Source organism: Pyrus communis, chromosome 15, assembly GCF_041283825.1.
Source record: "Pyrus communis isolate YQ-2024b chromosome 15, ASM4128382v1, whole genome shotgun sequence".
Classification (NCBI taxonomy): Eukaryota; Viridiplantae; Streptophyta; class Magnoliopsida; order Rosales; family Rosaceae; genus Pyrus; species Pyrus communis.
In genome coordinates, this window is record NC_142579.1 from 33,671,244 (window position 1) to 33,730,600 (window position 59,357).

A 59,357-nucleotide genomic window follows, 5' to 3' on the forward strand; every position below is an offset into this window, starting at 1 on the left:
ATGTTTAGAGGATACATACAAGACAATAATTTCTTAACATGCAGCTGCAGAGAATGCAGTCCTGTTATTGTCATGAATTCAGAAGCAATTAAATTAATTATCCTTTGTTTTTATGAGATTTAATTATTTTTCAGTGTAGTGATCATTTGGTTGATTTATTATAAATTACACATAACGAGTTCTCAATAACTGATATTAATTTGTACGAGATTTTGCAAACTTGGCTAAGTCAAGTTGACCAGAGGAGTGTACTAGCCTTCTACACCAAAATTTGATTCCTCTCTCCGCAATTTCAATGATTTAATTGCAAAATATTATTTGTAAAAAAAATTATATTTACCCAAATGAAATATATATAATAATCCATCAACTAATGGGTATAATGCCATTTCGTATTGCAGATTTACCCAGATTTTATTCATGAATTAAAGCAAGAAATGACCAAATGATGGGTGCTCATGTGATGGAATTATAATAGCAAAGTATAAGATCACGGAGAATCATCAAACCGGCCATGATGCATATGCCAATGCCATTCCACTTTTTCTTGTCCCAGCTAGCTAGTAGTGCAATTCCAACACCTCTTTTTTAAAGCTTCAAAAGAAATGAAAAAAGAAGAAAATTCCTAATTAGACTAAATTAATTGTCCTGACCGTTTGCCAAGTCTAGTCACTTAGTTTATTAGTTCAATAATTAGTTGATATGTGAGCAAACTTGAAAGGTTTAATATTTTTGGAATATATATATATATATATATCAATAATTTAAATTTATGTTTTCGTCGTGTTCATAACTTCATATGACGTTATATTATATAATATGATATTCACCGAAATGCCTTTCGAGTCTGAATACGTGGTTTTTGTATTTTTCAGCTCGTATTAATTAATAAATTCATATGTTTTCTCTCTAACATGTTCATCAGTTCATGCCATATTTCCTCTTTTGTAAATCCTTTTATTTTAGGGTTTAGACTGGCTCATTATATCCATTCCTTTACATTATATTTGGATGAGGAAAATAAACTTGAAATTTGGATTAAAGTCAGAATTTATAAATTGACATGAACCAATTTTCTTGTTTATATTCATAAACATAGAAATTTAGAATTTCCGCGTGGACAAAAAACTTGGAATTTTGGACCTCCAATTCCCAAGTTTAAATTCCATATAAATAGGTGTCATTTCCCAATTTCTATGATTGAGAGTTAAAAACAACAAATTTCATATTCAATTCCATTATTTTTTAGGTTAACCAAACAAGAAAATTCACAAATTCTAGAAAATAAAATCCCCTCATTTCAATTTCCATCATTTTAAAATTTCTTAATAATCTTAAATTTCTTCATCTAAACATAATGTTATTGTTTTAAGGGATTTTTTGATATGGGTCCAAAGTAACTAAAAATTGGACCTATTTCAAAAATCAGAAGTCACTAAAAATTGGACATATTTCAAAAGATGATCTATAAAATTAGACACATTTCAAAATTTCCCTTGTTTTTTTAATTAACAATTGCAAATAATCTTTTAATCGGCCAGCCTTAATTTCGCCAGTCAACTGTAGTGTCACATCATCTTAATTTGCAAATGGGCTTTCACCCCATTTTGCAGCAAGACTGAGTCAACGCCCCACCTTCAAAAGATGGGGTCCATGTTTCGCCGCAAGCCTTTTGGTTTTTCCGCCGCCATGTGCGCACCAGCCACCACCATAACGGTACGTCACCATGCAAACAAGCAACTTAAGGATCTGTAGCTGTGTATATACTAGCACGTACTATATGTACTTTCTTTTGTGAAACTGTACGTAGATTTATATATAACGTTGTTTACATAGAACAATTGAGAAACCCCCCATGCATATATAAGATGATTGGTGGAGATTGGTTGAGCTTGTTTAATGCTCCAATTAATACACTTAAGCAATTGTAGTAGATGCATATGAACAATGAGGATCCGAGGAATATATACTTAGGGTTTGAAAGAAAAAGAAAAAACAAGTAACAAAACTCCACTTGGCTTAATTTCGTGAATGAAGTTGGATTGAAGAGTCATTACAATCGTTGTTGATGGAGACGACCGGTGGTTGGTCAAAAAGGGCTGGCGTCAGCAGCGCCCTGACCTGCTCATAGGGTCGAGAGGCTTCTGATATCAAGTTGATAGGACAGAAACCGTAAAAGGGAAATATATAACAGAAAGATACATATATAAAGTTACTTCAATATTCATCCCTTTCTCACATCACATTACTAGCTTAATACATGATCGTTGATAGGATAGAAACCGTAAAAGGGAAATAACAGAAAGAGACATAGATAAAGTTACTTCAATATTCATGCCTTTCTCACATCACAATACTAGCTTAATACAAGATCCCGAGTATTTGCATTTAGTACAACGAACTCTCTTAAGGTTCGGATAGGAGCCTAGGAATCCTTCTTGAGCAATATAAACATAACAGCAGTCAGCAGGTAAATGGAAATGACAAAGAAATAACAATACTTCGGCCTTAGCTCTGGGCTATTAGATATTGTAACGGATGGGATGCTGTCATATTGTGCAGTTATTGTTGGGAATCCCACACTTGGTAGGCAGGCCAGCAATCCGGGTTTCACTTGTACGATCAAACGGGACTAAATCTATGATGCACTTGCAGGCTGCCTGGCGGTCAACGGCGGTCTTAACATCTCTGTAGACGGTCTTGACCCCATTGCAGCAAGCTTTAGTCAACTCCCCACGTTTAAAGATGTATGGTCTGCATGCCCACATGGTTTCCTGCACCTGAATAATGTCACAAACGAAGGTTCCCTCTTCAGCCTTGGGCGCAAGAGCTGCCACCATAACCACCACCACCGTGCAAACAAGCAGCTTAAGGAGGAGATGCCCGGAGGGGGTAGCCATAATCGGGTAACGTCGGCCGGCCGTGTTAGACAAATAAGGAATATGGTTGGAGTCCTTGTGTAATTGTATATAATATTATTATTGGAAGAATAAGTCGTCCTACAGCCATCAAGCCGTCCTACAGCCGTCAAGCCGTCCTACAGCCGTCCTACCTTGTCCTACCTACACACTAGGACGGCTACCTTGTCCTACCTACACATTTGTATCATGTATATATATCCTTGTAATCTTGTAGAGAAATAATGAAAAATTAAGCATTCTCTTCCATAAGCATTCTCTTCCATTTGCATTCTCTTCCATAAGCATTCTCTTTCATTTGCATTCTCTTCCATTTTTCCACATTCACGTATCAATAACAAATATATTTTTTAGCCTACATACCTTTTTTTACAGGCCGGAATTAGAATTTACTAGCAGTAAGTAGTAAGTACTACTCTTTTGATGAACTTTAGATTTGAGTATCATCATCTATCATGTTGTTCATATATATAGACACTGACAGACCATATGTGTAAAATAATTGGAGTTTGGTTGAGCATGTTTAATGCTCTAATTAATCTACCTAAGCAATTTAAGTATACGTTCACATGCTGTAATTAATCCACTCGAGCAATTGTAGTAGACGTTCACATGCTGTAAGTAATCCACTCGAGCAATTGTAGTATACTTTGGGAGGATCCGAGGAATTTTGAAAACTTAGGGTGGAATTTTGTTTAGCATGTTAAATGCTTTAATCCACTTGCGCAATTGGTAGTAGAGAAATGCTAACGTCAATTTTCATAAACTATAGACCTCACAGTTCAATGTTAATTTCATTGCTAACATTATAAAATATTATTCCAAATACTGAGGTGGTGAAGAGTCCATGACGAGTCCCACTTTTGAAAATGTTTTCTTAGCATTTCTCTTGGTAGTATTACGAAAACGGAGTTGATTTTAACACAACACTTTATTTTTGACCATCAGAATAAACCAACAAAATGAAAGCAAAATAATAAGATTAAACATTAGGTTTGTAGGAAAATAAAAAGCTGTATACTTATTTCTCCTTTTGCACCAAATTCCGCAAGAACAAGGGCGGCAAACAACCCTGATGGTCCGGTATCCACCACTGCTAGTTTTGGTTTTGTAGCCGTGGGGTGCGTGTATGTCCCTCCGGATCCATTTTTCGTGTTATGTCCACCACCACTAGAAACTGTACCTTGATGTACTTTTTCAAAGTCATGTATTATACTGATCAAATCTCTCCAGATTTTCTCGCTTCAGGCATGTGTTCTACCAGCCCGACTTTCGGCTCCAACTCGGAAATGAAGTGCCAAGTGTGAGGCTCGAGACTCAGAAGTTTGTCGACATCCATTTCCACAATGTATACGAATTTCGGTTCTTTCAGCACATTACTTGCTGGCCAACAAAACCAAAATCAGCACAACTCTTCCTTTACCATTTGAAACAAATTCACAGACGCGACGCGAATCGCCATTTTTCAAATAGGATACCAAACAGACCCTAACTTTCTACCATAAACCAAAACTCAAAACAAAATAACATACCTTCCTTGCATCAAAAGATTTCAGAACCACCGTGAAGGCCTCCGTCGGCAGCATCGAAGGAACCTGAAACGAAAAACAAGAGAGGAACATGAAAAAAGTGAAAACTTGAATAAAAATGCTTAACAAAGAACACAAGTGCTGCCGGATGAAATTACCGGGAAATTCGAGCACTTTGGCAATCTGTTCGAGCAAGCCATCGGAGACGCCGAGAAAGTCCTTTCCGGGGTCCTTGTCGGCGGAGACACCGAGCTTGGACAGCCTCCATATGCCCTTATACTTGTTCTTGACGTCCCCTGCGATTTCTTTGTGCTTCAATTTCAGCAAAGCTTGGAGGTGGAGGGAAGGAGGGACATGGCTTTTCCGCTGTGCTTTGGAGACCGGAGAGTCGAGCACTTTCCTGACCGGTGAGTGGGCTTTTGGTATGGGATAAGGAGGCAAATTTCCAGAGAAACGACACGCCGTTTTGGGTCGCGAATCCTTCATTTTTCAGGCCCAATGGGAGTAGAAGGGCCAAGCTCAATACAACTCGGCGACGCCAACCGAAAATGAGAATTACCAAGATATGGTCCAGTTGTTGGGAATGAATTTTATGCTAGTATTTGATGAATCATATGATAGTGGTTAAGAGAGGCTGGAATGACTCTGTGAGTTCTCCCGGCCTCTAAAATGGTACACTGCCGTGAGCAAACCACCAACTAGTCTATTTTTTCCCTAAAAAAGAAAAGAAAAAAAAGGAAAAATTCTTGTGCAGACAGTTGCTAGGAGACACGCCAACCACACTAACATAGTTTCCGATGGAGGACCGAGCAATAACGTGGCAGACGACATTAATCGAAATGGACCAAAGTTTTGAAATTTTAACTCTTTATATTTAACGAAAACTAATGAAAAAAGCTTAAAAACTTTGAGTTTTAACGATAAGAACAAAATAAAAGGTAAAGTAAACAGTACCATAATTGACCTTTTAAAGTAAAAATATGATTTTTCGTTAAAATGAATATTACCGGAACCTTTTCGTTAAAGTTCCCTTATATTTATCCAAGTTTTCCATCATATAAAGTAGGACCAATAATCTCTGATCATTTTTTTTAGCACCACTATCATTTGTTTATTTCATACAAATACTACTAATGCTGTCAATTTCATGAACGAATTATTTCATCTACAGACTTTACCACAACTGTTTGCTAAAAATAACAATTATTGTCCTAAAAATCCGAGCACAAGAAGGAAACAATCTCAGATTTAGACTACCGCCGGAGCAATGTTTCCGACTTCACCAATTGCCAGCATCTGCATCACGAGACAGATAGAAGTCGTCTGGTCGTACAATGTTGACCTCTTCAAACTCATTGTCATCTGGAGGCCATCAAGTCCAAAGCAAACATAAGATAAAGAACAATACACAAGCTGGTCTTAAAAAAGATGACTAAATCAAAATGGTCCTCAAACAGTATCTGAAATATTCACAATCCAATTCACGACGGGAATGCAGATTCTGCCCTATTTTGTGCCTTTTTCCTCGGGGTTTCAAGATTTCATGCCAATGTAATTCAATAAGCTTTCCATCTGTTCTACATCACCTACATCGGCTACCATTTAATAGGGATGCAGTGTATTTTCATCCATGAATGTATCTCGACAAACAGGTGCTCAGTTTTCAACCCATATCAACCACTAACAACCCCGAGAACAAAGTAGACATGCCAAATATAAGCTTGGAGTTAACTTAAGGTGAGAATTGAAAGAACAAAAGGATGAGAGACTTGCCTTTTCTGAAGGCCAATGCAACAACGGCATCATTTTCAACCTGAAAGGACATAAAAACATCAATGAAGACATCAACGCATTTGGAGCTCAATGGATTAGTATTTAGAATGTCAACGTGATGAAATTTAATCGTCGTATTGAATCTCTTAAGTTCAAGTAGGAGGGAGGAAACTGCAACTTATGTTTCATACCTTCTGATCTGCCAACGTCTTTGAATCCTCCAATACTTCCCCGGTACTGACTAAGATCAAGCGCTGATCATTGACCGGTTGATCAGTAAGATCATGCAATTTCTGCTTAATATCTAAACCTGTCTCAGTTGGTTCACACTGGATAAAGTAAGTTGTCTTACTACGCTTAACACGGATATACATGGCCTGGAAAACATACACATAAACAAATCAGACATACATTTATTTCCTTTCCGTTAATGATAAAAGAGACATTGAAACCACTAATCTTTTCTTAGTCTTGTATTCCGTACAAATTTCTTAAATATGCAACTGCTAAAATGAACAACATATCATAGTCGAAGAACAAGACCTACAGTGACCTAAAATACAGGCCACACACAATTTCAATCCCCTTTTTTTCAAGTACTAGACGCACTCTGATCAAAGAAATCACAATAAATAGGTTGAATCTCCATGCACAAATATGACCAAAACGCAACTTAGCATCAAATCCATATCCCAAACTTTAAGGCTTCAGATATGGACACCTATATTTTTGGTAGTCTTATTTCGAATTGTGTTCTAAAACCTCATATTTTGCTCTCAATTTGGTCTTTTGTGAAAGGAAAGCTTCAATATGCCCCCAAAGCAGTTTCAAGAAGTTCACTTGTGTAACCAGCACCCGATAACATGGCTTTACACATGAAATTACTTAAAGAAGGACACTGCATCATGTTCCATAAGTTGCCTACATTTGCTCCCTATAACCGGAGGAGTCACTGTTCCAAGTTCCAACCTTGTATTAATCAATATGAATAACCAATTGAGTTTCGACTAGATGATCAAAAAACAAACCCCTGAGTTTCTTTAAGCACAATTTCCTTACAAAATAATGATTCTGTTTGCAGGATTTATTCATTCCTTCGTTAACTTAATGTACTCATCGACATGTGCCAACAATTACAATGTAACAAAACGAAAGAGTTAGGGAGGATCATGAATGTACCCACCATTCTTCAACTCTGAACCGAATACGCGCAGGAATCAGTATTTCTCAGCTTAATAGTCTGCCAAAAAAAAATCCTGTTAGAAATACATGACACTTCAATGTTATGCATCACGAAAATGCTACCATGCTCCGGTGCATAAACTACAAAATCCATATGCATCAACCACAAATCAAACAATTCAACAACGAAGTTAGTTAATTTATTTCATAATTCTTCAATGGCAATTTAACCCTACTAGTTTTTCAGTAAATCAGAAAATGGGCAACCCTTAATTTCACCCAACAGTCTACAGAAATACCAAAGTTTTCTTCTTTATTTATAAAAAAAAAAATCATCTGGACATCAGCTGTTACTTTGACAATAAAATTTAATCTATGAATTGTTTGCAGTTCAGATATAAGCAACCTGGGAGCGGTGAGGTGATATGCCGGCCAAAATCTGCGCGCGGAAATCAACCTGAGCCTCTTTCTTCCGCCGTCCCTGCGCGCGAATCAGGTTTCTGCAACTCAGACTTACCCCTCCGCCGGTCAGGGCGATTTCTCCGGTTGAGAGGCTGAGTATTGCGGGAGTGGTAGCGGCAGGTGCTAGCTCACGCGCTGGAGAAAACAAAATATTTCTTTGACCGCAACACCACTGATATTCAGCGAATTCAACCAAAATTATACAAAGGATATTCTGCGATTTGCCCTCCACTTGTAACCCATTGGCGATTTGGCCCCTTATAAGTTTATTTTAATCAATTGCCTCCTTAATTTTAATTTATCTCTTGTCATCGTTATTTTCTAAAACAATGATATATTTTAGACTAAATGAGTTGGTGTTAAATTAGCTACGAACTTGTTATTTACCATATTCGATCTCATAACTTTCTCGTACAAGTGACAAAAAATATTGCTACTTGGTATTAGTGTTTAGCGGTATTCCTCTTCATTTGTAAGTGAGAGGTCTTAGGTTCGATTCTCGCCAAATGTGAATTTGAACCACATTATACCAGCCCATTCTGAGGCTAAACTCACCCCTTCCCTTTTAGTATAGATAATATCATTTGTTCAAAAAAAAAAAATAACAAAAAATATTACTAGACCTAACCCTTGAAAAGCTGATGTCTTGACCACGGCATTCCATCCTTCCAGGGACCAAGCAGACTCAAAAAGACATTTTAGCCTTCTCTGACTACCACCGTACGATTCACCAGCACTAGAATCTAACTCAAAATGTACCGTATGAAATACAGGTCTGAAATGCATTCTCAACTATGGACCACTCCTTAGTGTTTGACCCTTTAAAAGTTCATTTTAATCTATTTTACCCTTTAATTTTTATAAATTTTGAACTCTCTTGTCATCATATTTTAACTACATTTTATTCTACATTTTGTTAAAATTTATCAAAGAAACAAAATTAACAAATAAACTTAAAAATGGATCCATCATGCCGGAGGAACGGAAACCAGTCAACCACACTCGCTGCGTGCGACATTAACTCCAACAACCTTTGTAGCCTGTCCCTCCCTGCAAAGGTGGCCTTTACAAGCGCCTTGTTATCTCCGCTTCTCGTTAGGGCTTTCCTTTCCACATCTTCCCCTAGACTTCACCGCACCTGATCTCGCCTCTTCCTCGCCACCGCCGATATGGGCAACACATCCTCGATGCTCACACAGTACGATATCGAAGAAGTCCAGGACCACTGTAACAACACATGTAAACAATTTTTCATTTTTTTTTTTAATGTTTCTGAGCTGTTTGGTTTGATTTGATTTGATTCGATTTCGATTCGATTCGATTTGTGCGTTTCGTTTTCAAGTTTCGCAGCAGGAGATAGTTTCTCTGTACCAGCGGTTCTGCCAGCTCGATCGCAGCGGCGGAGGTTTCATCTCCGCCGATGAGTTCTTGTCCGTTCCCGAATTCGCCGTCAATCCTCTCTCTCAGGTAGTCTCTCTTTCTCACTCTCAAAGATTGAGGCTTTAATTTAATTTTTCACATTTTTTTAATACAAATTTATTAATATTCATATTTCAGAGATTGCTGAAGATATTGGATGGATTGAACTTTAAGGAATTCGTATTATTCTTATCAGCATTCAGTTCTCGTGCAAGCTTGCAGCAGAAAATCGAGTGTAAGAATTTCGCCATTTGTAGTTTTAATATTAGAAGTATATGTTGGCTTCTATGAGCTTGTTTGATTTGTTGGTCTTGTTTCTGAGTTGCAGTTTGGGGTGTGTATCTGTTTTGCAGTTATTTTTAAGGTATATGATTCAGACGGCAATGGGAAAGTCGCATTCAGCGACATGTTGGATGTTTTGCGGGATTTGACGGGGCAGTTCATATCTGAGCAACAGAGGGAGGTTGGTTCTCTTACAATCCATGTTAAAGTTTGAATCTTTGAATGGAAAATTACTAACTTTATGTAATTCATGTTAACATCGAGTTCTCAGTAATTACACACGGGTGCTTAAGCACATTTCACAAAATTGTGTTATCCAATTATGAACCTTTCTTTGTAAACTCTGGAGTATTTTGCATTGGGCTTGGGAGCGAGGCAGAGTTCTCTAATTATGCAACAAGTCCATATGTTGAAAAAAAAAAAAAAAAATCTCTCTGTGAAGTATATATTGCCCAAGCTTTTCTCATCGTGAATATGTTTATGCGGACTATGTTCAGTTACCTGGTATACAGGTATTCAGTGTATTCACCATCTGTTAAAGTTACTGATCAAAATATAATCTGGTTTTTCATCTAGGATTCGGGTTTTCCAAATGACTATGCATTGGTTTTCTTACTAAAAAAGAGGACTTTTGATTGAAAACTCAACTTCAGCTTCTCTTTTATACAAGATTAATGGAATTATCTGTTCTGGGACTGTGAGCTACCAAGTCTGTTAAGTTTCCTTTTTGTGTATTTGATATTTTGTGTATCGGTTTTATTTTTCTACAGCAAGTATTGACGCATGTCCTTGAGGAATCAGGCTACACAAGGGATTCATTGTTAAGCATATCGGACTTTGTGAAGGTACCACAACATAATGAGTTCTCTGTTGTAGTTGATGGACGTTATTATATATATAACTGGTCTGGCCATTCCCTTGTATGATTTTTATCACTTTGCTTAGCTTGTTTCAACTTTAGTGATTGTGTTATGAATTTTGGATCTTCGTTTTGGTATAACTTTGTTCGGCATTGCCCTTCCTAATCATGCCATAGAGGTCAATGAGATTTTCTCTGATTAGTATAATTTTGTTTGCCTTTTGGAAACCATACCTTACAGTGTTCATGTGTCCGTGGATTGAATGAAGGAAAGAGAATGTCAATTTTTCATTTCATCGACCTGCATGGATTTCAACTTTCAAGGATATAGCATTGACTTTTTACTTTTTATTCGGCGTAGAAGTAATAGCTTCATTTTCCTTATCGGAATGGAGGCCCTCTGAAATTTTTCCGAAGTTCTTAAGTTATCATTGTCAAAGTCACACTATTGTTGGGTCCAGCATATATGTGATATAGGCTAGCGCTGTGATAGAACGGCTTGAAGGTTTAACATCTCAAGCAGTTGAGGTGTTTTGCTTCCCTTCTGGTTTGCCTTTCTTTGAACATGCTGTACTCTTCTTGATATACTGAAGAGTGTAAAACAACTTAATTGTCTATTTGTTCCTGGTTCTTCTCTAATCAGATTAGTTAATACTTTCGCAAACATTCTTGATATACTGAAGAGTGTAAAACAACTTAATTGTCTATTTGTTCCTGGTTCTTCTCTAATCAGATTAGTTAATACTTTCGCAAACATTACTTGAATAATCATACGTGCTTTGAATTTCAGTTTAGCTTATCAAATTTGTAGAAAGCACTATATGTATGCCGAAAATAAGAAAGTGATGTCAAATATTTCTTCCTCATTGTGTACAGACTCTTGGCAACTCTGATTTGAAGATGGAGGTCGAGGTTCCCGTGGATTGAAATGAGATTGACGAATCTCGGAGCTAGGTTTCTCGGGGTCAAAAGCAGTGGCACAACAAGCTCTCTTATCTATTGCATGGCTTTGAGCCTTCGAGCAACAAGAATTATGGAGTAGATCAGATGGAAACGATTTGTCGCCAGTTCTGCATGTTATAACGTAATTTATATACAGCTTCGGTTCATATACGAGTGTTATCAGCTTCGCTTATTGGAGTATTTGGGTCTTACGAGTATCTAAGAATACCAGGGCTAACGATCATGTCAGTGTGTTATCTTTTTCCAGATGCATCTTGCACGGCACCGGTGTTCAATCCACCATTCATTATAACTAGCTAACCGTGCTCATACTCTTCACCTACATCCGTCGTCGATTTTAGTTTGTGTTTGACATTAGTTCACATGTCCCTTCAGATCTTCTTGTTCTTGAATGATCTCTGCTTGTGCATCCTATTCGTTCGTTTAGGCTGGGGTTTTTAGCTAAATAGTCCTTGAAATTAGTATATTTCTTTGAGACTAAACTATAATGATCGATAGAAACAACGGTTTCTGAGCTTGTCTATCATGTATCATGTTCGTATTTCTCTGAAAAATTCATCAATTATTCATGTAGCACCGTTTAGGCCCCATAAATCCAATCATATAGTGACATGTGAATTAATCATATATATTTTTTCATTTTCTTAATTATAAAAAAAAAATAGTTTAAGTGGATTAACGACATGTGCTAGGGTGCTGACATTTTTGGTCTGGGTTTACTCCGCAGATAAAGATGATGATTTTTTTTTTAAGTTCTCATTTTTGGTTTTATATATTATGAAAAGGAAAAAAAATATGGTTAATTCAAATGTCACTATATGCTTAGACCTGTGTACTCATGCGACAGTCACATCATCACATTAATAGAATAATTGATTGATGTTTTACGGAAACTATTTTACGATTTTTTATTATTAAGATAAAGTTAAAGAGTTATGCTAATTTCAAATACAATTTTAACTAAAAAGCCTTACACTTCCTAAACTAAGACATGCATTTGCAAACAGTACTAATCTGTGAAATAGTCAGTGTACTTTGTCTGGACTGGGGCCGGCTGGACTGGACTGAATCGGAGCTGACCACCCGCCCCACCATACCCCCACCTTATTTATTGCCATCATTTTTCTTTGTATTTTGTCGTCCATTCATGAAGATGTCATGCACGCTTTTGTTTCTTTGTTCATTACTTTTTTCTATTTAAAAAAAAATAAAATGATAGTGTTACTCAAGCACCCGTTTCTACCTCTACACATCTTGTTCATTTATAGCTATTAATTTTTTTTAATTCATTTGATCTGACAGTAAAAAATTTAAAAAGATACGTAAATAAAATTAAATGTGTGATTGGCACTGCCATTTTAAAATTATGAACCCATCCTGTCCTTGACGAGAACATGATGCAAGCATGAATCATGGATGTGTCATGTGGATAACCCACAAATTCAAAATTACAAGCAAATAATGGACCACATGGAAGCTTTTTCTTATATAATTTAATTTCCCTTTTAATTATTTTGGACTAAATTTGTGCAAGCCATTTATGCATTGTCTGCCCACACGCAAAAAATAAAGAAACTTACATGCACTTTGCGGAAATTTACGCACAATGCTGTGTTAGAAAGTTATTGTATTATTATTTCAGATGTCAATATGATCAAGTGCGTGTAAGTCATTTCTTTTAAAAATAAAAATAAAAATGGGAAATTTAGTATAGTTGACCACATGCACAGAGATAGGGTATTACCCAGTAAAAGAATAAATAGAATTGACTTGGATATCGACCCCTTAACGTCCCAATCCCCATCTCGAGTCTCTATATAAATATCATGTGGTCGGCTGCTTCTCAAAATATAAATATTTCAGGTGGTCGGTGTATACTGGGCAATATCTAGGACCCTGCTGCCATCTTGTACAATTTGTAGCCGTTGAACGAGCTACTAACGACTTTTTGAAATATCAGACGGACCCTTTAAAAACGGTAGCGGGAGAAAAGGAAGAGAAGGGGTCCCGCATCGCAATGATTAACAAAAATTAATCTGGATTAAGATTTTAGATTATTAGTCTATTGAGACAGCGATCGAAAGTTCTGGGAAGCTCGAATCGCCGGGAGAGAAGGTAAAACGACATCGTTTCTGGTTTGATCTGTTTGGTTGATCGGAAAGAAGAGAGATTTTGTGTTTGCCGATGTTGTCGTATGATTTACCTCCGTGGAAACAAAGGCTAGCTAGGACAGTTATGTTTAACCCTTATTCAATGCTTTCTGTTTCAGAATATGTCCGAATGAATGCTTCTGCTCATGCTGCTGTTTTATAAGGAAGGCAAATAACAAGGATTCAATTTTTGGTAATTTTTTTTTATTTTTATTTTTTTTTTACGTTAGCCTTCTTTTGTACTTGCATTAAATCCTATTTGCGTGCATGCTGTTAATCTGGACAAGAATGAAGAACCTAATTGAACCTGGGAAGCTCCAACCATTAAGCATTCGCGGCGTTTCGTTGAAGTTCCTCGTTTTCTCATTGATTGCAGATAAAAAGAAGGTGGACTTGTTTTATGCTTGTTCCTTAACAGAAAAGCGCGGATAGAGAATTCTCCGTTTCCGGCTTCTGTCTTAATTCGTTGTTCTGCAGAAACAAGTTTCATGTAATTTGTTTTTATTTATTTGTTTTCCCATTCTTCGTGTTTGTGTTCTTTCTTTTTCGATGTTGTGGAAGAAGTAATTTTGACACGGTTGGTTCTTTCCGCAGTGATTTTCTCAACTGAGTTTGGCTCCGAGGATCAAGTTTTCGCCTCTTGCGCAGCAATCAGGTAATGTGACTTTGCTTCTCGGTTCCTTTGTATGTGTTGTTTCTGTGGTTTTCAATTTCTTGTTAGAATATGAGTATGATTGAGAGTGCTAGAAACTGGCTGTAGTGTTTTAAATTGGTATGGAAACGTCTTGTTGAAGAGTTTAAAGTTGTCGGGATTGAAACTTTAATTAAATCTTGATACTTAGCACTCATAGTTGGATTGGAATTGTGTCTCTGTTTCCTATGCTGATTTTAATACAGAATCACAAGGATTGTTTCAATATAAATAGTGGCCTCTGCTCTTACAAAACGTATGCTCAATATTGTCTTCTTCTTTTACTGCTTGTACGGGTTAGTTTGTTGTTGTGTTCATCGAATTTATTACTTGTATAATTTTGTGGTTCGTGAGCTGAATTTCTTCACTTACGTTTTTGAATAGTTTAGTTTTACATTTCTTAGGAACCTTAAATGGAGTTTAAATTTGTTACTGTCTATGTGAATTTGAAGTAAATACTGATGATTTTGAATAGCTTTTTTTCTTTCTGGAAGTCAGATTTTTGCCATATAACTGAGATGGCGGAGGGTAGTGTGCCTTGTGGGATGCCTGAAACTGATATTACAACGCTAACTGAAGCGCTTAGAGCACAGCAGCAACTGCTGCAAAAGCTTTACTATGATCTGGATCAGGAAAGAGAAGCATCATCTACTGCAGCTGATGAAGCTCTATCCATGATATTGCGTTTGCAAGGAGAAAAGTCCGCCATGAAGATGGAAGCGAGTCAATACAAGAGATTGGCGGAGGAAAAGATCTGTCATTCCGAGGAAGCTCTTGCCATTTTCGAAGATCTCATTTATCAGAAAGAAATGGAAATTGCTTCGCTTGAGTTCCAACTTCAGGCTTATAGGCACAAGCTTTTAAGCATGGGATGCAGCACGGAGTTAGGCGCTGGTGAAAATGTATATCCGGAGAATTTGTTGTTTCAAAGGAATGATTTTGGAAGTGGGGAATCAGGTGTTAATGGGATGATTAGAAGAATAAACTCTCGAGGCGATTTTGGCAGTGGGGAAACAGGTGCTAGCGGGGCTATTAGAAGAATCAACTCTCTACCTCCAATTGAGCTCAAGGAATTGCTCAAACAGAAAAGCACTATGGAAAGAGAAAGAGATAAAGAAAGAGAACGAGATAGAGACAGACCAATGATCCCCAAACCCGAACCTGCTACAAAAATACACGAGAAGAAGGTGGAGCAGGAAGTCAATGTCCAGAGCCTAGATGTAGAGAAGAAATCTCCAAATGATGCAGGCGGGAACATGAATACAATATGGGAGCAGATTAAGAAGTTAGATGCGCGAGTGAAAGAGATATCCGATTATAAAGATTATGGTAGGGGAAAATCTGTACTCTTGAAGGGTCCTCCATCTAGGACTAGTTCATTGCCTCCAATTCCGAAGACTTGCACAACCCCAAAAAATGAACCTGACAGTGAAGAAATTATTGCTAGTTTGGATCAACTTAAGCAGAGTGAGAATCTACAGGGAAGGGAACCGATTGTTAGCCCTTCGTGCTCCTCAAGCATCCATGATGTCTTTGAAGTCCCACAAAGTTATGAAAACAGTAAAGCTGGTGAAGGAGAGAAGAAAGAACCTAGTACATTGATTGTGAGGCTTGGTAAGCCGGATTTGGTGATGGATGAGACGACAGAAGCATATGTTAGAGATGAAACGGATAGGGTAAAGAAAATGTTGCATACCAAGAAGCAGGAGAACAAAATACCTAAACCAAGAAATGTGATAAGTAGTGCTGACTCGAATGTGAGGGAGACAGCGGTGAGTGGTGGGGTTACTGAATCTCAGCAAGCGAAATTTCAACAGTTGTGGAGGAGAATAGAGCGGCTCGAGGGAGAAAGGAATAATATAAGGCAAGAAATTAGTCATGCGGGCGAAGAGGAGTTGAAGCTGTTCCAGGAGATACACGAGCATCTTAATTTAATACAGTCTGAAATGCGTAGTTGGAAGCCTAAGAAACCCCGTCCCCAGGATGATAAGCCCTTGCACAATGTTATGGAGGTATGATTTTCTTGCGTTTTCCTTTAAGCGTGAATCTTGTTCGCCTTGAATGCAGAGGTTGACGACTTATTTCCATTTCTCTTTTTATTGAACAGGCAATGCTGCACTTTTGGCTTTGATCAAGATCCAGCGATGCAGATGAACTTCATGCATCATCGGTTTTGAACGTGCTATGCAAAAAAGGTTCCGTAACGAGTATCCTGACTTTTTCTTCTCCAGTGATTGGTGTGAACATATTCTCTGATTTGGTTTTGGCAGCTCCTAATACATATAACATACACAATGAAATTTTTTGAATCTGTATATTAATCTTACCAAAAAAAAAAAATGTCTTCTTAGGATTGTACGATGGATGCATTCGTGTACATTTTGTGATTTTGAAATTGAGAGGCCGGTTGTAAGTGATATACATACGGAAGGAGTGCTTTCTAAACATACATACCGTGCTTTACATTTTCGATTCCTTATAGAAAAAGTATATGATATGTTCAACTTTTGAGCATAACTAAATTAAACTTCTGTATTACCATAAACCATATGACATTTTCCGTCCATAGCGGAAAGAGATGACAAAAAGGTATAGAAATCTAGTATATCTGGAGAAATCTAATGCAGGAGGTGCTTTCTCATGAGGACCAAGAACTCAGGAAAAAGGGTTTACCCATAGTCCATTTTTTTTTTTTTTTTTTTTGGAAACCTCAACGATATGAGGAAAATTTTATTGATAACGAAAAAAGAAGTTACACCTAATTGCCGCGTTGGGGGGGGGACATAAACCTTACCCCTCATAAAGAGAGCTACTAGACCCACCCCATTGTCTTATTTTCCCACCCACCTTATAAAGTTAAAAAATTAAAATGTTATTTCCCCACCCACTATTATTCCCAAAATAACCTTTAATATATACGTACATATGAAATTATAAAATTGTCTCTTAAAAAATATAACAAATAATATATAAATAAAAACCACTAAGGTCTGCAAATTCAAATGGAAACGACAAAGGTTCCAAATTCAAAAGAATTCGACAACGACAAATTCAAAAATACAATGGAAAAATTCAAATGACCTACACACAAATTACTCTTTTACCTTTTCAATAGAAATATAATCTTCTACTTTTTCTGTAGAAGCGTCACTTCCACCTGTTCAATAAAAAGGTCATCTTCTAAGTCCATTGATATTTTTTTACTTTCTCTGAATGAAAGGAGATGAAAATATGAGTTAGGGTTTAAGGTAGACAAATCGTCTCCCACACCCAAACTTTTTTTTTATTTTTAAATTAAGCAAAACAAGATAATTAATGTCCTTATCAGTCTTTTTGCAAATGGACAAACTTGTAATTAAAAATTTTATTAAAAGGTGGGCGGGAATATAAGACATTGGGGTGGGAATAACATCACTTCTAATAAAACAAAAATAACAAAAACAATACATGAAAAAGAAAAGGGACATAAACCGTACCCTTCTAGAAACGAAAATAAGAAAGATACAAAGAAAAAAGGTAGGGACAGAAAACCTAACCCATCTGAAACCAAACCTAAAGGTTTAAACCTGCAAAACAAGTTGAGCAAGTTGGGGGAAAAAAAAAGTAAGACAAACATGGATGCCAAGATGCACATTCATTTGAAAAACAGTAACCAGGCAAGTCACCATAGTCCGAAAACAATGCAGCACAAGCCACTGGTAGAGGAGAATCATGCCAAGTTAAAGTTGGAGAAGACAAGTTCATGTTAGCAAAATTGTCCACAACAAAATTTCCTTCCCGATATATGTGAGATGAATAGAAAGTCATTTTCTGGATGTGGTCCAAACAAATAGACCATTGCATACGAAGAGGCCATGGATGATCAAAATCAGATGATTGAAGAGCAGAAATAACACTAAAGCTGTCACTTTCCAACCAAAGACAATGCCAACCCAGTTGATATGCAAACTCTATACCAATAATAATTGCAGATAATTCTGCAAAAAAAAAAGTTGCGATAACCAATCCATTGGTAGAAACCACCAAGAAAATGACCATGACAATTTCTGAAAACTCCTCCACAAGCAACAGGACCGGGATTTCCTATAGATAAACCATTTGTATTAAGTTTAATCCAAGGAAACCAAGGAGGAGACCAAAGGATAGGAAAAATAGTAGGCGCCTTGCGAGAGAGAGGTCGGATCCCCATTGAAGAGATGATTCAAGTGTCAAAACCCTGAGAGTAACAAGAAATAAACTTTCCACTGTGAACAAAACTTTACCCATAGTCTTCTGTTATCTTGTTTCTTAGCGAATTGTCAACTATCTCAAAGAACGATTTGATTTAGAAGCTAGGTTTCATGATTTTTGGGGTCCTTAAGTTTGTCCCTTGCTAATAATTGGAAGGGGCTTCCCTTGAATTATATCACGTGTGAAATGGCTCCTTGCAGCATGGCCAATTTTGTACACAATTCTTCGTTAATATAGTAGTTAGTACTCGGTAAGAGTACAAGGTAATTACATCAAATTACTTTTCTAAATATCCTAATGATGGCTAATCATCAAGACAATTAGATAGTTTCAAATACGGTGATTAATAATTCAAAACTTGCACGTATAATATCATGAGCAAATAGAAAAGAAACTACATATTCTTACTAAGGCTCGTGGTCTCGCCCTAGCAAACAGAATTAGTTACTAACAATCATAAAATAAAATGTTATTAAGAGCATGGATAGAAAACATTTTATAGGTAAAAAGTTTGAAATTCTCCAAAATAATACGTTATTCTCTAAAACCCTAATGGCTAAAAAGCCTTATTTATACTACTACAGAATAAAATCCTTACTAGAAAATGTCTTCTAAAAACTAGCAAACATAATAAGTTAAGAGAAACTAGGAAACATAATCCTAATCAAATATGGAAATCTGTCCATGCATAAATCAGCCACATTTCAGGATCTTTAGGGCTCCAAAACAGGTCCAAAATACTAGAATGAAGCTTAGGACGTTCCGAACATAATTGCAAAAAGCCTCAAACCCAAAAGACACCATCTTGGATGCCAAAATGTCCAAATAAGTACAAAACTTCAATTTGACAAAACTGCATGCTGCTTCTTTATTTTATCGCCATAAATAAACCGCTTGGTAGAAAAATCTAAAACTTTGAAATGAACATGTTGAAAGACAAACGAACATCGTCCAATTGGAATCACTCCAAAATTCATTCGTTTGATCATGTTTTTCTCAAGAGGAAGTCGAATGTCCTACACTAGAGATATAATTCAAAGTGTCAAAATTCTCACAAAATAACCAATAAATTAATACTAAAATTAAGATAAAATATATAGTATAACATCGACTCATCAATGTGGAAGATTGATTCTCGAGCAGAGTTTTCGAGTTTATGAGTAGTCAGAGAAGAATAAGACGCGTACTCTTGGCGTCATATTGATTCACAAGTTTTCCTAATAATTGCAGAATTTCATGTTCTTGTTTATTGAAGATTACATCATTTGATTAAGAACTGAGAATCCAAATTCCATATTCTTTTGTAACATCAATTCTTTCAGATAACGATCGCTAAGTTCCAATGTTTTAGATTAAGTAGTGCATATGTTCAAAACGCATTTTTAACTTTTAATACAACGGTGTTACAGTGATTGTAAATTATTAAAAGATAGAAAGGAATTTCACTTGCAGACAGTGAGGGTAGTTATCCGTGGACGTCACACGAAAACAGATCGATGGATTATATACTCGGAGATTTTGGTTATGGAGGTCATAATCTTGGAGCACCATGTCATGTTGCTCTTCCTGTTTTAATTCTTTACTGCAAGTGGATCGAGCACTGTGTTTTATCATCATTTGTCCCTACCTCCTAAAGCTTCTTTTGAATATTATGGCCATCAACTAGTTAGCGAAAATCGACCAAAAAACTAGTAAGCGAAAGGAAAGCGACTGAAGTTCTCGCTTCCTGAAAACAGTATCTCTAATCAGGTGAAAAGTTAGTGCAATTCTGGTCGAAACAAAGCAACTCATGTTGTAACACAAAGAACATTTTCTGTACAAATCAGGACGCGGAGATCAGGTGCGTGATACAGTTGAAGAGGGGGCAAATGATGTGCATGTCGACTCAGATTCAGCAAAGTTTTTATATATGAAATATTTTTGAAGAAATGATGAGAGCATGATGAAGACTCTGTCATGGAATGTCACCTAAACTTTTCTCAGTTGGGACGGGGAAGGTCATCGAAGGAGAGCGCGGATTGGTCCATACTCAGGACAAGATGACGCTCGATGCAACGCTGTTAATTCTGAGTTTTCAGCTCATAACTGATCATAACATTTTCTAGGGACAAAGTGCAGCAAGAAAATGCTATTGTTTGAGGCTGAAATTTTTTAATTATGGTTAATTATAAACAATTAACTCTGCATGTGTAAGTTTATTTTATGTTTCCGGTCTCAAGTTCGGACAAAGAAGGAAGGGAGGGCGTCAAGTAGTTGACAACCAGCACTCTGTTCTTATGTCGAATCCATCTGATAGTTAATTATAAACAATTAAGAGAGTTGGGAAAAGAAAAAAAAACAGCACCTCGGCCCTGTTTGGCCGAATTAATCCATTAAATTTGGGGGGTATTTGCAAAATTATATATCACTATTCGGGATGTAGGGCCGAATGCCATGTTACCATTCGGGATGTGCCGATGTGGTGCCGAACGCCATTTTCGCATACGGAATGTAGTGCCGAATGGTATTTTACCATTCAGGATATGGTGCCGAACATCATTTTCTTGTTCGGTATGTGGTGCCAAACGCCATATTACTCTTTCGAGACCGGTCCCAAGTCGTGGGTGAACTTAGATGAGATGTACGGTATCGTGACATTCATTTTACTTGTAAACAAGAGATCTTAGGTTCAATTCTCAACAAAAATGAATTTGAACCACATTATTACTAATCCATTATGACTTATGAGGCATAATCCACTTTTTTACTCTCTTTAGTATAGATAATATCGTTTGTTAAAAAAAAATATATATATTGTTTTGAGTAGGCAAATTGTGTATAAAGTTAGGCAAAAAGAGAAGGAAATGCCTTTTTGGACTGTGGATATCAAATCTGTTTGCGTTGGTTGCCACAAGATGAATATTGTATGTTGAAATATAGAGTTATGATCCATAAGACGCAAACTTAATTATTGATTAGATGAACTAAATTCCATTAAAGTGATAAATAACAAAGGCCGTCTCTGGTTGGTTCTGAGATTTAAGGCACCAATAAAGAAACTTCCCTTTTTGTGCTGAGCGTAACCTTTTGCTAAATTATGACAACAGAAAAGGCAATGAGCAAGGGAGGTTGAAATGTCTGTGTGAGTCTTCTTGGCTCTCGGAATGGATGGATAACCGTGGCTTACAACCAGTTGTCTTCCTTTAAAAGAAAAAAAAGGGTTTATATTGACAACATATTTACAACAATATTAAAAGCATAACAATATATATCAACTGTTGCTATGGCATTCATATTATAATTGGCACTAGTATAGGCGCTAATACATTGTTGATACAGTTGTCAATATGTTTTCAATATGAATTTCTCTCCACTCTAACAAGAAAATGGTGATGTAAATAGGCAATGCATATCAATAACTGAAGATGGAGAGCCACAGTTGAAAGTACTTGCTACATAATTGGGAAGTGGTTTCTGCACATCTCTTTTCTTGACTTGCACTCTTTTGTTTATTTCTGGTCTTTAAATTGAATAAAACTCAAAAGAGAACCAAAGATTCAAAAAAAAAAGAGAAAAAAGGAATCTGCGAAAATCATTTGGTTATGTAATCACAAAAAATTGCCATGGAGATATTAAGGAACCGAATTGGTTTTCAAATAAAAGTTGAATCAATCTAGATTCAGAATCTTAGTTCAAGTCAAAGAGGGTGAGACTTGACGGCGTTAGAGTTTCAGCCGACAATAATTCCGAGCATATTCAGAGAATATGATGAAGAATTAGAATATTATCAGAATTTTACAACTCGTCATGCTTGGACATCCTAATAGTCACCTATAAATATGAGGTTTTACAATGTAGAGAGAAACTCCAACTTGACACACAAAGAAACGGTCTACTCGAAACCTTCACTCTACATGAAACATTCTTATACCCTGAGAAACAACACTAACTGTTTCACTAAACCCTCGGTCAGTACACATTAAGTTCGGTTGAATATCACTAGGTTGATAAACTAGCACCACATTCAGTTTGGTTGAACACCACTGGAGTTGTAAAATCAATTGGTTTAGGAGTACCTTCAGTTTGGTTGAACAACACTACTTCCATTCGGTTGGTTACATATCTAAATCTTAGTCGGCGAAGAGTCCATGATTTTTCCACTAACAAAGGTCATTGCATCAGCTTTCTTAGTAAAGTTAGGTGTTCTATGATTGGTTACTAACAAATGCATTCCAAAGTTTGTCATTCAGACGGCCGAACTACTTTCACCATAAAGGCGCTCATTTCCTTTGATTATCTTTGTCCCAGCAGCTTGATACTGATTTAGTGCACTTATATTTTTACAAATATAGCTGAAGCTGCCGAGCCCGGTGCAGAAAATCTTGAACTTAGTAGTGAATTGCATAACCTTGTCTTCAGGTTTTAGAATCCTAGACTAAAAGTGTTCATTCCTAGGCCGAAATCGCTCAGTGCAAAAGTCAACAGCATGTTTCGTCACCACACCACTTCATCTCATCAAGCTGACCAAGTTCAATTGCGAATTGGTACGTCCGCATCAATAGCAAGACATGGTTAGCTCAATAGTTACTCGACCTACATCACGTAGGCTTTATAATTTCTAGGACCAACATGTGCTATACGCCATGTTATCCTTTCGGGAAATGCCTCAAGTCTGAGGTGAACTTAGATAAAACGTGGTATTTACATAGTAAAGATCTTGTTTTAAGTGGGCAAATTGCATATGAAGGTAGGCAGAAAGAGAAGGAAATGCCTTTATGGACTGTGGATATCAATCTTTCTGCGTTGGCTGCCACAACCCACAAGAAGAATATTGTATATGTTGAAAACATAGAGTCATGATGCATAAGCGCAATCTTAATTATTTGATTCGATGAACTAAAATCCATTAAAGTGACGAGTAACAAAGTCTCTGGTTGGTTCTGAGAATAGGCCATCAATAAAGAAACTCTCCTTTTGTGCCGACTGTAACCTTTTGCTAAATTATGACCTCTTGGAGAAAAGGCAATGAGCGGGATCTATATCGACAATATATTTACGACGATATCAAATGCATATCAACTTATACATACATACATATATATATATATATATGTACATATCAAGTATTGATATGGCATTCAATATTATTATGACGCTAATATACGGTTGATACAACTGTCAATATGTTTACAATATGATTATCAATAACTGTAGCTGGAACGCTGCAATTAAAAGGGGTAGGAACCAGTCTAAGAAGGGTTTGCTACATAATAAAGAAGTGATTTCTGCACATCTCTTTTCTCGATTTGCACTCTCTTGTTTATTTCTGATCTTTAAATCAAATCAAATTCAAAAGAGAATCAAAGAACGAAAATAAACAGGATGTGCGAAAATCATTTGGCTACGTAATCACAAAAAAAATTGCCATGATGATTTAGATGGGTTTCCAACTATCAGTATTGCTTCACCAAAAATTTTAAGTCAAAAATTACAAATGAAAGTTCAAATTTAAGATCAAAACTAAGGTGCTTCAACTTTAAGATCAATTTCATCAATCAGAAACGATGCAGGACTGGAGATGTAATCCTTCAACCGACCGATTTCGTGAGCTATATCCTGCATATTTGGTCTCATTGAAGGATTGTACTGAGTGCAGATCAGACCAAGCTCAATCAGTTCCAAAACAACATCCCTCCATACTTTGTTGTACTGCTTAGGCATCAAATCCGCAGCACACCTATCGAGCGCTTGTTGAACTATTGGATCGAGCCTGCGCGGGTACTGACTTTTCACCCATTCGTGAAGGGTTGAACCTTCGTGAACAAGGACATCCGTTGGTCGCCTTCCTGTAACGATTTCTAGCAAAAGGACCCCATAACTGAACACGTCTCCCTCAGTAGAAATGGTTTTTCCCATCGCATACTCTGCATTTCATCAAGTCAATGAAGGAAATTAGGACGTATTAGAAAGTGCGTGCAAAAATCATTTCCCAATGAGTATATGTTAGAAAAGAGTGCATACCAGGAGCAATGTAGCCAATGGATCCGCATAACAAGCCATCTGCTGAACTGAAGGATGCTGAATCATTCGTTGGACCCTTCTCATCGCCACCTTTCACCAATCTCGCAATTCCAAAATCAGTTACCAATGCCGTCATGTCCTCATCTAGTAGAATGTTGCTTGGTTTGAGATCACAGTGCACAACTCTAACAGGTGAGTGATGGTGTAAATAGGCCACTCCTTCAGCTACATCACTGCAGATGCTCACCAACTGAATCAAATTCAACTGATCCTTCAGTCCATGGCTCGGGTATAGGTGACTCTCGAGGCTCCCATTTGACATCAATGGCAGAACAATAGCCTTAAAGTTCGGCCTACTGCACGCTGTGATGATTCTGATCAAATTTCTGTGCCTAGTCCTCTTCAGAACTCTGCATTCCCTTTTGAAGGTTCCCAAAATATCTCCATCCGTTTTCAAATCCAATACCTTGACAGCAATTACTGAGTTGTCTTGAAGGACACCCCTGTAGACATGCCCAAACCCGCCTGAACCAATCAGGCTCGAAGCACTGAAACCACCCGTGGCTTCAATGAGCTGCTCGTATGAGATTCTCGGATAGTTGTGTTCTTTCTTCCCTTCTTCTTCATCATCCCCTGAATCCTCTTGATCGAAAACTGCCAAGTGTTTTTGGAATTTCGACCTGTGCATGAGGGGGTACCCGAATACACAAAATATGGGGGTGATAAGTAATGACAGGATAATTGGCAGAATAGCCAAATGATTATGCTTCTTCCGGCAGTTTGACATGCCCTTTATTGATCCACAGAGACCAGCATTACCTAGGAATGAGTCTATGGTCAGCAAAGAAAAGGCCCCATTGTTTGATACATTCCCGGAGAAGTTGTTGAAAGAGAAGTTGAGTTTCTTCAGAGTTAATGATTCCTGCAGCGACACTGGTATTTGTGCATTCAGTTGGTTTGAGGATACGTCAAGTTTTTGAAGATAAGGTAGCTTTCCTATTGAATCCGGAAGGGGGCCTTCTAAGGAATTCACCGAAAGGTTGAGGTACTCGAGGGCAATGCAGCTCCCAAGTTGTGACGGTATTGTGCTGGAAAGATTGTTGGAAGATAGGTCAACTGCTAATACCATGTCCATTTTGCTCAACTCCATCGGTAACAGTCCATGCAAGTGATTGCTAGACAGGTTCAAGTACAACTTCAAGCTCCTCAGGCCTGCAACTTCGCTAGGAATCACCCCTGAAATTTGGTTGTGAGAAAGGTCTAGAATCTCTAAATTGATGCACTTTCCTAGACTTGGCGGTATGGTCCCCGTGAGTTGGTTCTCATAAAGAAAGAGCCTTCTTAACTGGGAAAGGTTTGAAAAACCATCTGGAATGGAACCGGAAAGCTTGTTTTTCGATAAATCTAGAAGGCCTAGATGGGGAATGTCACCAAAGGCAGATGGAATCTCACCAGAGAGTGAATTATTTGACAAAAACACCCTCTCTAGCTTTGTCATTTGGCACAGTTTGGGTGGGATGGTTCCATTCAGAAGGTTACTAGACAAATTCAACAGGGTGAGGTTGACAAGATTTGAAATATGAGGAGGAATTGAACCGTAAATACGATTAGTATCTAAGTGAAGTTGTACAAGATTGGTAGAAAGATTACCAATAATAGGAGGTAAATCTCCCCCAAGATTGTTTCCAGCTAATTCAAGCTCTTGAAAGTTAGAGGCATTAACCAGAGAGGCAAAAAAGGGTTCAAGGTTAGTGTTACCGTCATGGCTCACAAAGCGATTGTAGGACAAGTAGAGGTACTGCAGTTGTGGCATTTTTCGTATAATCTCTGATGGCAACTCCCCACTCAGCATGTTAGACTCCAAATCGAGCCATTCAAGTTTTGAGGAGTTTGAAAGGGCTGCAGGAACCTGTCCAACTAGACGGTTGGACCACAGTAGAAGAAACCTCAGGTGTTTAAGCTCACATCCATCTGGCAAAGGAATTTCACCGCTTAAAGAATTGTTAGAGAGGTCTAAGTACTGCAGAGAAGACGAAGAATGATTGCAGAAAAGCGGCATTGGGATTTCACCAGTGAGCTGGTTGCTTCCCAAATTGAGATACACTAATTTGCGAAGAAAGCCAAGTTCAGCCGCAATGCTTCCCACTAGAAGATTGGAAGATAAACTGAGTTCTCCAAGTTGAGAAAGAGTGCCTAACTCACCTGGAATGCGACCTTTGAAAAAATTTCTTGACAGATCAAGAATGTGCAAGGAAGAAAGATTAGCAAGAGACGGGGAAATGGTGCCTCCGAGTGCCCTTCCACTAAGATCAAGCTTCACGACGCGGTCTCTAGCTTTGTTACACTTGATGCCTGACCAATTACAAACATGAACACCCAAGGAATTCCAGTCCTCTAAAGCACGGTGGGGGTCCGATACAATCCCTTCTCTGAAAGAAAGCAAGGATGCCTTGTCCTTCATTATTTGAGCAGTTTCTTGGCATAAAACCGCTTCCAACAAAACGATCAAACAGAGAAGCTTAAACACAGAAGACCTTTGAAAACACATCATGATCATGTCAATCTTCTTCGAGCTAAAAGTTTCGAAGAAATTGATGAAAACAAAGTGATCAGAAAGTACCGAGAGAGCAAATCAGGAGAAGCATGCACAGGCTGCACGTGCTTAAGAACAAGATAATGCAAAATCTTGGAAATGTCCAATGCCAATAAGTAAGCACTCAGCAAATGCTTAGAAAATTATGAACCACCTTGTGCCTAACTGCCGTTGAAGGCATGGATGTACGTTTGGCGCCTGCGATCTTTGACTTCCGAACCCACCAATCGCGTTCATACAGATGTGTGCGTGTAACATGACAAGCAAACAACGCTAAAGCCGCGGTTAGAGCAGTAATGCAGTACATGTCAGCAGCATCAGCAGGCCTAACCATTTTATTTTATGCTTAATCTCGTCAGGTAATTGTCTACTTAATTATATATTATGTTGTTGGTTCAGAGATGTAAGGATAGAGAGATTAGTGGATTGTGTGCTGTGAGGCGAAAGAGAGATAATATTGGTTAATACAAAAGGTGATCGGTGAGTAGGTATTTGGGTGATGCATTTAAACAGTATGCCTCAATTGGTATTCGTAGCACAAAAGAGATATACAGAATGCTCACCTAAGAGACGAGACTAAACGAACAAGAAGCCGTATATAAACTACAGTTTAGCGAGAGATTTTTCAGTGTGATCGGAACACATGGTGATACACCACGTGTCATTACATAAATGATAGGACATGTGTGTTAAAAAGTTAATAACTTAAAAAATAAAAAATTTCACCACTTGTGTAAAAATATGTGATGTACCACCCGTGTTCCTATCACAATGAAAAATTTTCTCCAGTTTAGCGATGCTTGATTGCTTATTTAGGCATATTTCTCGCTTAACTGAATGTTATCAAAAGGTATATGATATTAATACATAAATAGAAGTTTAATTTTGAATAAAAACTACAACTTTTTTACTAAAACGGCACTAAATAGACAATAAAACACGTTTTAGTGAAGAAAAAAAACTTATTTTTGTTGAAAATTTATAAACAGTTATATTTTTCAAGATAGTCTCTTCTTTTGCCAAAATATATACAAAATATGTATTTATAAATTCTCAAACGCATAACAACCATAATAAGCCATAACTTAATATGAAACTCAATGTATATATCGTCCTTGCATCCATGTGAGTCGAACCTTGTATTTTAAACCAAGTGAAGACCGGCAGAGCGCCGCTAGCTAGACCAACTGATGTGTGTGATCAAAGACATTCTTTGAAGCATTTGTAGTATGGAGTTTTAGACAACCTTGTAACTCAAGTACCCCAAGTTCCAAACTTTACCTGATCGGAGAGTAGGAACGATTATCAAATCTGTGTCGGAGCTTGGTACACAGGTTTGCTAATGGAGTTAGGTCTGGTTTTGGACAAAGCCATATATGATTAAGACGATAATTACTCAACCGGTATTTGTAGGACTCGGTACTAATCAGGATGTCGCATGTCAGATGGTTAAGTAGTGTAATCATTGAATCGTGGAAAAACTCGAACTAATCTGCTTTAAGGAAAGAGTAACAACAGTTTTATCTGCTTCACAAACTCCATAAGAAAACCCAATCAGAAACTAGAGGAGAAGGAGACTAATTACAGAAGTCAAGAGAAAATGAACTTTTATGAGAACCTGGCCTGATAGTCAGCGACGGTGCAGTTGAGAACCAAAAGTCAGGTTGCCGGCGGAGGGAAATTTCATCAGTTTTTACGAATTTTCTGTTTCTTTTGTTACACGGCAAGCAAGGAATTTCAGAATAAATTGGTCCCAAATAGTGAAAATATATAATGTCGCTTTGTGAAAACACGATAATCTCAAGGAGTGTCAGTGTATTAACCTTAAGATCTTCTAACCAATGGCTGGTTTGAGACATTTTTGTCAAAAACACTTGTACTTATAATTGTTTTTGTTAAAAAACTATTTAATTAGAATGCAAAGCGCTTGCTCGTAACTCGAATGATAACGAACATTATCTTTCACATTGGCCAGGTAGTGTGGAAGAAATTGTTTGTAATAATGAAATATGAAAAACACACGAGTTGAAATTGTGATTAGAAACTCAAGTGTTAATTGTTTAGAAGCATTTTTAATTTTTTCATTCAAACGAAGTTGGAAACAATGACGGCCATACTTGTTCAATTTCTCTCTCTCAACTTAGATGCCATGGGGCAAGCCTTGGAAAGTTTTAACATAAGCCGGAGGGATTCGCAAATCCTCCAAATGTAGAGTACGCATGTCCTTGAACTCAAACACATTACCTACAATGGAAGTAAACATGTTAATAACAAAACATTCTTCAAAAAATATGAGATGGGTAAATATCACAGATCACTTCAATCATATTCTACTTCTACAAATACTACGAAAAAAATAGATACGATATCTGTCTCCCCTGCGAGTTTAGCTTTTTTAGAAGCACTCTCAATCATGCTGTGTATGTGTGCTTACTTGCCGATTCTCACTTCTCATGTATGGGCCGCGGCCCGCATGTTTGGAATGTGGGCCTTTTTATGCTTCTAACGGGCGGCCTTTTTTTTGCCACCAAAAATATTAACGTACTTTTTTTCGGTTGGGTAAAATATCTCGAAAATGGACAACGGAAAGGTTTAAGCGAGGTTTCATCTTCTTCTCGAGGCTCGAGCTGCGTCTCGCTCTCTCAAAAATGGCTTCCACAGCCTCCTTCTCGTCTTGCCCGCAAGCTCAAACGTACAGTTCCACGTGGCCGAAGCCGTCGAAGCTCAGCCACAAGTTCCTCTTTAGCTCAGCCTCCAACCGCCTCTTCTTCAACCCATCACTGTCTTCCTCCACTCCTTTCCCCCTCAGCCTCAAGCCCCCTTCCGACCCCGTTCACTCCCACCTTGTCTGAGACTCCGTTCAAGACAATTTCGTAGAAAATTCGATGAATTTACAGTTACCCATCAGAGAATTTCGCCTGATTACGCCGCAGGACTCACCGCCGCGGATTTTTATCCAAGACCCGCCGTGGATTGCCGCGCTGTTTCTGAAGGGAATGTACAAAAAGGCCAACCAAGAGTTGAAATTGGAGTCGAAGGAAATCGACCGGCGGAAGTATAAATTGTTCCGGCGGCGGCAGATAAAGGCGGATACGGAGGCGTGGGAGAGAATGGTGGAGGAGTACAGGGATTTGGAACGAGTAATGTGGGAGAAGAAGCTGGCTCCGAGCTTGCCGTACGTGAAGGCCTTGTTTTTGGGGTGGTTTGAGCCGCTGAGGGAGGCGATTGCGAGGGAGCAGCAGGTGCAGCAAACGAAGAAGCACAAAGCGGCGTTTGCGCCGCACATTGACTTGCTGCCGCCGGATAAGATGGCGCTGATTGTTATGCATAAGATGATGGGTTTGGTTATGGTGGGGAATCAAGACGGGTGTGTGCAGGTTGTTCAAGCTGCTGTTCATATCGGGATGGCCATAGAGCAGGAGGTGAGTTCTAAATTCTTAATCTTTTGTGTTTGCGTTTCAGATTGTCGATGATGATTCGATGTGTATTGGTTTATGAATACACTGTAACTTAATGCGAGATGATGTGCATTATAAAAGCTAAAGGTTTAGAATTTTAGGATATTACACCCATGAAATGAACGAGTTTCGAGCGTTAATCATTCTGATTAGCTCATTTATTGATTTATTTTTCCAAAAAAGCCATTCTGCTCAGCTGTTTTTATTTAGAATTGTAATTTAGGAACTTCAATTAAGAGAACAGGGAAACATTGCAGATTTCAGAGGATGGTACAAAAGGCTTAATTTTGTTTTTGACTGCTATTCAAGGAGTCCTTTCATTTTGGATTTCGCAGCGAAGAAAATTACGATCAACTTCCTAGTTTTGTGACACTTTCAAGAATGATAAAATTGGAAGGCCAAGAAGTGGGAGTAATTTGAATTATTTTGTTTTTATTTTATATATTTGGTGTTATTTTGATGCAGTTTAAGCTTATCATTATTACTTCCTTGTTTGTACTCGGTATCAGCAGTATCACTGAATTAAAGTTTAAATATCATATATTGTTACCTTACAATTCAGGTTAGGATTCACAGTTTCTTGGAGAAAAACCAAAAACTTCCAGAGAAAGAAGACTGTTGTTGCTGATGAAGACAGTCTGAGCAAGGAGGAGATACTCCGGAAATGTGTTAATGTTTTAATTAAAAGGAAAAGACTAAGAGAGGTCCAAAAGCTCTTGGTAAAAGAAGAAATTAAGCCCTGGGGTCGTGATACACAGGCTAAGGTTTGTTGCTTTGAGCATTTTTTATTATTTCAGTATGGCTGAGGAATCCTTTTGTATATTTTTTATTATATAATATATTATTGGTATCCAAATTTTATTTATTTATGTATTTAATTTTTGGTTTTTTATGTAATGTGATATTGCAGCTGGGAAGTCGTCTGATAGAATTATTAACAGAAACAGCTTATGTACAACCTCCACTTAACCAGTTGGTAGATGGTCCACCTGATGTGAGACCGGCATTTAGGCACAGATTTAAGGCCGCAACAAAAAGTCCAGGGTAAAACTTTATCATGGTGTTTGCCACTCCAACAAGTTGTAGTATTCAAATGTGTAGAGTTTTTGTGGTGATATGGATACCTATGCGGCGTATGTTCGTAAAGGATAACCATTCATATACCTTAACTCTGCCGCTTTTCCTTTGCTCTAATATATAACTTCTTTTGGTCCTATAGGCAGAAACTTGTGAAGAATTATGGAGTTATAGAATGTGATTCCCTAATTCTTACTGGGCTTGATAAAACTGTAAGTTTTTCTTTCCTGTGTTGCGTTTTCTTGTTCGGTATACTTGAATTCAGTTTGCACTGCGAATTCAAGTTATTGATTTATAATTAAAAAACAATACATATCAATTATTCCCCATCAAGTTAATGTATAATATAATTGTATACGCCAAGCTACATTTTCATATTTGGACACTCCTGCTACTTACAGTTATTTTATGCTTTGTTTCTTTACAGGCTAAACATATGTTGATTCCTTATGTGCCAATGTTGGTGCCTCCCAGAAAGTGGAAGGGGTATGAGATATGATAAATTATATTCATTTAGCAGGTTCTCTTTCTGTTTCTGGACCAGCAGTTCAGTTAACAAATAAAGGAAATCTTATTCAAGTTGGCTTTTGGCTAATAAAATGTCAAATAAATTAGAAGAATGCACTCAGATGCCAATAAAATCTAAATCTTTGCAGGTATGACAGGGGTGGTCACTTGTTCCTACCTTCTTATGTCATGCGTACTCATGGATCAAGGAAGCAGGTAGATGCAATGAGGAATATTTCTGGAAAGCAGATGCTGAAAGTATTCGAGGTACATGAAGTTAGATTTCCATTCTACGTTTCCCTTGCATAATATTAATAGGTCAGGACCAGAGCCTTTGCTCAGTTATCTGGTTAATACATGGTGAGATGCACCATCATTCCTGTCACTGCCCCTTTCTGATTGAGAATACTGGGTACAACCAATAGTAGTTATAATCTGTAATGGAACATCAGTTAACTGAGCTTTCCCTGTGCATAGAGGCAAACCATGGATCTATTCTAGTCCTTCAACATATACTCTCTCGTACACATTGTAATAATGATATTCACTTTTGTTGACATGTGCAGGCCCTAGGTATGCCTGGAAGCACCAAATGGAGGGTGAAGAAAAAAGTACTTAGCGTGGTGGAGAGCATCTGGGCTAGAGGTGGCAACATTGCAGGCTTGGTTGTTCGTGAAGATGTGAGCACATAATGATCTCTTGAATTTAATAAGAAATTGTTTGTATTCAACCTTTGTGTTACTCTGTCCAGAGAATTAATCTACTAAGCTGACGTCCATAGCATTAGTATGAAGTATGAGCACCTATAGGGTGCCAACACCCCAATGTGGGATAGCTCTCGTTTCTCTTTTGTGAAAATTTAAGAGTAACATAATTGGATGATTTCTAACTTTCTGTCAAACAACAAATTAATGTAAGAATAATGTAGTCAGAGAAACTAGAGTAAGGATAATGTAGTCATTTCCCTTGTCAGGAGAGTTTACTTGGTTTTGTTGGTTGATTTTCATTACAGCAAAATATTTTTGGTTTGCTGACATTGTGATGTTTAGATTTTGCTTTAAATTTCATCTGGCGTAAATATTCTCATGGGCTTGTAGGTTCCAGTACCAGATGAATCACCGCTTGAGGGTTTAACAGAAGTTCAGGAATGGAAATGGAGTGCAAGAAAAGATTAACCAAGAAAGGCATTCTCAGCGATGTGATACAGAACTTAAGCTCTCTGTAAGGTCTCCATCTAATTATATAGTATTTATTTATTGATAAGAAATCATATAATATTGAGCAAACAATTCTGAAATAGGTTGCTTGCAAGATGAAGGATGAGGAAGGCTTTTATTATCCTCACAATCTTGATTTTCGAGGCCGAGCTTACCCAATGCATCCACATTTAAATCATTTGAGTTCTGATCTCTGTCGAGGAATCCTTGAATTTGCTGAAGGACGCCCATTAGGGAAGTCTGGTTTACGTTGGCTGAAGATTCATTTATCAAACCTGCATGCGGGTGGTGTTGAAAAGGTTTCGTATGAGGAGCGCAAAGGATTTGTTGATCATCACATTGATGATATAGTTGATTCAACAACAAACCCTGTAAATGGAGACTGATGGTAGTTAACAGCTGAAGATCCTTTCCAGTGCCTAGCAACTTGTATCAATCTGTCAGAAGCGTTAAATAGCCCATCACTACATACTGTCATTTCTCATTTGCCCATCCATCAGGTAAATTGCTTTCTTAGCCCTCAGAGTAGAAAAATGAGATACTGCAGTTTGTGCAAGTTTGTTTAGGATTATATAAATACTCAAACCCATTTAAAACTTATTTGTGCGGGTCAAATGATAAAAAAAAAATTTTTTTAAAAAGTTTCCATTTATATTTCATTGATGACCTTTCAATTTTCTAGGATGGTTCATGCAATGGCTTACAGCACTCTGCAGCCTGGGAAGAGATAGTGTAAGTTGGCTTTATCCCCATTGATATAAGTTTTCTGTTTGCATCTTCATGTTACTGCACTCTAATTTTATCGTACTACATTATGTGTTCTGCTTATTTAAACTACTTTTGTAAATTTTGTAGTAAAGGAAGTTTAGTCATCTAGAAAATATGATTGTATAGGGCTTTTTACATGCTATGTTCTCATATTTTTCTCATTTTTTATTTGTTCTTCTGTCAAAATAATCAATGTTCTGTTATATATAATATAGGAGCTTATTTTCTTATTTTTATGTAAAAGTTTTGCTTTGTTGATTGATTTGATTTGCTGTGATGCTCTCAGTTGGAAGCAGCTGCAGTCAACTTAGTTGCTGGAGAGAAACCTGCTGATGTTTACTCAGAAATTGCTGCAAGGTATATACCATTATTAGATTTTCCATATTTTACTCAATAGGTTTTGCTTCCCTTTAGACGTGCCACAAGGATAAAAGTACAAGAGAATAGTGCCATGAGGTGAAGAAATATTAGATGAAGAGGTGACATGACCAATGCTTATCTTCTATATTTATATGTTGTCATGGTACATGAGATTATGGAAAGAGAGCAGTAAGGAGCCGACTACAAGCCCAAATGCTTTATTAGCCCGAGTCTTAGTTAATCAGGTTGATCTCCCTTTCTTCTTCTCGAGTTCAAAGTTGTAATATACTGTCTAAATGAGTTTTTTCTACTTATTTAATGTGAATTTCTTCAGTTATGTAATTATGCATGCAGGAATGCATATAGTGTTTATAGATGCAAGAGTCTGTATGCATATTTATGAAATTAACAATCTATTGTTTTGGAAGCTTCTAGATTGACCGGAAATTGGTAAAACAGACTGTCATGACTTCAGTGTATGGAGTTACTTACGTTGGGGCACGTGAACACATAAAAAGAAGATTAGAGGAGAAGGGTCTTATTACGGATGATAGACTACTGTTCACTGCAGCTTTGCTACGCTGCTAAAGTAAGCACATAGCCACCTTTGTGTTCCTGTGACCAAATATTTTTTGATCAAGATTTACCCGCAGACGTTTCTTGAATTTCATCATTTGGATAATAATTGAAAATTAACATGCAAATGCATTGCATTGTTAACCAATTTAATATGGTTGATTTATAGATGTTACCTCATGTTATTCTTAAACATTAGCCAGATTTTACCCTGCTTTCTTATAAATAAATAAAACTTAACTGCTACATCTAGATCGTACTTTCTAAGTTTTCATCTTTTCCATAGGTTACTTTGGCTGCCCTTGGAGAGATATTCCAAGCTGCGCGTGGTATAATGGGCTGGCTCGGTGATTGTGCCAAGATGTGGTGATTTTTTTGTTCTTGGTCATGTTCTGGACACTAAATGATAGGCCTGGTAGATAAATTAAGTTGTGTTTACAAACTTTTGCAGGTAATTGCTTCAGAAAATCAACCTGTGCGTTGAACTACTCCTCTAGGTCTTCCTGTTGTGCAACCCTACTGTAAAAATGAACGGCATTTTGTAAGTTTGACAGCTTAGCTAAATACTAATTTTACATCAACAGGCAAACCAGTATTTGGAAAAATTCCGTCACAGAAATTGTTTAGTACAGAATATCAAGATAGGTTGCATGATTGCATCTACTATTGTGCTCACGTATCATTTCTTCTTTCCATGTTCTTTTCTTCCTTGTCTCTAGTTTTGGCTGTCCGTTACGGTATCTTAGACTTTATAGAGTAGGTTTTCTGCCCTTCCTTAAGTCCAACATCTTTTCTTTTTGTCCGACATCCTGAATTAAAAGGCGCGGATGTCACTTACATTGTTTTAATGTTGTAGTGATAGTTTAGTAACTTTTCTCTCCTTGGGGTTGCAGATAAGAACATCCCTTAAGGTTTTAGCCTTGCAGCGGAAGAGTAACTCAGTTAGCTTACTTAATGTTCTCTTTCCTTACTCTTTCATAAATTATTGTAGAGTTAACATTTTGTCGATTCCAGATAGATGGTAGAAAACAAAGGACTGCATTTCCTCCAAATTTTGTTCACTCACTTGACGGTTCACACATGATGATGACCGCTCTTGCCTGCAGGGACACTGGCCTATGTTTTGCAGGTTCACACATGGTTTAGTTCTCACTTACATGCTAAAATATGTTCAAATTCTCACATGCATGTTAAAAAATGTTTGTAGGGGTGCTTGACTCCTTCTGGACTCATGCATGTGACGTAGACCAAATGAACGAGATACTTCGGGAAAAATTTGTAGAGCTGTACAGCATGCCGATACTTGAAAATGTAAGTAGAAACTTTCCTCTCAGCAGCCCATCCTGAGTTGAATTCGTTGTTTATTTCTATTGACTTCATGATAATTCGGCCTGTTCCCAGTTGCTAGAAAGCTTCCGAGTATCATATCCAGCGTTGACATTTCCTCCCCTCCCAGAAAGAGGCAACTTCGACTTGCAAGCGGTTCTAGAATCTCCGTACTTTTTCAACTGAAACTCGGTACATGAGCAGCAAGCATTGATAACGATGTTTAAGCAGCATTGCCACACGTATCATATGCCACTCCTGGAATGACCGAGAAGCTATTTTAAGAATTCATTCGGGTAAGCACTTAACGTGAAGTGTGAAACAGAAACCTAAGTTTGCTTTTGTGAAAGCCGAAAGGACAAACGTTGATTTCCCATGATCCGCGAGTCTACGATTCTCATGGGTATTGATCAATCTTCACTGTTAAAGATCCGGTCCATGTCGGAGCTGACCCATGTACAGAAAGGGAGACTTCTACAGAAATTCAAGGTCGTATAAAATTTCTAGAGCGTAGAATATTTTTTTGAGGCAAGAGAAGTAGATACGAAGCGGCCGCTAACTTAGCGGAGGTCATTCTTTTCAATGTGTTCCGACGTATAACATATGTTGTATTGTATGAGAGCAGGAGGAGAAAATATCATTCTTTAAACATACAAGATAGATGTAACACTTGTCAATGGAAACTTGCAAATTTGTGAGCAACAACTGTAAAGAAATGAAGTATAGTTCTGTTCAAATGTAAAATTATCGCTCGTGTTTGGGGTCGAATTCTGTCCGTCACTTTGAATTTACTCTCAGTACAAGCATAAGTTTCTCCAGCAACGGTGGTAGCTTTACTTGACTGTTGTTATGCAAAAATTGTTCTGCATGTACAGAACAGACCTCCGAGAGAGGACCGTTCGCGTCACATTTGAGTTTCAGCGAGAACCCTAAGGAGACAAAATGAAAGATTTGCTACCCCTTAAAACCACACTACTTGTTAAGTGCAGAAGAAATATATCGAATCAACGAAAGTAGATTTTATTTATTTATGAGCAAGATCTTAATCAGGTGTTGAGAGGCTAAAAAAACGCCGTAGATTATGTACATGAGCATTGTAAACTTTACAACCCCATCTGCTTCATCCACAGGGACCATTTTACAGCCTCCAAATATTCATCGTTTCTTTGCAGCGCAGCGATAAGATTGACATAGGTTATCTTATCAGGTTCTATACCATTCTCTCTCATTTCCTTGACCAAGTGGACAGCATCTTCGACCATTCCTGCAATTCCATACGCCTTAATCAACGTGTTATAGCTGCATAGATCAGGTCCAAGTCCGCATTCTTTCAACTCAGTCAGCACACCGGCAACTTCATCAATCCATCCTTGCTCTCCATAGATATTGATCATAATGTTGTACGTGTAATGGTCAGAAGCACAGCTTGTTTTCTTCATTCTCTGCAAAATGCTTCTAAATCTTTCCATTTGGCTTTCCTTCCCATAAGCATCCAACATGGAATTGTAGGCTTCCAGGGAAACCGAAAAGCCCTTGAACTGCATCTCTTGAAATGTTGAAGACATGCTTCTGAAATCTTTATTTCGCCCGTAAGCAGCTATAATAGTATTGTATGAGATCATGTCAACCAAACCCCACTTTTGGGCCATCCTGAACAACTCCCTAGCTTTCTTCAGAAGCCTTGCTTTCCCGTATACATCGAGCATGACATTGAAGGTTATGGTATTAGGAACAAAACCACGTTGAAGCATCTCATCAAAGATCTCTGAGATCTCATCGACTGGCAAAGCATGAGAACAGCAGTTTATGACACAGTTGTACATTTCCCGATCCCAAGTCACTCCACTCTTCAAGAGTTTATAGTACAGGTCTTTCAACTTATCAAGCCTGCCACATCGTTGATAAATCCGGAGCATATCACGGAACATGTAAATGTCTGGAACAATTCCCTCCTGTTCTTCCATTGCCTCTAGAACAGAGCAAGCATCTTCCAGAGAACCAGCTTTTACATACATTCTCACAGCAATGCTATAGGCAATCAGGTCCAATAAGTTTCCAGAAGACTTTAACTCCACATAAGTTTTTTCCGCTTCTGTGAATAGGCTCATGATGCTATAGATGTCAATCATTGTGCACATGATGTGCATGTTTGGCTTGTTAAAATGTCTCGGCATTTGCTTGTATATTTTAACAGCATCTTCAAGACGACCCAACTCTTTACACGAGCAAATTAACAAATGATACAAGTTATCTTCAAAAGGCGGGTCCTTCCACAGTTTTTCCCTCAACACTTTCATAGTATCATCCACCAAGCAGTGTTTCACATAAGCCATGACAAGTATGGAACAAGAAGTCTGGCTGACAAGAATGTGTTGATAGAAAGAACCTCTCAAAAGGCGAGGCACTTTATCTACCCTTCCTACCTTCTCGTATGCTTGCAGAAGAGTACCAAGAATCGAGGAATATTGGCACCCCATTGTCAGCATATCGTCAAGAGTCCTGATTGCCCCCTCTTCATCCTCATGCTTGGCTTGCAAGTTTATTAGTGTGTACAGGTTAGACGAATTAGGCTTGTACCCCAACCGCTTCAGCTCTTTGTAGTACCATTCTGCTTCCTGATACTTGTCAGCTCGACCCCAACCTTCAATCATAGAACGGTAAGTTGTTTCATCAGGCTCTAATCCGGCATTCTTTATGCCCAGAAATAGGTGATGAGCAGCATCCATCTTAGACGCCTTCCCATATCCAGTTATCAAAGTATTGTATGCAATGATGTTTGGAGAAAACCCCGCTTCTTGCATGGAGACCAGTACTACTTCAGCATCATCTACTTTACCCTGCTGACAATAGGCATTAATCATTACCAACCAATTATCCAAATTCAATCTCACTCTATCTTCTCTCATCAAGCCAATGACCTCTTCCGCTTTGTCATACAAGTTTATGCGGGTGTAAATTGTGATCATCGCTGAGTACGCTGATTGACATACAATTCCACAGTTCCTCATTTGAGAAAAAGTAAACTCCGCCTCCTCAACATTCCAACCCTTCTGGTAAAGTCCCATTAGCATACCAAAAGTTGCAATGTTCGGCTGGATCCTGTGATCCAGCATCATTCGAAACCACTTGGCTCCCAACTCAGCGCGCCCCAACTTACAACACGCATAAATAAGGGTGTTGAAAACCTGATAATTCAGCTCACCTCCCAAACCAGCAAGCAATTCCTGAACCAATTTTTCAGCTGCATCCCAATCTTCTCTCCTACCCATCACTCTTAAAACTGAATTAAAAGCGCTCACATTGCGCTCTAATTTCCCGTTGCTTCTCATCCACTCGAAGAATCTAAGAGCTTTGACATCACTACACCTCTCTAGCCGTCTCAAAATATCGTTACAATGCTCCAAGCTCAAGTGAGAGCTAATAACAGAATAATCAACATCAAATTCACCACCATTCACAAACAAATTCTCCAATTCCCTCACCCACCTACTCTTTCTTGAACTTAACTTCAAACCCTTTTCTCTCCTACTCTCTTTCTTTGGCCCCCCAGACCCCTTCTCACTTTCGTGTCGAAACTCCGGGTTTCCCTCAACCAAGCTCAAATTGGTTTCCTCACTCATCTGGTTCAGTTCCGAGGTGCCCGACAATTCGAAAGGGAGCCCAGAAACCTTAATCCGATTTCCCCAATTCAGAGCATTAACTACACAAGCTCTGCTAACATTTACACGACTGTAGCAAAAAGAAGAATTTAACTTGTTTGAAGAATCAAACGTTTCCAAGGAGATTGAAAATCTCAGTGAGGTCATCATATATATAAGCCGATTCAATACATGAATTACTCACCGGAAACAAATAGGGGGAAAAGAACACAACTTTATCATCAACTTGTTCTGGAATCTGCAAAATGAAAGTGTAATTTCTGATGAACAGAACTTTGAATTTGGGAGTTGGAGATAACGGAGTTTGAAGCTGTGGAGGAAAGTTAGCGCCTTTCAGGATTTTATGCCTTTATTTTATTTTATTTTTATAACGGTACTGCCCCTGTTCTTATTGGTTATTGCATTTGCATGGACCGACTTTTCTCCTTTCCATTTTTAGTTTTATTTTTCTACCCCAACTTTTTTTAATACATCGATATATTTACTTTGATTATAAAAAGATTTTTTAACTAAAATGGTTTTCGAGATTTGTATAACTCTTCACTTTGGTATTTGAGATTTAAAATTAATAGAAGTGGTATTTGAGATTGTCCATCATCAATCATCTTGATCATTGCATGAAAAATCTCCATTAAATAAAAATAAAACGACAAGAAGACCCTCAATTTTTTGTCTAATCTCCATTATATAAGAATAAAACGACAAAAATACCCTTAATTTTTTGTCAACTCATTTTGGCCTATTGTTTTAAATTGAAGGTATTTTTGTCCATTTTAATTTTTATTTAACATAATTTTTCACGAAATGACTAAAATGATTGATGATAGACAATCTCGGAGACCACTTATACTGATTTCAAAACTTAAGGATCAAAGTAAGAAGTTATGCAAATCTTAGAAACCATTTTGGCTAAAAAATCTTATAAAAAATAACTTAAACCACAATGAACTAGCTATAATAAGTTGATACTGAACCCGTCCAGGTACGTCGAGCAAGAGTATACTACTTTGTACCATCTTACCCGTCTGGCGAAAGATACCAACAAAAACATTCAAATTCAAATGTAAGAGGACGGTTGTTGCATAAAAAGAAGGCATATTTCTAATAAATAATTGGCACTCGTACATAATTCTGCCTTCTCTTTTTCCATAAAAAGAAGGCATGTTTCTGCTCTTACAATTACAGACTTGGAAGAAAAATTATGATCCTAACAAATCCAAATGCTACCAAAGGCTTCTTCAAGTGCCCTCTTCCTGCTTATCTCTCCACTCCACCCTCCTGCCCGACCACCCCTCTCTGCTCGCAGCTTCACCATTTCTTCATCGTCAACAGCGTATCCGTGCAGATCATGCCCCCCTCCTCCAAGTGGTAGTGGTTGTGGACCCATGCCGCCGGTTGGACGTGGTTGCCCTGAAACTGTAGGAGCATACTGGCCCTGTGTACCAGCACCAAATCCTGCTTGTGAGCCTTGGCTCAGACCCTATCATTAGACACATCATATCAGTTAACAAAATCTCTTTGAAGGATTTCAACATTTAAAATGTGCAAGGTCATATAAAGAAAACAAAAGAGAATGGATACACGTAACAATCCCACTCTTACCGCATCAGTTTCATTTTGTACAGGATGTCCCTTGCTTGCTGCGAGAGCTGCAGCAAGCTCTTCAGCCTATTCAATCAAAAACACCAGCATTAGAACCATGGCATAAACTTAGCGGAAAATATTTAAGAGTTCAATATTGCCACTTTGCCCGCATCCTCTTTTCCTCTTTTTTCATTATACAAAATCAGAAGGTTAGGAACAAAAAAGGAAAGGGATAAAAACATGGTGATCTTATTTTGAAGTACCTTACGAGCTCTGTTAATCATTATTTGTTCGGCATTTTCTTCCTGGTACTTGGCAATTTTCGATTCAATAGCAGGAACATCTATTCCTTCGATCAAGTCAAATGCTACAAAATGATTTTTCCCGTTGTCAGACTAACTTTTCATCACGATATAACCGTATAAGCAACAGCTAAGCTGAAAAACTTACTCATGTCCTCCACTTCCTCCAAGTAATCATTGTATTCTCTCAAGGAAGAAAAATCCTCTTCTCGTTTATTGAATCTACACAGTGAATCATCTCCGTCAAAGATGCATAATAGAATTGTTAAGCATATATTGGCTAATAGCAAATACTACAGTGCTTCAATCAGTTCCAATACTTAATACATCAAAAGATTCCATAATATCAAAATCCATAAGCTTGAATGCCTTTTAAATTCAGTTCAGTCCCATAAGTTTTACTCATTCATACAAAATATACAGCCGCATTACAGATTTTTCTCCTTGAAGAAGTGTTTGATTTACTTAATAAGTCCAGGATTCCTACTTAAACTTGAAGCACTTCTTAACATAACACTAACTTCAAATTTTCAACTACTTATTTTCTATGACTTCCAAGGTAACAACCAAAATTTGAATGTGTGCACAAAGACACATACACACATAGAGAGGGAGGGAGGGAGAAAGAGACAGAGAGTTACATGCTTGCAATCCTCTTCCTGACCACAATCTCCCTGTTCTGGGAATTAGAATTGGTAACCACCATTTTATTGCCCCTTCAGCCTTCTTTTCACCTTTTGCTCCTGCAAAATCAATGAGATCTCAAATTCCATTCTGTTTTAGCTACAACAAGATGAGTGTATATTTATATACTCGAACACGTTCGTGAAAATGTTAACTAGGGCCTCTATGTGATGCCCTTTCAAAACCAAATGGCTCTTAAATATTGAACCCTCAAAATTCAAACATCAAACGTAACACGTCTGGGCAATGAAAGATCAAGTCAATTACGCGCCCGAGGTTACCACAACATGAAGCACAACCACTTTGCACCACTCATAAGGAAATTGGATTCTAAATCCTCAGTCGAATGCCGTTTTAACTGAGAAGCTGTAATATAAAGATAAAATATCTAAATCCAATAAATGACCAAAGTCCATATGCCTAAGAAATTCTCGGTCCCTGCTTATCTAGCGATAACACAATCCCGCTAGTAATACCTCAGAATCATGGCATAGTCTTTAACACAATACTTGTCGAAAATTTCGTCACGTACCAAATTCGTTCAATATTTTGGAATAAGGAGTAGCATCCACATCACCAGATGAACTCTCACTGCCTAAACAGAAATTCTCATCTTTTTAAGTTCCACCCCACAACAAGAGAAAAGAAAACGAATTTCTTACTACTCAGGCTCTTTGATATCGATGTGAAGTATCTCATTATTCTTATATGCTGAGAATTATAGAACATGTAATTAGCATAACAAAAAGTCTGGTGTTTGCTAAATCAAGGTAAAGGTATTGAATTTATCAAAAATTAGAAGATGGGTTAGGCTTAGCGACCATGTTGGTCCGACCCAGTAACCAATCGAGCTTGATCACAACCTGGGTCGGCCATGGGTTGCACAAAATTGATAATTTAGAGAGAGAGATGTTGCAGAAGTTGCATACCTGGGAGATGGAGAGTGGACGATTGAGGTGAGGAGAGAAGGAGATGAAACTCAAGTCACACGACAGAAAACCAGTCTGCGGGGTGCGACGAGTGGGTGCAGCCTTGGAGGGGGAGGTTGGTTCGGTGGTGGGCGTGGTGGCGAGACGGGAAGGGAAGATTGTGAAAGAACGAGAAACTTTTACACTGATATTATTTTAGATATTATATTTATCGTCAGATCAATCTGACGGCCTATAGAAATAGATCTTACAGTTCCAAGGAAATTCTGATCTTATAATTCAAGGGAATTGATTGCGGTCATAAACTGTTGGGTTTTACCAAATAAATTAAAAAATTAAAAAATTCAACAGTAAAGAAGAAAATACAACAAACACAAGTTGACCACCGACTTTTATATTAAAATCAAACGGGTGTGATTATATTTTTTTTTAAAGAGTTTTAACGAAACACTTCTGTTACAGTTTATTTTTACTTTTTTTTAGTATTATTCACTACACTTTCATTTGTCATTTTTTATTAAAACCAAAATTTTTTTGGATTTTTTGTTTTTTTGGATTTTTTGTTTTTTTTTTTTAATGAGAATGAGACCACTAGAGAATAATTAGAACAAGTGATTGGCGACGAATTTCATATTTGTATTCCACACGACACGTTTTACGTTTGACTCTTTGTACTTGTGAATCAAACAATAGTAGTTAGGGAAGACTGAAATGCGCCTCTGATTCTTTCTAGTTCTTAAAAAGGTGAACTGACAAATAAATTAACCTCCTCCAATTTATCATTAAACTGGCCTAGATTTGGAAAGGTAAAAAAGCTTTTTATTCGCAAGTGGCCCTCTACCACTGTGATGGAGAGAAGTGTTATTCTTACATCACAGCGTAAGTTCAAACCTCGTTAGTTTCCTAATTTAACATCTTTTCTAATAAACATATCGTCTGATGAAGACAAAAATGCTTTTTATTCCTCAACGTTACAGTTACTTACAGTCAGAGGATACGGATTCCTTCCAATCTGTGTAGTGTTTTTATTCGTTGATTTGATTCCTGAAACTTGTACTTGCATTCCTAAAACTTTGAGCAAACTTTGCACACCAACATTAACATAAACCGCACATAAACTTTGGTTTGGTTTTCAGTTTCGGCCAACAAAAACCCGAACGGATCGAAACCAAACTCACCCCTGTTAACATCCTTGATACGTCTGTCTATAAATATGGCAGCACCAACACAAGGAGTATGCATTAACGTCCGAATTAATAAAAACAAGTTATCGAAAAGATTTACGTCACGTCAAATAACTAGCTACTTTCTTGTAAGAATCAGTTTATGAATCTAAATCCTTGATCTTCACTCATCCAAAACAGGTCAAAAACTCAAATGGTTCAAGGTCTCAAACATCGATAAACGCAAGTACGGATGATCCATCTGTGAAAAAATCGTAAATGTGATACGAAACTAGTGTTAATTAATGTTTACAATGGGATTCTAGTTCTACCATGTGAATGCAGGTAACACATACGACGGGTATGCATCGTATTTGGAAGCAAGAGCTTGCACGGAAGATAAATCTGCAACGTCTGCGAAACTATTGAGTCCAAGTTCATTTCCATGGATCCCACAGGTGACAAAAACTGATTGGATTGCAGCTGCATTTGCACCCTTGATGTCGTGGTGAAGAGAATCGCCAACTGCGATAGATTCAGCAGGCTCTACACCAGCTAAGTCCATAGCTGATTTGTAGATGATCTGTGTAAAAACGTATAATTAAGCTTGTCAGAAAGGAAAGCAAAGAGAACGGAGAAATCTATGAAACGAAATAACTGGGAAACAATTCACAATATCGTATTTGAGATAAGGTTTACATATCCATTTGCCAAATCAAGGAACAATGTGAGAAGAATGCACGTAGCATTAAAAAGCATTTCAAGTCGCTTTACTGAATAAAAAGTCACAAATCTAAAACCTCGCTAAACTATTTGACAGTCAAACAATTAAAGAAGTTGCACAAGAGTGGAGCAAAAGCTTTATGTTAGGGAACACCAAATATGTAAAACTCATACAAGGGTCAGATCGCGAGCTCAATATCTTGACCACATTTACGTGCTTGGATGCAACCAAGAGAAAGAAAGACAGTAGAGTGCAAAAGCAATATATATTAAGGTAAAAGTCAGTATCAATGGTAACCAGAACAATGTCGTTAAATTACCTTATCAGGCTTGCCCATCCATTTCACTTCACCCCCGAGCTTTTCATACTTGGAAGCCAAAGTCCCTAATAGAAAATTCATGAGGCACATATAAGCAAACAATCAACACAGCTAAAAATATCCATCATATATATGGGTATTGTATTCAGCCAAATAAATAGCATTACCAGGCATTACACGCAAAGCTCTAGCCTCAACAGTCACAAAATCTGGATTTGCTACCACCATAGGGATGTGTTTAGCAGCACATTGTTCCAATATACTTTCAAGTTCCTCAAGTTTCATTGGAATCGCATCACCAGAAGGACTCCCCAAGGCTTCAGAGCCATGGGCCAAAATAAATTCGGCGTCTTGAACATTCTCCACAACTTGTAATCCCAATCCCTACAAGAGATTGATAAAGTAATAGTAAGATCATATGACTAGGTTTTCAATTTCATGATTTCCATAGCTAGATTTTTCTGTTAAGCGAATCTGGGGAAATTTTAATGCGTGTGGATTAAAAAAAAAAAAAAAAAAAAAAAAATCAATCTTGAATCTTTTACAAATCATATTTGGCCTGTAAAGGATATTTTTCTTAAAATCAGTGACAGTAAATGATGAGATTCCTGTCTTACTGAAAAGTAAAGCCACTATGCCATAAAATTCAAATAGTATCTTAACGGACGCCTGAAGGAGGCGGGGGAGAAAGAAAGCCCCCAAAGGCTCCTTCAAGAAAGTGTGATACACTAGAGGAAGGGAGAAAAATGGCCTCCAGAGTTAACAATGGCTGTACCTCAAGAGATACGGTACCACGAGCACTCCAAGTCATATGAATACAAGATTTTCCCAGTGCAGCGAACCAAGCATCATCTCTCCTTTTACATGACACCATACAGGAGAAGTTACAATGTGGATGGTTGCAGAAATTAAACAGTTCGTCGTAATACCAATGCAAATGAGCCATAATGTTATCATATTGTTGGAAACCTACATGCGAGTCCTCATATAGTATTGATATTGTTCAAAGAATACATGGTTTGGTGGTCAACCTTAGTAAGTTTTGATGTGTCAGTTCCCCGCTAGTGATGGCTCCTACAAAAAGAGAAGGATCGAACCCGAGGCTTTTCAATTTATCCATGGTTGTAGACGAGCGTCTTGATGAATTACTTATAATAACCATCTTTGCACCACTGCTTGCTAGCTTCTTCACTATTAAACAAGAACAAGTTCAAACAAATCACCGCTGCCTCATTGCTTAATCGAGACTAGAACGACTTGTTGCACTACCAACTAAAACAGAAGCTTACCCAAATGCCAAAACAAACAGATGAAAACATACATGTTGAAATTGCACCAGGGTAAGGTTGCTTCCCATCATGGAGAACTCCAAACTGATCCAAGAACCAGGCCTGCACACACATCACCAAACACATAATTTATATTGTAAGTTGAAGTTTTGGAAAGCTTATGAAATCACTTCAAGCTCACTAAATCAACGAAAATACGCACATATAGAACTTCTAATAAATCTTTCGATCAAAACTAGAACCTTTCACTATTGGCATTACTTTGCTTACATGCAAGAAACCACTCCTCCTCCAATGGTGACATGGCATAGTTTTATCATACAAACTGTTCATTCCCTTCATCGTCATCTAAAGATCAATCTCTAGAAAAAGTTATTTGATCCAGAGACCGTTCAATCATCCATATGTATCAAACAAATTGACGATTCAATCTGAGGATGTCACTTGTTAACATAACCATCGTCGACAACACATATGAATAGCTCAACGGTCTCCAAAGTGAATGAATTTTCAGAGATCGTCTTTATCGAAGGGACAATGGCAGGACACTAAAACGTGTTTTATTAATTATTTAGCTTCCATTTACTGAATAAGTTCTTTTTTTTTAAATCCAAGATTTGTAAAAAGTTCTATTCGTGCTTAATTACGGAATTCAGGATCGAAAGAGTAGAGGAAAACCTAGAAAGACTTTGGAAGAGACTCTAAGAAAAGACACTTGAAACAAACGAAAGACGTGACACAAAACCGAGCACAATAGCATTCTAGGATTCATATAGCCGACCCAAAAGCCTTTTATTTATTTTTGTTGTGCTTAATTATGCATAAAACTTGGATTAAGCTAGGAGAGGAGATTTCGGGCAAAATCTGAATTTGTAATTTAAAGAAAACGAATAATCAGGTGAAAGGAAAGCGAAAATGGATAGCAAAGCGAACCTTGAAACGGTGCGTTTCGGCAAGCTGTTGGAGGCCATTTATGCTCTGGAAGAGATGAGCGTCGGTCGATTGAACAGAGCACCTGGGCATCATCTTCTTCTTCCGCCCTGTGTGGTTCGTTCGGTTGGTGTGCTTGTTTGATATTTTACTTACACGTTATAAGGCCCCGCACGTGAGAAGCTAACTTGTTCTGAATCTATTTGCCAATCAGTCCCTTACCTTTTTGGTAATTTAAGGGTAGAGGCCACATTATCTGCTTAAAGTCGTTTGTCATCTAACAAAATTGATTTTTAAAAAGTGACCTTAGGGATGAACGTTTTTGAACATTAAACAGCATTGAGATGAGAACCGAACCAAGGGGGAGGGGTGGAGAAAATTTTCAATGTGCCGGATATGAATCAGTATATTGAGTATCGTAATATAAGTGATTAATAACATAATTAAGATGAGAACTGAATTGAAGGAAACGGAAAGAAGAAATATTTCAATGTGCTTGATATAAATCATGTAATATAAGCGGTTAATTTTTTTTCTTCAGTGATTTAATCATTTATATTACGTACTTGATGTACCAAGACCATGTTACCAGCACACTAAAAATTTCTCGAGACAGAGAACACAAAGCTATTACATTAATTTGAAGAACAGGAAGTTTTGAACCCGAATGCATGAAAACTATAAACCTAAATAGAACATTGAACCATATGCAAAATGACACTTGTGCATCCAACCAACATCAGATTAAAATAATTTTTTCCAGCGACTTTCTAAAATCTAAACTACCGAAATGAAAATTCAAATTTGAAAGGCATCCTTTTAGCCAATGCCAGATTAAAATATTTTAACAAGGCTACTAGAAAAAAGAAAGGGATCGAGGGGTGACAATCTTAAGGATACAAATGGCAAGTTTGCGTTTGCATAGCAGTTTGCACTACGATTATTGAAGGGCACAGCCTGTTCCAACTTCTACGTCGACGGTCACACCAGTTTTTTCCCGTCTTTTTTTTTTTTTAGTTTACAACGACGTCTTGAAAGGAGACATGAGTAACCAAGCCTTACAGTAGATGAATTCTTCCTGCTCATTCAGCACCAAGTGCGAAATGAAACCTTCACGAGTCGCTGATAAGCTGTTCGGATGCTGGCATGATAAGTTGTTCGGACGCTGGCATTGAAGATCCTGACAAGAAGGATTTGATGAGTGTGAGAGCTTGCTTGGGTTTGTGCAGAGGAACTTCATGGCCTGCTCCCCTCACCGACACAAATGTCAGCCCGGCATATTCTTGTGTCCATCCTCCAACCTGTTAATTAACGAGGGGTAACTGTATTACATCATGTTGTTTTTGAAGGATAAAAACCATTCTAGGTGTAATATGTAGTTTCAAAGTAATAGTTCTATGTTTGAAACAAGAATTTTAATTCGTATCCTGTTTCAGTATTCTGTTTCTAATGGGGAGAGAATAGTTCCCAGAGGTTCTTTACCTGCCCATCATCGTACCATGCACGCCAAGGTTTGACAGTTGGAAGCTTAAGAGCATCTATACTGTATCGGGTAGATGTAATTGGGATTACGGCATCATTATCACCACTGCCAAAGATGGAAAAACAGCAAAAGTAGGATGAGTACCAGCAAGTTAACTATACAAAAATGGTATTCCCAAACCATGTGCCAAAAATGCCTCCTTTACAATCAACACATTATTCCATACTGTTTATATAACAACCATGAAAAACAAAAGGATTGAGTGAAGTTAATTATATTTTTTGGAACTAATCCCCAAAATTTAAAGAAGCATCGAATCTATATCAGCATGGTGATGAGAGGGACCTGAACATCCATATACGCAGTCCTGAATGTATCAGCTCCTTGTAAACGTCCAGCACTGTCCTAGGAGAATCCTTCCAAGTCATACCTACCACATCACTACAAAACAGCAAAATATGGGATTACATAATATGTAAACCTTTCCACCCTAATATAAGCGGGGAAAACAAAATTTTATACATTGTTTAAATTCCAGATGCAAATTAGGATAACATATCCCAGTTGCAGGCAAGACATTTTTACGCAGCTTCTGCTCCACCACCCACAGATGGAGGCAAGATGGTGGTTGACTAAAACTTCAATGTATTCTTCACCTTCTTAACCATTACAATTTATTCAATCAAAGTCCATATTTAGTAGACGCAAATAGGGTTAGCCAAAGCTCCTTTAGTCTTGAGCCATCGATGCTCTTCAGGACTGGCTCATTATAAACCAAAAGTTCTAATGCAATCAAAAGAATGAAGCACTTTTTTCAACTGATTACCTGCATGTTGCCCATTTAGATGGTGCGTGATCTGGATCAACGTGAAGTGCCTTTTGAACCTCAGGTAGATTGAAGTATACAACTGAGTGTGCCTCGGTGCAAGGATCATATTTCTGACTGATGTGGCCAACCGTCTATCAAATGGAATCACATTTCGGCATCAGTATGATAACACATCTTGCAAGCATATTCTTTTTGGAAAGAAAGGAAATTCTTGATTCATTAAGAACTTTAAAGTAAGAGATGAACTCGAATGCAGTTTACTAGGAAGTTTATTGTGCACTCACATTCCTTCGTTTCCGCAGCCCATTTGACTGGCTAACATTAGCAGGGCATGAAGGAGTGTAGATGCTGTACGGGTCAATGTTTCCAAGTTCCGCATTAGCAATGTCAAGAATATTATCACATGAATTTGAGGTGTGTATAAATGACTGGAAGTCACACAGAAGGTTCAGCAACTTGTAAGTTTGATCGGAAATCAAACCAGCCGACCACATAAATTGGAAAACGCCTAAGTGATCATGGTAATCATCGGTTAGAGCATTTCCCACCTGCAAAACAAATATACTTTGTTATTTCGATGTGTTTGAACAACGTAAAATATCCCAAACCTTTTCCTTAGAAAAGCATGTAGTCCATATACCATATAACCCTTCAGATTAACTGCTTTTTCCTTAGTTTTCAAGTTGTACTTTACAATTGCTTGACTCAGCTGAGGAACATAATGTCCTGGTACACAAGACGGAACCAATCAAGTCATAAATAATACACCAAAATACAATAATTATTTATATTACATTAATATAAAGAACATAAGTTCAATATACCTCCGTAGCTCTCTCCTGTAATGTAAAAGTCTCTTCCCTTGTACTGGGGAAAGCGCTCAAACCATTTCAATAGAAATGTTAGAGAATCATCGGCTGCAAAACAACAGAAATTAATAAACTGACGTGCATAAACTAACAACATAAATCGCTTGAAGCATAACAATTAGACATGAGATAGTACCCGTCCTTTTATCTCCATTGGATAGCAAATCAGAAGAAGTGTTCGAATAAGAAAACCCAACTCCAACAGGTGAATCGAAAAATAGAACATTAGCAACTGCAAACAATGTAAAAGGAATCAGGCATTTGCATAGAATGTATCTGCAAAGAACTAATAAGAAATGGTATCATCATTCTGAAAATATACCCTACTCCTGACCTATACATATCATTCATAGACGTAACTGATAAATACACAATTAGTAACATTCCTCACAGATAGTACAACCCAAAACTTCTAGCGGTCTAGCTGATACCTTTTCGTAGCAGTACATTTTAGCTCATGTAATTGAACATAGTTATGAAAAGCTTCTCACCTTGATTCCAAGAGTAAGGGTTCAAATACAGGGTCTTCCCGTCTGCCTCGATATGAAACGGGCCAATTTCTTCGGCCATACCATACGCAATGGATGAGCATCCAGGTCCTAAGGAGGTCAGAAACCATTCAAACAAAATTCTATACCAAGTAAGAAACAGCAAATTGGCAACAAAAACTCAAGAAAAAACTACTCACAAGCAAATGAATAAGAAATTAATCAACTTTCTACCTAACAAGTTCATCCGAACGCTCAAAAGATTTTTGGGCACCTCAAAAAACAATTTTTTTCCCAGAAATGTATTCCAAATATTAAACAAAATGGAAGGACATGCCAAATTTTAGCAGCAAACAAAAGTCAAAGCAGCACCATCGCAAGGAAAAATGAGAAGCTATATGCACAAAGATTTTAAAAAACGAAGCCTTATGCAAAAAAATTGGAGCTTGATGCAAAAAAAAAGAAAAGAAAAGAAGATTGAAGGGTGGACCTCCATTAAGCCAGAGAACAATGGGCTTGGAGTGAGGGTCCTCGGCAGCTTCGACAAACCAGTAGAAAAGAGCTCTCCCGGTTTCTTCATTGACAGGGACGTACCCAGAAAAGTGGGCAAAGCTGAGGTTGAAGCTCTGCCCTGGGAGTTCGGCAACTCTGTCCAATTTCTGCTGGGCAAATAGGTTGGCCGGAGGAGCTGAAAAAACACTGCCCAGATGGAGATTGAGGAGGATGATCAAGCATTTGAGAGCAGAATCCCATCGGGGTTTCGCCATTTTTCTGGGCTAAAACTCGAGAGAAAGACAGAGGAGGAGCTTAGCTGAGAGAAATAGGAGGTTGGCTCTGGTGGTTTTACTGGCAAACCACCGTATATGCAAGTCTGACCTGGTATCCGTCTTTGTCATCTTTGGAAAACGGGCCAAAAGATATGATATCATTCGATATCTTTTCAGAAATATAATAAAAAATGAACACTACTTGGGTGTTGAAGAATTCAACGGTCACACTTACGGATGGATACGTATCCAAGTTTTGATTAAAATCAAGTTCTTTCCATAAAAATGGGATAATCCTTTTTATTTTCATCATCTTCTATTCTCTTTTCTCACGTTCTCTATTTTGTTTTTCTTCTTTTATAAAAAAATTAATATAAAATATTAACGTAATTTAATAATGATCATTCAAATAGAAGAAAAGGAAATAAGAGAGAGAAAAAAAATCCTAAAAAATGAACGGTAAAAATTAATATTAAATTGATTTTAAAAAACATCGTGTTCACTTCACAAATTTATTTGTTACTATAGTTGAACGATACTGGAGAGAAAAATTCAAGTACAAAATATTGGATATAAAATTAAACGCACTTTAATTATTTGAGCTTTAATCCTCCTTCACATGGGAACAGACTTTAACTCTTGAGGCTGCCGGAATCCAAAAAAAGCTTAACCGCAATTGCAGTTCATCGAAATTATTACCAACATTTTCTTGGCCGTGACCGAAACTGTTTTCGTCGTATACATGTCATCTCAAGAAACCTTTCTGCTGCTAACAAAACAGAGATTCATCTTTTTGTCTTGAACCAAAATCCCAAATTTTTTTTTTATATATTCAAAATGATAATTGAGATTGGTATAACCATGACTTTGGTCTTTGAGATTTGAAATTGATATAAGTAGTCTCTGAATTAGTCCATCAACAATTATTTGGATCATTCTATGAAAACTCTCTGTTAAAGAAGGATCAAATGACAAAAATATTTTTAATCTAAAAAGGAATGGCCCAAAATGATATAATAAAAACTAAGAATACTTTTGTCATTTTCTTCCTCGTTAAACGGAGATTTATCACGGAATGACCAAAATGATTAAGGGTGGACAAACTCGATAAACAGTTCTATTGATTTCAAATCTCATGGATCAAAGTAAAGAGTTATACTAATTTCAATGATCATTTTTAACTAAAAAGCCAAAAAAAGAAGAAAAAAAAAATCAAGTTTTGAAGAAAACAAGTCCTTGTATGATATCAACTGACATTTGAAGTTTAATGGTAGTTGTAATCATTTCATTTGATTGAAGGAGGTGTCACATTCGTCTAAATTTAACTATAATATGTCTCGCATTCGACTCACATGAGTGTGAGGACGATCTCGCATGATATCGCTAACATCGCCTATGTATATTAAAATAGGGGGTCTTACTGTCTTTAGAGAGTTGGCTTGTATACGGAGTAAACTTGAGAGAGCCAACTTGTCAAAGTTGCCTTATGAATTGTCACGTTGGTTACTGTCAGTCTCCTTGCTCAACAAGCATCCTTGATTCTTATACGACACTTACTTTAAGTGAACCACAGAAAGAAGAGTCTAAAATATTAATAATAATAATAATAACAATAATATAAATAATTTTGCACAACCTTAATTCAGAGTGTATCTTCTAACAGAATTATCACTTAATTAGCTTAAGTAACCTTCATTAGCTTGCTAATACAGCTCAGATCGACTTTCGAGTTAGAACGCGAGGTTCTATTGAAGTAGTGCAGCCTACTGCAAGAAAATATCAACGTTTATGCTTCTGACAGATCAGCATTCTCTTTGATTGGAAGTTTTGAGTCAGGAGATGGATCTTGGATGCCTTCTGTATCAGACGGTTGAGATTCATGCTTTGCAGCAGCCTGCAATACTCGGTTCTTGACATCTGAGGATGAAGGAGATGTTGGCAGTCCAATGCCGTTTGATTCCAATTTTCCGGCAGTCCATGATAGTGCCTGAGCTCCCAGTCTAACAGGAGAAAGCAGCAGCCTTCAATGAAAATAACATAGCGGCCACAATAAAACGACATGAATCAGCACAATCTAAATAACGTGGTTTTTGGCTGTTTGAAGACACAATCTACTGGGCCTCATGTAGTTAGCTTTACCTCACATCTTTCTTAAAATCATCTGCGGTCTCATAAGATGCCACCCGCCGATAAATGGTCTGGTGGAATAAAAGAAATGAGCAACGAGAAAGGGGAAGAATTAAAAACTAAAGCACCCATTCTGGGAAGATTATAATACCTGACCAACACCAACAACGCCAATCAGTTGTAATGTCTTCTCCCACTCTGTAATACAATGAATCATGCTAATTAGAGATGGAGAAGAAATCCGGCAGAAGGGAAGGAAAAATGAATGTAAAAATTGGTAAATCTTAAAATGAAACTTCACTTTCGATGTGCCCTATAAGCAATCCAATTTCTTTATAGAGATAAATTTAAGGCACATATACACACCTAGTAGTGCATACAATGCTGCAATCAATCCCTGCACAGAAGGTAGTTGCATACGTTAGCAAATAATGCACTTGAAATTGCATGGCAATTAAACATTTTTATAACACAAAACAAATCCAGTTTCCATAATACAAAAGATGGATCAATATAAAGTAGAAAGTAGAAACTAATGAAGACAATTTGTCTTACCACACCAGACCCAAGAACTTGCACCGGAGAAGGACTGATATCCTCCAGAATTGCCTCAGCTTCCTAAAATGATACAATTTTTGAAACAAAGTTAAGAAAAAATGGGTCCACGTTACATACAAGAGAACCTCAGCCAGTGCAATCCAACAATGTTGTTAAAAAGGAAGCAATCGCATCAGATATTATCAAGGGAATTAGATGTCAATCGTAGAAGTTCACCAACCAGCATATTATCATCTTTTGTATTTATTATAATTTACAAGAATAAACAGCTTCAGAGTGATAAATACCTCATTGAGTATGGTAAATGTTGTCTCAGGTTTGAGTTCCTTAATACGGAGACCATTTTTCACCCAAGACTTAAAGCCACCTTGAACCAAGTACGGTTTCTGTAATTTAAACATCTCAAGGTGTTAGTATCTACGAAATTGCTCTGCGATTCCAGAAATACCAAAAATTTAGATGAATTGAGTGGTTTTCTTAAGATACGAGACATACGAGTTACCATAAGAAAAGTCCTAATGATTTTGTTAATTAAAATATTAATCTTTATCCTGCATTATATACTTGCCTTGAGCCCAAGCTTTCTCAAGGATCTTGCAATACCTTTGGAACGAGTACCATCAGCATCCATAACTATGACCTTGGACCTGTCCTACACAGAGTACAAAACCACATAGAACTCATTATTCATTACTCAAACCAGATGCTAATCATCATACTTTCCAATAGTTTTAGGCATAAGATCCTGCTGTCGGATGTGAAAGTTCTTTTAGGAGCATACAACCCTGTTCGGGTCCTTGGAAAAATATGATAATATATATACCTAAGGTCACCAGGGCAGTGCTAAAAACTTGAAATTGAATGATTTTTATCCTTAGAATTTCCTTTCTCATATTTTTGTTGGCCAAAAAATTGTGATTGAAGTTCTTCAGGTGGAGAGTGTAAGATACTTTCAGGTGTCCATGGTCACCAAATATGGTACCATCGCTAAAGAACGGAGAATTGCTAGGTCCCAGTCCAAGATCTTCCTCTAAACTTTTAGTAAGATTCAAATAAGAACTTTTATCTTGGTATAGTTTTAAGGCATATAAAAGCCTGAAACTGCTTACCTGAACAACCTTCAAATTCCTAATAACAGCAGCAGTCAAGGTGTCATTAAGATCCCTTCCACTCTTCACTAATTTCCATACAGCGCCATCAACCTGAAATTTTGTTCAACAAGTTCAGAACAAAAGCACAAAAAGTATATGGAGAGGAGGATATGACTGCTTTCACCCTAGCAAATATGTAATACGATTATGTCATTCATATCTTCAAAAAATTGCAATCTAACAGTAAGCCAACCTCAGGTAGGGACACACTTGCATAGCGAAAGCGAGCTGCTCGTCGAAGATCAGGAATACCCTCTCTTTCTCTCAGAACCTTCATAATGGAAATTCCAGATCCAATCATTGGCAAATTTGAGAAGCAAACACTTAGCAATAGTATTTAAAGTCATACTTTAAACTGAGGGTGAGAAGAATTTGCTTTTATTCTATCATAGAACGTACAAAGGAGCATGAATTTGAACACTGGACGTTGTTTTTTACTTTAGGCAGTTAAAATGATTCTTGGTTTATTCAGCCCCCGTAGGCAAAATTTTGATAATATTATCAGCGCAACCAAATATAAAGGCCAAAAAGTAAGCAATATCTTGCCTCAGGTCGGACATCAATGAGCACAGCATTCTCTTTCCCTGTCAAGAGCTCCAATGTCGATTGAGGAGATAAATCTCCAGCGTAACCACTGTATGTCCACACCCGATAAATGACCCTGCAGCATATCTGATAAGAAATATAAATTTCTCACACAGCAGGATACTTATAATCCTTTATGTACAAATGGAAAAGGAAAAGCATTCTTCATTTAGAACAGAAGGATATCCATACCATAAAGTGGCCGAGGTGCCAAGAAATAGAACAAATGGAATGACCGGATCATTTGGGTCCAAGCCAAGATTTTCCTCCAACCCCTCAATCGAAATATAAACCTGCATTCAACAGATTCAGATTCAGCTGACAATATTACTCAGAAAACTGTCATTACAAAAGCGGCAAACTCAGGATATAAATGATTGAACATATAATGTAAGCTTATAACGGAAAGTATACTTTCCAGCATAAGTTGTCAACACAATATACAGGAAACTATAACAAAGTGGGGATGATGGTTTGGAAGAAAAAAAAGCATCCAACCAAAATCAACTAACCGGCCTTTTTTTTTTCTTTCAGAGAACCAGTTTGAACCTTACAAATTATTTAGAATAATGTACAACTCTGCAAACCACAATTCATTTTCCTTTACAGCTCAACCAAATAGCCCTATATAATGGACGTGTACTATTAATACCTGTTGAAAAGCAGTTTTGGCAGGCCCCAAGAACTCTGCAACTCTCTTTTCAGACAAATTTAGTGCATCACTGATGTCAGGAGGGAGAAAGGCCTTGACAGACTGGTAAGAGCTAACAGCTAAGGAAGCCCCATTTGATAGAGAATCTTCCACCACAACAATTGAACGTCTCAAGACATCAATAGCAACAACAGCTCCTTTACTTGTGACTTCCTTAAAGTCGCTTGAAAATTTTGTCATTTTACTACCACCATATTGTCCCGTTTGATCCACTGTTGAAAACAATCCGCCAACAGTATTATCCACTGCTTCTGTAGCACTTTTAACAACAGATGTTATTGATGAAGTGATTGTATCTACTGAGGTTTTAACTATATTTTCGCCCTTATCTACTGAAGCACTGAAAGACTTGCTAACCCCATCAATAAAATCCTCAATACTAGTTTTCACACTGGATAATCGATCACTATCCACGTCAAGGGAGTCAGGTACAGAGATGGAATTCCCCGGTGTTAAATCAGTAGCTGATATGCTTTCAGGTTCTACAGCTGCCGGTAAGACACTTGCATTTTCAGTTGACGGATTAGTAAAGTCCACGAGTCCCTCATCAGGAGCCAATAGGCTAGAGCTGTCTACAAACTTCAGTTCCACCCTTCCCAGCGGATGCTGTTCATACATGGTTCCAGTAGAAGAGCTACACGTGTCTGAATACTTGCACTTGAGATGGTCTGGTTCATATGAGTGGGAACACCTGTTAACAAAATCCAGAGAGACAGACTGTTCTGTCGAATACAACGACTTTGTAGCGTGTGCTTTAAAGAAATCTCTTTGAAAAGGCATTGCCTTTGACAAGCCCAGAGTGCCCCTGTATCCCATAATGTATCTGGCTTCAAGATCCTTCTGGAACTGGGAACTGGCATTCAACCCTCCATGAATGGAAATCTGGGAAATTCATTTGCACACATGTAAATTTCAAATTCGGAATTTCACAATAAGTTTGACCAAAAATGTTTCACAAATATGACATAATGTCAAACAAAATTAGCTGTTTCAAATTCTCTTTCACCACAAGCTGATCATAACATGCTTCAATATGTACAAACCACATCAACTCCCCACTCCCCCCCCCCCCCCACACAAATAAATTGGAAAAAAAAAACACCCGAGAACTATAAGTTTTACACAAAAACATTTCACGAGCTCAATTAGAGCGAAAGCCCCATCATTTTATTCACTTGTCATACTTTAATTGATACTTATTTATGTAAAAAGTATTTTTCTCCTGTAAAAGCGATATTCTAAACTACTCTAATTTGATAGGCCAGGAACGGACTAATTAACTGACCTAACTCACTTCTGCACGAAGCTTAAGGGTGTGTTTGGATGAGGCAATCTTAAAGAAAAAACTTGCTTACCGAGCATGTAGATGTTACCTGAGAATGGGAGGAACAGCTTGAGGTGGCTGAGCAAACAGGCAACATTGCCGTACCACCCCGCCGACCAAAACTCAATTATTCAGCAACAAACACAATCAAATTCCACCAACACTTTGCCAAAATAACCCTAAACTAACGTTAAATTGCATAAAAAAGGAAGTGTTTTTGCAAAGAAAATTATTACTTCTGCGGCTTCTTCTTGCTACAGTGATCAGAAAAATGGGTTTTCGATTTTATATGGAATAGTCGGAGGAAAGAATAAGATAATGATGATATGACGGAATAAAATCGTCCAATGAAATACCTTCTTCTTTGCCTCTCGTTTTTCGGTGGGGACATGTACTTGTTTTTGGCATTCTTGTGGGGTTTTGGCGCAACGTCCCTGTACTTTCCCCGTATTCAGTTTTCTTTCCCGCGAGTTTTGGCATTTTACATTTTTTTTTTTCATTTAACAGAAAAATACTCGATTTTACCGGATTTTATATATTT

At 37.6% G+C, this 59,357-nt stretch overlaps 11 protein-coding genes and 1 pseudogene across 25 annotated transcripts; 3 read left to right on the forward strand and 9 right to left on the reverse strand.

Moving 5' to 3' along the window:
- Window positions 1–2,549: 2,549 nt before the first annotated feature.
- LOC137737874 (non-specific lipid-transfer protein P3-like) lies at window positions 2,550–2,900 on the reverse strand. The gene has a single exon (XM_068477486.1). It carries the CDS (start codon window positions 2,898–2,900, stop codon window positions 2,550–2,552), a length of 351 nt encoding a protein of 116 aa, XP_068333587.1.
- Window positions 2,901–3,830: 930 nt separating this feature from the next.
- On the reverse strand, window positions 3,831–5,005 carry LOC148690898 (uncharacterized). The gene is made up of 3 exons (XM_088686812.1): window positions 4,606–5,005; window positions 4,451–4,513; window positions 3,831–4,301 (listed from the first exon to the last, which is right to left on the reverse strand). Exons 1-2 carry the CDS (start codon window positions 4,931–4,933, stop codon window positions 4,461–4,463), a joined length of 381 nt encoding a protein of 126 aa, XP_088542938.1. The 5' UTR covers window positions 4,934–5,005; the 3' UTR covers window positions 3,831–4,301; window positions 4,451–4,460.
- A 456-nt stretch (window positions 5,006–5,461) lies between these two features.
- On the reverse strand, window positions 5,462–8,035 carry LOC137738809 (uncharacterized). Its single transcript, XM_068478285.2, has 5 exons — window positions 7,809–8,035; window positions 7,404–7,460; window positions 6,412–6,597; window positions 6,221–6,260; window positions 5,462–5,809 (listed from the first exon to the last, which is right to left on the reverse strand). Exons 2-5 carry the CDS (start codon window positions 7,404–7,406, stop codon window positions 5,727–5,729), a joined length of 312 nt encoding a protein of 103 aa, XP_068334386.2. The 5' UTR covers window positions 7,407–7,460; window positions 7,809–8,035; the 3' UTR covers window positions 5,462–5,726.
- Window positions 8,036–8,804: 769 nt separating this feature from the next.
- LOC137715050 (uncharacterized) lies at window positions 8,805–11,913 on the forward strand. Of its 3 annotated transcripts, none has more exons than XM_088685104.1 (6): window positions 8,805–9,103; window positions 9,207–9,331; window positions 9,434–9,518; window positions 9,637–9,746; window positions 10,336–10,469; window positions 11,301–11,913. In XM_088685104.1, coding segments are annotated over exons 1-6 (525 nt in total). In that variant the 5' UTR covers window positions 8,805–9,033; the 3' UTR covers window positions 11,302–11,913. The 3 variants fall into 3 exon arrangements, with proteins under 3 accessions (XP_088541230.1, XP_088541229.1, XP_068310373.2); XM_088685103.1 differs by having other exon boundaries at window positions 8,810–9,103; window positions 9,422–9,518; XM_068454272.2 differs by having other exon boundaries at window positions 8,817–9,103; window positions 9,422–9,518; window positions 10,336–10,410.
- Window positions 11,914–13,305: 1,392 nt separating this feature from the next.
- Window positions 13,306–16,677, forward strand: LOC137737683 (uncharacterized). 8 transcript variants are annotated; one of them, XM_088685266.1, is made up of 6 exons: window positions 13,306–13,502; window positions 13,657–13,730; window positions 13,914–14,027; window positions 14,132–14,192; window positions 14,727–16,240; window positions 16,336–16,677. In XM_088685266.1, the coding sequence occupies exons 5-6, from the start codon at window positions 14,747–14,749 to the stop codon at window positions 16,357–16,359; spliced, it is 1,518 nt and encodes a 505-aa protein (XP_088541392.1). In that variant the 5' UTR covers window positions 13,306–13,502; window positions 13,657–13,730; window positions 13,914–14,027; window positions 14,132–14,192; window positions 14,727–14,746; the 3' UTR covers window positions 16,360–16,677. The 8 variants fall into 8 exon arrangements, with proteins under 8 accessions (XP_088541392.1, XP_088541391.1, XP_088541390.1 ...); XM_088685265.1 differs by having other exon boundaries at window positions 13,380–13,502; window positions 13,825–14,027; window positions 14,723–16,240; XM_088685264.1 differs by having other exon boundaries at window positions 13,380–13,502; window positions 13,825–14,027.
- Window positions 16,678–23,733: 7,056 nt separating this feature from the next.
- On the reverse strand, window positions 23,734–27,242 carry LOC137731220 (putative leucine-rich repeat receptor-like serine/threonine-protein kinase At2g24130). The gene is made up of 2 exons (XM_068470325.2): window positions 24,459–27,242; window positions 23,734–24,361 (listed from the first exon to the last, which is right to left on the reverse strand). Exons 1-2 carry the CDS (start codon window positions 27,013–27,015, stop codon window positions 23,958–23,960), a joined length of 2,961 nt encoding a protein of 986 aa, XP_068326426.2. The 5' UTR covers window positions 27,016–27,242; the 3' UTR covers window positions 23,734–23,957.
- A 2,368-nt stretch (window positions 27,243–29,610) lies between these two features.
- LOC137737583 (DNA-directed RNA polymerase 3, chloroplastic-like) lies at window positions 29,611–40,313 on the forward strand (annotated as a pseudogene). Its single transcript, XR_015956840.1, has 19 exons — window positions 29,611–30,473; window positions 31,072–31,273; window positions 31,420–31,553; window positions 31,729–31,798; window positions 32,014–32,072; window positions 32,243–32,360; window positions 32,660–32,773; window positions 33,191–33,314; window positions 33,394–33,810; window positions 33,993–34,042; window positions 34,365–34,435; window positions 34,611–34,683; window positions 34,874–35,027; window positions 35,301–35,377; window positions 35,444–35,555; window positions 35,908–35,955; window positions 36,029–36,143; window positions 36,222–36,325; window positions 36,416–40,313. The product of XR_015956840.1 is annotated as a DNA-directed RNA polymerase 3, chloroplastic-like (transcript).
- Window positions 37,338–40,304, reverse strand: LOC137742997 (Tetratricopeptide repeat (TPR)-like superfamily protein). Its single transcript, XM_068482923.2, has one exon. The coding sequence runs from the start codon at window positions 40,147–40,149 to the stop codon at window positions 37,444–37,446; it is 2,706 nt and encodes a 901-aa protein (XP_068339024.2). The 5' UTR covers window positions 40,150–40,304; the 3' UTR covers window positions 37,338–37,443.
- Window positions 40,314–41,074: 761 nt separating the features above from the next.
- LOC137743004 (cyclin-dependent kinase-activating kinase assembly factor-related / CDK-activating kinase assembly factor-like protein) lies at window positions 41,075–43,681 on the reverse strand. Its single transcript, XM_068482929.2, has 6 exons — window positions 43,499–43,681; window positions 42,527–42,628; window positions 42,034–42,107; window positions 41,847–41,950; window positions 41,602–41,667; window positions 41,075–41,479 (listed from the first exon to the last, which is right to left on the reverse strand). Exons 2-6 carry the CDS (start codon window positions 42,589–42,591, stop codon window positions 41,207–41,209), a joined length of 582 nt encoding a protein of 193 aa, XP_068339030.1. The 5' UTR covers window positions 42,592–42,628; window positions 43,499–43,681; the 3' UTR covers window positions 41,075–41,206.
- Window positions 43,682–44,821: 1,140 nt separating this feature from the next.
- LOC137743265 (Haloacid dehalogenase-like hydrolase (HAD) superfamily protein) lies at window positions 44,822–48,087 on the reverse strand. Of its 3 annotated transcripts, none has more exons than XM_068483135.2 (7): window positions 47,927–48,087; window positions 47,026–47,095; window positions 46,736–46,895; window positions 46,480–46,561; window positions 45,872–46,088; window positions 45,705–45,769; window positions 44,822–45,244 (listed from the first exon to the last, which is right to left on the reverse strand). In XM_068483135.2, the coding sequence occupies exons 1-7, from the start codon at window positions 48,017–48,019 to the stop codon at window positions 44,990–44,992; spliced, it is 942 nt and encodes a 313-aa protein (XP_068339236.2). In that variant the 5' UTR covers window positions 48,020–48,087; the 3' UTR covers window positions 44,822–44,989. The 3 variants fall into 3 exon arrangements, with proteins under 3 accessions (XP_068339236.2, XP_068339243.1, XP_088542152.1); XM_068483142.2 differs by having other exon boundaries at window positions 46,994–47,095; window positions 47,927–48,057; XM_088686026.1 differs by lacking the exon at window positions 47,927–48,087 and having other exon boundaries at window positions 46,994–47,104.
- A 619-nt stretch (window positions 48,088–48,706) lies between these two features.
- Window positions 48,707–52,541, reverse strand: SCPL29 (serine carboxypeptidase-like 29). The gene is made up of 10 exons (XM_068483131.2): window positions 52,083–52,541; window positions 51,596–51,703; window positions 51,241–51,336; window positions 51,060–51,152; window positions 50,876–50,961; window positions 50,520–50,783; window positions 50,233–50,366; window positions 49,752–49,847; window positions 49,406–49,511; window positions 48,707–49,224 (listed from the first exon to the last, which is right to left on the reverse strand). Exons 1-10 carry the CDS (start codon window positions 52,357–52,359, stop codon window positions 49,036–49,038), a joined length of 1,449 nt encoding a protein of 482 aa, XP_068339232.2. The 5' UTR covers window positions 52,360–52,541; the 3' UTR covers window positions 48,707–49,035.
- Window positions 52,542–53,950: 1,409 nt separating this feature from the next.
- Window positions 53,951–59,131, reverse strand: LOC137743244 (uncharacterized). Of its 3 annotated transcripts, none has more exons than XM_068483127.2 (13): window positions 58,866–59,129; window positions 57,433–58,374; window positions 56,973–57,073; window positions 56,742–56,856; window positions 56,389–56,466; window positions 56,154–56,246; window positions 55,613–55,696; window positions 55,332–55,430; window positions 55,042–55,104; window positions 54,853–54,883; window positions 54,638–54,684; window positions 54,499–54,557; window positions 53,951–54,380 (listed from the first exon to the last, which is right to left on the reverse strand). In XM_068483127.2, exons 1-13 carry the CDS (start codon window positions 58,911–58,913, stop codon window positions 54,146–54,148), a joined length of 1,995 nt encoding a protein of 664 aa, XP_068339228.2. In that variant the 5' UTR covers window positions 58,914–59,129; the 3' UTR covers window positions 53,951–54,145. The 3 variants fall into 3 exon arrangements, 2 of the variants coding, with proteins under 2 accessions (XP_068339228.2, XP_068339222.2); XM_068483121.2 differs by having other exon boundaries at window positions 58,848–59,129; XR_015957347.1 differs by lacking the exon at window positions 53,951–54,380 and having other exon boundaries at window positions 54,788–54,883; window positions 58,848–59,131.
- Between the last annotated feature and the right edge of the window lie 226 nt (window positions 59,132–59,357).

Bases quoted from the DNA above. Each gene is read 5' to 3' on its own strand.
- LOC137737874 (XM_068477486.1), bottom strand. From the start codon at position 2,900: ATGGCTACCCCCTCCGGGCATCTCCTCCTTAAGCTGCTTGTTTGCACG.
- LOC148690898 (XM_088686812.1), bottom strand. From the start codon at position 4,933: ATGAAGGATTCGCGACCCAAAACGGCGTGTCGTTTCTCTGGAAATTTG. The intron at 4,514-4,605 runs GTAATTTCATCC...TTTTCGTTTCAG, and splicing joins CAAAGTGCTCGAATTTCCCG to GTTCCTTCGATGCTGCCGAC.
- LOC137738809 (XM_068478285.2), bottom strand. The intron at 6,261-6,411 runs GTATGAAACATA...ATGTCCTTTCAG, and splicing joins AGACGTTGGCAGATCAGAAG to GTTGAAAATGATGCCGTTGT. The intron at 5,810-6,220 runs GCAAGTCTCTCA...GATGGCCTCCAG, and splicing joins TGCATTGGCCTTCAGAAAAG to ATGACAATGAGTTTGAAGAG.
- LOC137715050 (XM_088685103.1), top strand. From the start codon at position 9,034: ATGGGCAACACATCCTCGATGCTCACACAGTACGATATCGAAGAAGTC. The intron at 9,104-9,206 runs GTAAACAATTTT...TTCGTTTTCAAG, and splicing joins GGACCACTGTAACAACACAT to TTTCGCAGCAGGAGATAGTT. The intron at 9,747-10,335 runs GTTGGTTCTCTT...ATTTTTCTACAG, and splicing joins TATCTGAGCAACAGAGGGAG to CAAGTATTGACGCATGTCCT.
- LOC137737683 (XM_088685266.1), top strand. From the start codon at position 14,747: ATGGCGGAGGGTAGTGTGCCTTGTGGGATGCCTGAAACTGATATTACA. The intron at 16,241-16,335 runs GTATGATTTTCT...TTTATTGAACAG, and splicing joins CCTTGCACAATGTTATGGAG to GCAATGCTGCACTTTTGGCT.
- LOC137731220 (XM_068470325.2), bottom strand. From the start codon at position 27,015: ATGATCATGATGTGTTTTCAAAGGTCTTCTGTGTTTAAGCTTCTCTGT. The intron at 24,362-24,458 runs GTATGCACTCTT...GATGAAATGCAG, and splicing joins CATTGGCTACATTGCTCCTG to AGTATGCGATGGGAAAAACC.
- LOC137742997 (XM_068482923.2), bottom strand. From the start codon at position 40,149: ATGATGACCTCACTGAGATTTTCAATCTCCTTGGAAACGTTTGATTCT.
- LOC137743004 (XM_068482929.2), bottom strand. From the start codon at position 42,591: ATGGTGGTTACCAATTCTAATTCCCAGAACAGGGAGATTGTGGTCAGG. The intron at 42,108-42,526 runs GTAACTCTCTGT...TTCACTGTGTAG, and splicing joins AGGAAGAGGATTGCAAGCAT to ATTCAATAAACGAGAAGAGG. The intron at 41,480-41,601 runs GTAAGAGTGGGA...GTCTAATGATAG, and splicing joins TACAAAATGAAACTGATGCG to GGTCTGAGCCAAGGCTCACA.
- LOC137743265 (XM_068483135.2), bottom strand. From the start codon at position 48,019: ATGATGCCCAGGTGCTCTGTTCAATCGACCGACGCTCATCTCTTCCAG. The intron at 45,770-45,871 runs GTAATGCTATTT...ATTTTCTATTAG, and splicing joins AGCTTTGCGTGTAATGCCTG to GGACTTTGGCTTCCAAGTAT. The intron at 45,245-45,704 runs GTAATTTAACGA...GTTTTTACACAG, and splicing joins GGATGGGCAAGCCTGATAAG to ATCATCTACAAATCAGCTAT.
- SCPL29 (XM_068483131.2), bottom strand. From the start codon at position 52,359: ATGGCGAAACCCCGATGGGATTCTGCTCTCAAATGCTTGATCATCCTC. The intron at 51,153-51,240 runs GTACTATCTCAT...GTTGTTTTGCAG, and splicing joins CAATGGAGATAAAAGGACGG to CCGATGATTCTCTAACATTT. The intron at 49,225-49,405 runs GTAAAGAACCTC...GTTAATTAACAG, and splicing joins CATGGTACGATGATGGGCAG to GTTGGAGGATGGACACAAGA.
- LOC137743244 (XM_068483121.2), bottom strand. From the start codon at position 58,913: ATGTTGCCTGTTTGCTCAGCCACCTCAAGCTGTTCCTCCCATTCTCAG. The intron at 56,467-56,741 runs GCAAGATATTGC...TCCATTATGAAG, and splicing joins TCATTGATGTCCGACCTGAG to GTTCTGAGAGAAAGAGAGGG. The intron at 54,685-54,852 runs GTGTGTATATGT...ATTGTATTACAG, and splicing joins AGCATTGTATGCACTACTAG to AGTGGGAGAAGACATTACAA.